General features: G+C 31.6%; 7 protein-coding genes and 2 non-coding genes across 11 annotated transcripts in view; 5 read left to right on the forward strand and 4 right to left on the reverse strand.

The window, feature by feature from the left end:
* Positions 1-512, reverse strand: part of LOC25500798 (uncharacterized) — an 8,549-nt gene extending 8,037 nt beyond the window's left edge. For both annotated transcript variants that reach the window (XM_039828550.1, XM_013589289.3), the window contains exon 1: positions 1-512. This exon is cut by the window's left edge and continues 319 nt beyond it. In XM_039828550.1, coding sequence (XP_039684484.1) covers positions 1-86 — 86 coding nt within the window. In that variant the 5' untranslated portion in view covers positions 87-512.
* Positions 513-11,753: 11,241 nt separating this feature from the next.
* Positions 11,754-11,825, forward strand: TRNAG-UCC (transfer RNA glycine (anticodon UCC)). The gene has a single exon. It is a non-coding gene; the product is annotated as a tRNA-Gly (tRNA).
* A 409-nt stretch (positions 11,826-12,234) lies between these two features.
* Positions 12,235-16,832, reverse strand: LOC25500800 (protein ABIL1). The gene is made up of 9 exons (XM_013589290.3): positions 16,532-16,832; positions 15,441-15,523; positions 15,020-15,170; positions 14,837-14,936; positions 14,633-14,725; positions 14,437-14,521; positions 14,278-14,330; positions 14,055-14,161; positions 12,235-12,664 (listed from the first exon to the last, which is right to left on the reverse strand). The coding sequence occupies exons 1-9, from the start codon at positions 16,631-16,633 to the stop codon at positions 12,506-12,508; spliced, it is 933 nt and encodes a 310-aa protein (XP_013444744.1). The 5' UTR covers positions 16,634-16,832; the 3' UTR covers positions 12,235-12,505.
* Positions 16,833-29,532: 12,700 nt separating this feature from the next.
* LOC25500802 (uncharacterized) lies at positions 29,533-32,673 on the forward strand. The gene is made up of 2 exons (XM_013589295.3): positions 29,533-30,112; positions 31,991-32,673. Exons 1-2 carry the CDS (start codon positions 29,751-29,753, stop codon positions 32,391-32,393), a joined length of 765 nt encoding a protein of 254 aa, XP_013444749.1. The 5' UTR covers positions 29,533-29,750; the 3' UTR covers positions 32,394-32,673.
* Positions 32,674-35,839: 3,166 nt separating this feature from the next.
* LOC25500803 (glycosyl hydrolase 5 family protein) lies at positions 35,840-38,757 on the forward strand. The gene is made up of 3 exons (XM_013589296.3): positions 35,840-36,589; positions 36,988-37,597; positions 38,132-38,757. Exons 1-3 carry the CDS (start codon positions 36,005-36,007, stop codon positions 38,551-38,553), a joined length of 1,617 nt encoding a protein of 538 aa, XP_013444750.1. The 5' UTR covers positions 35,840-36,004; the 3' UTR covers positions 38,554-38,757.
* Positions 38,758-39,098: 341 nt separating this feature from the next.
* Positions 39,099-42,076, forward strand: LOC25500804 (1-aminocyclopropane-1-carboxylate oxidase homolog 1). Its single transcript, XM_013589297.3, has 3 exons — positions 39,099-39,765; positions 40,407-40,728; positions 41,431-42,076. The coding sequence occupies exons 1-3, from the start codon at positions 39,245-39,247 to the stop codon at positions 41,680-41,682; spliced, it is 1,095 nt and encodes a 364-aa protein (XP_013444751.1). The 5' UTR covers positions 39,099-39,244; the 3' UTR covers positions 41,683-42,076.
* A 2,869-nt stretch (positions 42,077-44,945) lies between these two features.
* Positions 44,946-45,097, reverse strand: LOC112417631 (small nucleolar RNA snoR145). Its single transcript, XR_003008232.1, has one exon. It is a non-coding gene; the product is annotated as a small nucleolar RNA snoR145 (small nucleolar RNA).
* A 4,665-nt stretch (positions 45,098-49,762) lies between these two features.
* LOC25500806 (golgin candidate 3) lies at positions 49,763-58,191 on the forward strand. 2 transcript variants are annotated; one of them, XM_013589299.3, is made up of 14 exons: positions 49,763-50,132; positions 51,403-51,501; positions 51,983-52,111; positions 52,393-52,525; positions 52,615-52,679; positions 53,491-53,658; positions 53,829-53,942; positions 54,056-54,202; positions 55,250-55,546; positions 55,709-55,774; positions 56,008-56,210; positions 56,474-56,528; positions 56,923-57,108; positions 57,462-58,191. In XM_013589299.3, exons 1-14 carry the CDS (start codon positions 49,962-49,964, stop codon positions 57,813-57,815), a joined length of 2,187 nt encoding a protein of 728 aa, XP_013444753.1. In that variant the 5' UTR covers positions 49,763-49,961; the 3' UTR covers positions 57,816-58,191. The 2 variants fall into 2 exon arrangements, with proteins under 2 accessions (XP_013444753.1, XP_013444754.1); XM_013589300.3 differs by lacking the exon at positions 51,403-51,501 and having other exon boundaries at positions 49,764-50,132.
* A 2,250-nt stretch (positions 58,192-60,441) lies between these two features.
* On the reverse strand, positions 60,442-62,999 carry LOC25500807 (reticulon-like protein B4). The gene is made up of 5 exons (XM_013589301.3): positions 62,665-62,999; positions 61,679-61,859; positions 61,430-61,571; positions 60,969-61,038; positions 60,442-60,878 (listed from the first exon to the last, which is right to left on the reverse strand). Exons 1-5 carry the CDS (start codon positions 62,894-62,896, stop codon positions 60,700-60,702), a joined length of 804 nt encoding a protein of 267 aa, XP_013444755.1. The 5' UTR covers positions 62,897-62,999; the 3' UTR covers positions 60,442-60,699.
* Between the last annotated feature and the right edge of the window lie 8,526 nt (positions 63,000-71,525).

Genomic DNA, 71,525 nt, shown 5'->3' on the forward strand with positions numbered 1-71,525 from the left:
CTAAACCTCTGTGAAAATGGGTGCTTCTCTTTTTTACCAAATAAACTCCCTTTTTTCAATGGGATCGTTGATTCTAATGAACCCATTTACAGTCCCATCAAATTTAAACCATGAACTTCAAAAACAAAAAAAACAAAAAAAAGTTCAAACTTTACCAAAAAAAATGAAAAAATCACATGCAAATAAAGGGTACCCAGATGAAAAAACTTTAATGGGGTTTGAAAACAAAGCAAGTGGAAGTGAAAGAAGATGAAAAAGATTGAAACTTTGATGTGTGGAATGAAGAAAATGGAAGAAAAGATTGTGGGGTGTGAAGATAAAAATGGGGGTGTGATTTGAATTTGATGAGACAGAAACAGCTAAGAAGAGTGAAAAAGAAAGAAAATGGAAAGAAACGAAGATTTAGCGTTGAAAAATGGAAAGAAAGAAGCGTACGCTAAAGAAGACTGTATATGAGCTAAACACACGGAGATGGAGATGAATGAAGTGAATCTAATCTGAATGAATGTCATAACTCATTACCTTAATTTAGTAAAAATATAATATCATAATTTTTTTTTTCTTTTTTTGACCAAAAACATCATAATTTCTTTCTTATCAAAAAAAAATATTTTTTTCAAATAAACTTATCTTAAATGGAAAATCATTTGTCAATTTTTCTTATGCCAAAAATAGAATATTAATTTTATTGTTTTATTAAATCTTTGATTATTTATTAATCTTTTTTTCCAATTTTATATTTTATTGAAAAGTAAGAATTATTTTAATACAAGCATTTTTCAACTAAATGGTGTCAACGACATAGATCAAATTATGTCATAGTGTTTTATCATATATTATATTTTGGTCTAACTCATTAATTTTTAAATTTTTTTCATACTCTCTCCGTCCCGTTTTATCTGAGCCTTTTTTTTTTCTTTTCACACATAATTAAGAAAAAGTGTATAAGTGAAAGAGAGAAAAAAAAATAGTTTTGAGTGTCTTGTTAAGTATTTGTGCATTCTTTCTTATCATAAATGCAAAGTGGAATATATTGAATTGGGAGTGATTAAAGTAGTATTAATTAGAGTTACAATTGGAAAAATGTAATTATTGTTTAATTGAAAAGTGAAATGGGTCAATTTTTTGGGACAATATTTTTTGCAAATGACTCAGTTATTATGGGACGGAGGGAGTAGTTTTGTTGTGTTCATATGTCCTTAGTGATCTAATTATCCTTCTGATCTAATATTCTTACTACATAATCTATAAGTCTTTTCTCTACATAAATGTCCAAACCACTTAAATATGTTTTCTACCGTCTTTTCTATTATAGACCTTAACTCTATCTAATATGATCATTTCTAATCTTATCTCATCTAATTTTATCATGCATCCAAAATAACATTCTTATCTTTGCTGCCCTTAATTTATTGTCCAAACCACTTAAACATGTTTTCTACCGTCTTTTCTACTATAGACCTTAACTCTGTCTAATATGGTCATTTCTAATCTTATCTCATCTAATTTTATCATACATCCAACATAACACTCTTATCTTTGTAGCCCTTAATTTATTCTCATGTTGATTCTTTACTGCCCAACTGTAACATTGCCAACTGCTTTTAGGATTCTGATTGACCATACAAACCAACATGAATTTTTTCTGTGTTTTGTCTTCACTCGCACGCTTTTCATGAAACTTTCCATAAGGTCAGTCATCCCAAAATTGCTTCAAGCCAAGCACCCTTAATTGTGGAGTCCTTATGGAATAGGCTACCAAAAAGAAGATGCATCTTGTTTTCTGTTACCCATTCCATAAGAACTCCACAATTAAGCGTGATAGACTTGGAGTAGTCTTTTGATGGGTGACCTTATGGGAAATATCCTAGAAAGCGTGCGAGTGTGGACAAAGCACGCTGAAAAGACTCGTGTTATTTTGAAGAGTTAGTTGGCAATACTGAAAGTCGTCTAGGATGTTACAAGTAGAGCTGTAAAAAATGGGTTGGGCCCATGGACCAGCTCATTGGCCCATATTTTTGGATCGGACCGGGCCTAAAAAACTAGCCCAAAATTGCACCCAGGCTTTTTCAACGGGCTTTGGGCCGGCCCATATTTCATTTTATTTTTGTTAAAAAACAACATATTTTTAAAAAAAAATATCAACTGATTTATTAACAAAAAAAATATTTAAATAAATAAACTTAATAAATATGAATGAATTTAGCTTACAGTTTTAAAATTTTAAACTTTATAAATTTTTAATTTGATTTAATTGAAAGAATAATCTGGAGTTTAATTATTATTCAATGTTAATGTAAAAATTATTTATATTTTTATGTCCATCCAATCATATTTTAGCATAAAAAATAGTGGTGAGTAACTAATACAAAATACATAAAAAAGAGTGAATAAATTTTAAAAATAAAACATATACGGGCCAGGCCGGGCCGGGCTCTAGAATTCACAGCCCAATCATTAACAGGCTGGGTCAGGATGGCCCATTTCTATAGTCGGGCCTCTCGGACCCGGGCTGGGCCGGGCCGACCCATTTGACACCTCTAGTTACAAGTGGTATTAGAGCAGACCTCTTCAGTACGATGTGGTTCGAGGACGAACCAAGTGGAAATAAACAGATAAACCTTATCTATGAAGAGATTAAGAAAATTGGTTATGAAGCTCACATACTTGATACGACACGGATACATGTTTACTGTGAATCACATTCTTGAATTTTAAAAAATTTCCGTATCTACGTATCGGTGTCGTATCGTATCCGTGTCGTATCAAGCATGCGAGCTTCATAGATAAGAAAAATTGATTAATATATCGTATTCGTGTCGTATCATGTGTATTCTTATCTACGATACGACACCGATACGTAGATACGGGAAAAATTTAAAATTCAAGATGCGATACGGTCAAAATACTTTAATATAAAATTAAATTTAAACTAAATATTAAAATGTAGAATACAATTTGCTCAAAAAAAATGTAGAATACAAATTATACTCAAAAGCAAATAAACAGATAATATTTAGTTCAAAGAAAAAAATATTATTATTACATCTGTCAGTCGCATTTAACTGAGAAGCGTGTTGTCACGCGTGCAGTAGAAAAGTTGTGCGAAAAAATAAATATCATGTGATTAATGAATGCTAAAGTTTTTAATTATGGTTATTTAATTTTTTGGAGTTTGGCAGAGTTTGTCCAGATCTATGTTTACTGTGAATCACATAATAATGCATGGAAACTAGTCGGTGGCAACAAAAACTATTTAAAATAAATATCTTCTATTTTTTTTGTTTTTAAAAGAAACTTCAACTTCTTTTTACTGAAAAAACTTCAGCTTTTTTCTGCTAAAAAATATCAGCTTATAGGACCAGCTTAATGTAGGACTATATAGTAGTACTAGAAACAGTGTGTTTGAAAACTTTTTTAAAGGAAAAAAAATGTGTAAGAATTTAGTCCACTTGTTCAAATAAATTAGACTTTCCCAATTAGGAAATAGAGAAATCTAAATTTGAAAATGAAAACATCGAGTGGCCTTTTTTCATTTCAAGTCAAGAATGTTAAGTGACGACTTTTCTTAGGACTAGTATTATATTTATGATAAATGATATATGAACAATCATTTTTGACAACTTTTGTAACAACTTTCTCTTTTATACTCATATTATCTTTTTACTTTCTCTCTCTATTGCTTTGATTTTTGTGTCAATACTTCATTTCCTTTGTAAAATTTTGATTGTCACATATATCAATGTTCAAATAACACAACTCTATATTTATACAGTCGAAGGAGATGTCCAATAAAAAATTAACTTTTTTTTTTTAGGGAAATAAAAAATTAACTTAATTAGTATTGATTCATGAAACATATGTTGGCACCACATAAAATTAAAATAATACATCAACTATTGTGAGCAATACTATAATAGAATAGAAGTATTAAAATTAGAGTTTAATTTTATGTAAACATGTTTACATTGTTACAAATTATGATCATCTATATATATTTGTGACTTTAAAAGTCAAATGTGACTTTCGAGAAATTATATATGTACATGAGTTTTACAACAACTTTTGTGACAATGTATATTTTCTCTTTTTGTTTTCTTTCTCTCGTGTTTTTTCTATCACGAGCAATTTTTGTATAGTCACAACCACAAATATAATTGGTTTAGGCATACATACAAATGGGAATATGTAAAAAGAAAAAAAAAATCAACTTATTATTATTATTGAAAAATATTGATTAATGTGTATTGTTGTGTGTCTGCTTAAATGATCTGGATTTGTGTCTGTGACTATTTAAGAATTATCTATCCCTCTATCACACTCTCCACATGCTTCACACTCTCCACATGCTACGTTGTTTTATTCCACTTAAGTCTCTCTCTCTCTCAATTTTTGCCATGACCCTCTTCGTCGTTCTCCCATTGACATAGCATATTTGGTATCACGCACAAAATCGTCGTTCTCTATCTCACCTTGAATGTTTTGATGATGATACTTTTGTTGAGGATGACGGTGGTGGTAATTGTTGAAGGTGAGGAGATGACCAACAAAAGTGATGAATGGCGACGATGATGACATGTGACATTGTAGAGAGACAATATATATATATATATATATATAGAGAGAGAGAGAGAGAGAGAGAGAGAGAGAGAATGGTGAGTTTATATTACGAAAGAGAAAGTTGTCTCAAAAATATCCACCAATTAAAAGGTCATGACTCAAGATATATAAAACTAATTATCGTGTCTCACATTATAATAGATCGCGAGGTGTGTATTTGAAAACTTATAGTGATATTGCTTTTTTTTGGTGGTGCCAGGGGTTCGAACCTTGAACCTTGTATATATTATGCATTGTTCATACCAATTGAGTTAAGCTCACGAGGACAGTGGTATTGCATTTAAGTAAAGGATATTGCTCCTTATAACAAAAAAAGTATCACAAATAATTCACGATCCCATATTTAACTAAAAGTTTTTTCAAATTATACTGATGCAATCCCATGTTTTCCGGCCAGCAAGCAAGTTTATTGGGTAGATGCTATTTCGCGATCCGCTCGGGACACATTCTCCTGAGATATATAGCAATGCTCATAAGTAAATGTTACTCTGGAGAAGTTATAAAACATTCAATGTGGTCAATTTGATAGGCACACTGCAGTACTGTACTGTGGTATGGAGGATTTGGAATGATTTCGTATTCTCTTCAAAAGACCCCGAAAGTGCAAGAAAGTTAATCCAAAAAAGAGAACGAAGGTTGAAGAGGTTGTGGATTTAATTAAAGGAAAGTATTTCCTTTATTTTTAGGCAAATTAAAAATATTTCTTAGCAATGGTTTTTAGCAAATAAAAAAACCAATGAGAGTTTCCTTTTTGTTCTATGAGTAGTAGATAAATCTTTATATTATTCACGTGAGCTTAACTCAGTTGGTAAGAACAAATAATATATGTAATGTCTGGAGTTCGAACTTAGGACACAAAAAAAATAAAATAATAGAAATCTTTATAATTGTATTATTATACCACCTGTTTCTCTGTTTTGTTGGAAGAGGTTGTGGATTCAATTAAAAGTATTTTCTTTGTTGTCCATTTTTTGTTATATTGATGTTCAAAAATAAGATAAAATTAGACAATACTTGATTGGAATAACATGGTATTTGATGAAATTACAATGGTATTGTGATTTTGTTGAGGTTTAAAAATATAGTTTTTATCAAAACCACAATTATTCACTATAATTTTATCGAAGTCACCGTTAATCAAATATCCACTTTCTGAGACTATTAGAGATACATGGACGTGAGCCAACATCATAGATGTTTTCAAAGACCTAATGACATTTAGTTAATGATAAATAAATGAATGTAGACACTCATATCGCACACAAATTAAATAATCCGTTTGAGTTGATTTTTTTTTTTAAATATCTTCATATAAAATATTGAAAAATGCTAACGTGTGTTTTAAAAAATACATGTTAAGTGTTATGAATAAATGAAAATATGATGTGGATGTCCATTGTCCCTAGACCTTCTATATTCTTTAACTACTATGACTAAATGACTTTATTGATATTTAATCTCATGACTCTTCATGTAATTGTAAGTTACAACTTTGTATCCTATAAATAGGACCTACATTGTCATGTAAAGATATACTTGTGAAGAGAATAATACAAAGTGTTTTCATCTTCTTCATTCTCTTTTTGTTTGATCTTGTGCATTTACTTTATTTCTTAACACGTTATCAGCACGAAACGCTGACCAACTGAGATTCAAAATTTCAGAGCATACAAGATTGTGCAAAAGAGTAGCATAAAAAGAACATGAATTTTGGATTATGGGTTTATGAGGTTCAACACACATGCAACAATCAGTGTGTCAATTCTAAAGGCACACGTTTTTGAAGTTTTTAAAGATCAATGTGTGTTTCGATTTATTCTTTCGTAATAGATACCATGACTATCATTCTAATGCTTTTTAGTTTATAGGCTTGTGTGACTACGTTTATCCTTATTAACATTTACTGCTGATGCTTATATTTATATGCTGATTATTGTTTGGAGATAATTTGATGCCTAATCATACCACACATAATTGCCGTTCCAATCAACATTCCAGCCTTTGTTTCTTCTGTGACCGATTCCACCATTAAGGTTACACTATTAGTTCATTCATTCTTAAAGTTTTATAACGTAGTGGTAGATGTATGAGTCACATTCATTCTTCAATTTAGCTTTTCAATTGTTGGATTACATCTATGATTTAATGGCAGAACATGTAAAGTTTAAGAATGCATGAGATTAAAACTTCTTTAAGTTTATAAGGTATTCTCTTTACTTCCTTTTATGGTGCTTTGTTGAGGTTGCTCATCAAATGATATTTGATTTTAGTGGATGGTATTTTTCTTGATCCATATTAGTATAATGTAAGAAAATTTTCATTCTTCGTTCATACTATGTTCATGCTAATTAAGTTGCGAAATTATACCATATATATATATATATATATATATATATATATATATATATATATATGCTTCATCCAGATTATCTATTCCACCTTACTTTTTGGTTATATATTTGGGTGAAATTTATGCATGTTATGAATTTGTGCAAATGGTATATTGATATTTAATTTGTTTAACATTGTTGCATCACAATTTTTAGATTTTACTATGAATTTTATTTAACTTGTTTATAGGTTTCATACTATATTTATAAAGTATTTTTCTACTTGCGTCTTGTGACTAAAAATTAATAGATTTATTTTTCTGAAATTTCAAAAAGAATTCTTCAAAATGACATAGGTATGAAGAAAAGATTTATTTATTTTTATTCATTTTAAATTTCGGAAGAATTTAACGTTGAAACATCCCTGAAGGATTGTTCAAAGAATGAATATTATTTTTATTATTGTTTATGAAGATTTGAGATATGGTTCTAGAAGAACTGATAAGTTAACATCAAGCATTTGTGAAAGATTGCAAAATAAAAATATCGTGATTTTCCTTCGTCGTTGTCGATAGAGGTTTGTGGTTGAGTTCTTGAAGAACTAGATATTTGTTCATAAATTAAATTTGAGATCTATTTGATCCTAGTATAAGTTATACAAAAGAAATTAAAGAAAAATTATTTATGCCCCTTGAGATGTATATAGTTCTTGAAGAACTAAATATTTAAATATCAAGCATCCTCGAAGGATAGGAAATCTATTTTATCTTTGTATAATTTTTAAAATGAAAGTATTATGTTACATGTTGAAAATGTTATATATAGCTCTCGAAGAATTAATATAGTTCTTGCTCAAATAAAGAATTTTTTTGATTATTGTAATGAAGATTTAAAATATAGTTCCTGAAGAACTGAGATATAATATTAAATCATCTTTGAAGGATTGTAAAATTGTGATTTTACTTGCTTATTTTTCATAGATAGTTAAGATCTATTTGATCTTAGTATAAATTCTAAGAAAAGAAAAATTATTTATGCCTCTTGTTCCTGAAGTAGCAAAATCAAGAAAACAATATCAAGAAAATTTTGGCCGATAAATCACATTTGTGATCGAACGTAAGATTACAATCAATGATGAAATGATCAAGACATAGAAATTAAAGGTAATATCATATTTTTACATACTTGATATTTATAATTTGTGCTCCACGTATTATTATTATCTTTTTGGTAGAATGCTCTATATAATTGCTTTTCCAATGAAATTTTAATTATTGTGGTTGTGAATGTGATGTTATTATTTCTTTTGAAAATATTAAGTTTAAGAATAATATTATTTTGAATTGGAAACCTTGTTAGTTGACAGGAGAACTATATATGAATTTTGTAGTACTAATTCCTTCTAAAAAGTATATCTATGATATTTTGAGGTCTCAAGCAAGTATTGCTCCTAGAACTTGACCTCGCTAAGGATCACAATAATTTTATGTATATTTTGTTGGATTTTGTTTGTGAACGCAAGATGTATTTTGTGAAAGACTACAAATGATGCTATAATTACGGAAGGCTCCAGAAGAGCAAATATATTATCTTTTGTGAAATTAATTTTAGTATTATATTTGACACTATAAAAATTATAGAAGGCTCTAGAAGAGCAAATATATTGTTATATGGAATAATAGAATTACGTACTGAGATGCATTATATGATATCCATTAGAGCATTATATGAAACTAATTTCATAGAAATTTATTACGTTTCAAGGATATCATATTGAAGAAGAAGAAAAAGGTTAAATATATCTATATTACGAGATTACTTTGGAGAAAATAAGTGTAGTGAAAAGAAAAAAAAAATTGATTTATACTACATATATTAGTGCAATGGAAACACATATTTTTTTTTTTTTTGGGTCAAGTAGCCTAGTGGCTAGAGCTCACACAATTTAATTGTGGAGAAGTGGAGTGTCCGGGGTTCGAACCCCGGCTCCTGCATATAATATGCAATATCCCTACCAACTGAGCTAAGCTCACGGGGATTGGAAACACATATTATTGTAAACCAGAAGTTTACAAATTGTATTAAATTTATCGTTGGCAAGACCGGTTGGGTTATCCAGATCTATTATGATGCATAAATTAGTTGAAAATAAAATAAAATTAGATATATGTTGAAGAGCCAGAAGATTCTGCAATCCAGTAACTATGGTATTACTAGTTCCCATGGAAAGTTGACAATAAGAATGAGTCTCTCACTTATATAAGGTGATATTTAAATTAATATAATGATCATGTGAATCACTTGGATATTATAACTAAATTATCACATGTATATCCATAACCAGAAGTTTGTGAGATTATTATGTCAACAAATTTGACTAAGAGTTTATTTTAAGAACTTTTCAGAAAGTATTCGATAATCAGAAAGTATTCGATAAGTATCATTTGTCAATTGATATTGAATAACCGGGAGCATATGCTCATAAAAATGGACTTGAAGATCCATTCTTTAGACGTCTAAAGTTAATTGTATAATTGATACTTATTAGACCATGCCTTATAAACTCTATTTTGGTTATGGGACCATATCTTATAAACTAAATTTTGGTAATCAACAAGTTGTTGAGATATTGATTCGCATCAAGCCAACACAATACTATATATAAGTTCTCCCCTTAATTTATCATTGGTTTTTGGTTAAAAACCTAATATTTCTCATCTAAGTGGATGTTTGGATGTGTTGCGTATATCACAATTGCTCCAATATAATGCACTACGATAAATCTCAAAAGAATATTGGGAAAAAAATATTTGATATGAATCTCCATCTATCATTAACTGTATTGAGCCAACTTATTTACAACCTAGTAGGCTGATTATCAATTGATGGGTTAGTTTTCCCAATATTAGGGGAAGATAATAAGAAGCTGAACATGTGAACCTGAAGTTCCAAATAAATTATTTGAAAGGAAATATTATTGTCTCGTCTTGATCCTCAAGGTATAACTCAACAAAGGTAAATAAAGGTCAATGTCTACCATTTATTTTTAAGAGACATATATTCTTTAAAGACATATTCACTTAAAGTGAATTCGAGAACTTTTTTTGATTAAGTTCTGTAGCACATGAAAGGCTCAAATTATATGAAAGATGTGCTACAATATGACTCACTTGATAGTGATATATGAAACTCCCTGAAGGGTTTCATTTGCGTAATATATACTATTAAAATTATTGAAAAGATGACATCATTTGTCCATTTTAAGGATTTGAAATGAATTTATTATAATCGATTTTATGATAATAGTATAAAATATTAGAAATCCTGAAGATATTCTAAAATTTGTTATTATATAAATGTTGATATGGACAAATCTAATTGATTATATATTAGAATGATTGTCATGTCACTTGATGTGAGTAAAGATCATGTCCTCAAGAAAATTATGAACAACTTGAATTGGTCAAGTGAGGACACTAATGTATTTTGCTTATTATTTATATATGGTGGTATTTTAGTTTTGTCAATACAGATATTGCAGCAAAGTCAAGCATGCAATTTGTACCTTAGAGAAAGAACAATATCATTCAATCGTTCGAAAATGCTAACACCACATCAAGGAAGTGGAGAATGTTCTTTCTTAAAGATTATGATTTTATACATACAAGAAACTTGCGGTTTTCCAATTTTAAGAGGAGGTTCTTTCAACAACCCAATATGAAGATATCTCATGAGCCGCTAATTTGGAGAAGAGTATGAAAATAGATCATACCTTTCTACAGAGTCACCGCCAAGTAAAATTTTTGAGTAACCAGTATAAAAGATTATTGAAATTTCTTCGTTGTCTTCATGAGGGGAAGACAAAAATGTATTCTACACTCTTTTTTCCTTAACCATGGTTTTATCCCACTGGTTTTCCCGGTAAGATTTTTAATGAGGCAGATTAAAACACAAAAGGTTGTTGTACTCTTTTTCCTTCACTATATATTTTTTTTCCATTGGGTTTTTCTCTAATAAGGTTTTAATGAGGCACATCCTTCATGGACATTCAAGGGGGAGTGTTATGAATAAATGAAAATATTATGTGGATGTCCATTGTCCCTAGACCTTCTATATTCTTTAACTACTATGACTAAATGACTTTATTGATATTTAGTCTCATGACTCTTCATGTAAATGTAAGTTACAACTTTTGTATCCTACTATAAATAGGACCTACATTGCCATGTAAAGATATACTTGTGAAGAGAATAATACAAAGTGCTTTCATCTTCTCCATTCTCTTCTTCTTTGATCTTGTGCTTTTACTTTATTTCTTAACATTAAGGAACTATATATGATAATTTTCGTATCCAATTTTTTTTACGGATTGTATTCAAATTTTTAAAAGAGCAAGAATTGCTTTTTTCCAGTGCAAAAACTCTACTTTTAAATTTCTTAACACGTGTCATTAAAACAAAAGTTAATAAACCTTAAAATATTAAAAAATAATTTTGTGATGTCAACCTCAAGAGATTTAACACAATTGTGTTATTAAAGTTAGATTTAAACTCATGATCTCTAATTAAGTTGGAATTTGGAAGAGATATTTTTATTTAAGCGTTCTTGGTTATTTAGAAATGATCAATTAAAATGAATTGAAATAAAATAAAACACTTTCAGAATTACTTCTTGTTTTTTTTTAGTCAACACTTTCATAATTACTGATAACATAATTGAAAAACTGAGTATAAATTATCTATATTATTGGTTGTACGAATGTTTAAGTTCATATATAATTCTTGATGAACATGAACATCAAAAGCGTTTGTAGTCCAACGGTTAGGATAATTGCCTTCCAAGCAATAGACCCGGGTTCGACTCCCGGCAAACGCATTTTTTTCATTTTGTTATTTTTTTCTTTGATGAGACTTGATACCATACTCTGATTTCTGGTTCAACTGTAGACATCAAAGTGACCTAATTTTATGATGTGCCAAAAGGTTTTTGGTCTTTCAATGTCACACGGCATTCCTTTCCACCACATATTAGTTGTATGTATGATCTAAGAAAAATAAATGCTGTAATATCCTTGAGAAAACAACCTTTTACACGGCATTCCTTTCCACCACATATTAGGTTTAGTTATGCTAAAAAAGGGGATAGACATCAGAATGAGTTCATCTTGGAAATTTTCAGGAAACACCAAAACTTTAAGGACAAGAAAGTTACTAATAAACCTTTGTTTGCACACCATATCACAAATATGCATCATTAGATCATTGGAAATTTAGAGGGATATGGATCACAAAGTAAAAAAAGAAAAATAATAGGTATATATAGATCACAATTCACAGGGGTAACATTGATGAGTAGAAGGTCAAGATCCCAGCCATTATCATTGCCAATTACTATACAATATCATTATTCAAAGGCTTGAACCAGAAGCTAATTAATTCTGAGTGGAGGCATAGTTCAAGGAAAAAGAATTAAGCATCCAGGTAGAATAAAGGAATAACTCCAATCTTTTTATCTAAAAAACAGTACATCTACACATCCTTAGGTGGTATTATGAATCATGAGAAAGAACCAGTCTTCAGTTTTGGCGTTTTCTGCTTGACAAAGAAAGCTGATAGCACACTTCTGCTGCGAGTAGGGGTTTGGGAAGACTCGCGGCGATATGCGTTGTCAAATGACCTGAACCCTGCTATTGGTTTGGAACCATCCAATGCATCCTGCAGATAGAGAATTCTGAGTAACTTATTGACAAAAAAATTATTTCAGATTTTAGAAAAACAAAGGGAACATGAATAAATGTACTCTTCAACTATAGTGGTCAAACAAAAATTGCTAGCTGGAAATATTGAAGACTGTATCAGATATTTGGTTCACTAATTGGCAGACTATGCTAACATATATTGGTTCGGTGCAAGTCAAATAAAATGAAGAATATTTTTTCCAAGATAGAACCATTCAAAATTTAAGAGTATTAGATGATTTCCAGTCACTTGAAGGAGAGTGAATACAGACATAAGCCAACACACCCATAAAATATTCACCGCTGCATTGTTTTGTAAGAACATAATACTAAAAATATGAGCTGCTTCTACCCAAGGACTAGAGGAAAACACCTCTCAATCAATCATTTCTTGCGAAAAACTTATATTGGTGAAAGAGATAAAGAACAATGGCCTGGACTTAATATGAAGCAGTAATTCTAAAGCAACCTCCTATAATTATCAGTTGAGGCCCTCAAATTCTCCCAAAAAGTCTTAGACACCAATTATTAATACTTTATCCCATGCTAGAAAAGTAAAATGACTCTCATTGAACCAGATTTTATGACATTAATGAGGCATCTACACCTATATAGATTATAGACTACTACTGCTACTAAAATGCAGAATTTTATAAACTAGTGCAATGCTGAGCTTATTACCTACAAACAATGTTGTCAAAATCGAGATCTTAAATAAGATCGAAAAAGGGTAGCAAGATTGTAAAACATAAGATCGCAACCAAGATCAAAAGATCTTACCCAATGAATTTTGTAGAATCGAAAGGAGGTAAAGAGATTGTAAAACATAAAATCGCAACCAAGATCAAAGGATCCTACCAAAAAATATAATACTGGTACACACAAACACACAGTAGTACTAGAACAGGGGTATTTTTGGAGAAAAAGGGGGTGTTGTTAGAAAAATGTTAGTTTTTTTTCAAGAAAAATACATTTAAGTGTCATGTACACTAGTTTTGGGCCAAGCGCCCAAGCCCATTACACTTGATCGGGATTCTATGCACGATCTGGATCGGTGAGGCCTAGTGAAATGGTATACTCCAGGATTTTGGTATTTAAATCGGGATTTTGATAAATATGCCTATTAACTATTAATCAAGTCCAAGCCATTGAAATATTTCGCACAAGATATTATTTGGTAGATAATAATAGAAATTCAACACCTTTTTCCTTTTTAATCAAGTCTAGCTAAGCAATATCAGCAAAAGATTAACAAACAGGTTTTAGAACACTAGCAAACAAGCAGAGTATAGGTAAGTGATAATCACAAGTTGGCCATCAAACGTGGCACCGCCACTTTCAGTTCTTGATAAATAGTATGCAATTACCCTGCGTGTGCCGCCCAATGTTTGCACAGGTATAGTAGAAGTAGGAACTCCATTCGGCAAGTGAGTATGTGCTGGTGACGATTTCATCCAAGTGCTCTCTTCATTATCTGTAGGTCCATAACCAAGGACTATAAGGAGATATAATTTATGCATCAAGAAATAATCAACGCCTGGCTAATTTAACTGAATTATTATGTATACAAGATACAACTATATCCCAAACCTAAAAGATGGAAATATCCAGAGGCCTTGGCAGCAAACTTTGGGTTCTCGATGCTGCAAAAGAAGATGTCATATGATAATGCCATTCATGTTTAGAGCTGATAACAGAAAACACAGCAATATTGTACAGCCTCATTCTATAAAATTTTCCTGAACTTACTTTGGGGAAGCCTGCGGAGTCCCTTTCAATGTAGACTTAGTCTCTGATGCTAAATGCCATGAAAGAGTTTTTGCTGGAGGGGTACCTAGATATAAAAGTATATATTCTGATTAATAATACTGCACTATTCACTTATGAAAAAAGTACACCCCTGGCCAAAAACTCAAGGAGGGACAAAATTGACCCCATGATGCACCTGAAGATTGAAAACGAGTTCTGGTCTGAAATGAATTCTGTTTTGCATCGATCTGTATGTGTGGACTGAAATGCACCTTTTTATTGACAGAATCTAGCTTGCATTGTTAAACAAACATGCAGAGAATCATTAGTAAAAACTACAGGTAAAGATATGTAGTGCCAATAATCACATCCAGATGAACATAAAAGCAGTGAAGCCTACTTGGCAAAATATAGTGCTTATGATGTCTGGGAATGAAAGCCAGCAATTGCTGCTGCCGAAGACCTTCTTTATCCGTGTAAATTTGGCAAGTATGAAGTTTCTGCTATTAAGAAAATATGTTATTTCAACTCCAAAAGATAATTGTCTATCAAAACAAATTATCTAAAAAAATGCTGTAATTACCTGATTTATTGTAGAGACCTTCAAACCCATAGTTGAGACATCCAATGTGTGCTGCTCGAGAAGGTCAGTTAACTTGTATGCAACAGTTCCAAGATGATCAACAGCATTCACAAGGGCTCTTACAGCATAATCTTTCAGGTTGTCAAGTACCCTAATTAATACCATACAGCTTAAAAAATTCAATACAGCTCAAACACAAGAATACGTGAAAAGAAAATGTTATCGACAATGGCACCCGTTTATATCTACCTTAAGACTATGAATGATCCTATACTACTAATGGAACCCACCCCAACTAGTCACCAAAATTCCTAGGGACTCAAATTCCCATATCCTTTTAGGGATACTAGAAGAGGTTAAGGTTGTCTTCAAGAACGAGTTTAAGAGAAAAAAAAACATTTAACAAAAAGGAAATCCTTACATTTGTTTCTGTTCACTATGGAGATAAGATTTCTCACAGTATTCTGCAGCAGAATAAAGTTGAGGCCGCAGGTTCTTAAGTTCCTGAAATGACCAAAATATGAGGATCAAATGAATGTCCACACATGTTTCAAAATAGTATGCGCAACAATCAAAGAGGAAAAAAAGAAATCAAACAATAACATTAGAAATTATGCACCCGTACTAATCCTGTATACAGTGACAACTCTTATGCTACATTGAAAGGCAACTTGTTTATCTTTGGACATAATAGAACCTTTTGAATCTTGATTCCGCAAATAGCTACTTTTAACCAATGTTTTTAAAACCAGACCGGAGGTTGAATCGGTGAGGCTTTTCGGCTATGATTCAATGATTGTTAAACGGAATGACAAAGAGAATGTAAAAGATAAGAACCGGTTGAACCAACAGCAATTGAACCGATCTTATCCCAGTTCAACCAAACTAAGGGATAACTAGAATCAAACCGACCAGGAAACTGGCCAGTTTCTGATTGAATTGTCCGGTTCAGTTTTTAAAACCTTGGTTAAGTTAGACTACATCCCACCAACTTTAGTTGCAAATTTCCAATCATCTCATTATTCAGGAAATCATGCTAAACAGTCCCAATTACTGTTAAAATCCTAAATTACCCTTTAAAATATCCTCTAAATCTCTGAAAGATTATGTATGAATATTATACAGTCTGTTACAGCCCGATGCAGCCGTTGCATGCAGTACGCTACATTGTTGTGATCCAGATTTTACTGTGACTGCATAACGCAAGGCGGTCCAAAATTAAAAAATTGAATTCATAAACACTATCCGTGTAAATTTAGTTTACACTATCAATTTTAACCGTCACATCATTAAAAACGTTTGACTTTAATTATAACTGCTTCTAAAGTCACATGTGATTTGCAGACAGTTAAACTCAAAATTAAAAGCCTTATGAGAATAGTTTTCCCAACATTAACCAGATACAAACTCCACCTAACAAATGCAGATCTGAACTTAGCAAAAAAAATACTAAAATAAAAATAAATAAAACAGAGTGAAAAAAAAGTGAGAATTATGAGAGAAAGAAAGAACCTGCAAGGCGTTGACGAAGCTCTTACTACGTTCCATGGAGACTTCATCAAAAGTCATGGCGGAGGAGTTATGAAACGTCGTCGTTGGGCGCTCCAACTCCATTGTTAACTATAACGGAAACGTAACTAACTAACAGAATTAAGGAAATTAAGAAGTTGGATTAATCAAATCAAATTGCACAAGAAGAATGTAATTAGAAATGTAGCAGAACCGCCATTGATGAAGTTATGATTGATTAACAGAGAGAGAGAGAAATGAAAGGAAGTGTATTTAATGGAAATGCCACGTGGAAGGTGAGTTAGTTGAAACCAACTTCCACTTCACTCCATTTAGTACCCGACGGTGGGTTTGTGGAAAAAGACTGAATTAACCTTATGGGTTGACGGTTGACCTAACACCACTGGTATTTAGGAAAATAAATAAGTTTTTTTTTTTTTTTGAATAAAGGAAAATAAATAAGTTATTGTCTGCGTCATTTTGCAATCAATGTATTCATATGATAATGTATTTAATATTTATGTATGTATTCAGAAATCTGTAGCTGTTGTACATCATTCATCATTGTTGCAACTTGCATTCACCAAATATTAAAAGAAGGGTGTTATTTAGATGAATTTAAATACTAGTACGCAAATGTAACAAAAACAAAAAAAATAGTATGCAATGTTGTACCAAAAAAATAGTATGCATGATAAGCATACAATTATTTTAAAACATATCTTTTAATTCATGTGTAAAATAGTTTTCTACCGTGAATGTATAGTAATTAAACTCTATTTAATTTTTTTTTAAGAAAATGTTATTTGGATTCATAAGAGTCTGATTTTATATCTATAAAGCACAATTACGATATGTGTGGTGTTGGAATCAATGAGAGAGAAAAAAAATTAAAGTTAAAAATGAAAACTAATATGGATGGACTAGAATGAACGTTAGCAAGGTAAATGCTCGCACAACAAACAACAATGTGTGGCAAAGAGATACTTCCGATGAGGAGGAAGTTCTTCTTTGTTGTGGTGGTTGAGGGGGAATAAATCTGTAAAAGAGATTAGCACTTTGACGTTCAAGTCAATATAAGACTGAGGAGAGAAAAATATGTGAAAATATGGTAAAGTGTGATGGTATCTTGAATATGACGCGAGATCAGACTTACATAATTGATAACAACGTAACCGTCTCTTGGAAACGTGATGCAAGATGTGGAAGGCTATTAGAGATAAGTTCAACAATCGAGATTTGAATTGAAGCACTCTTGTGCGGGGAGGCACACATGACGTCCATTGTGCTGCTCTAAGCATCAAAGATTACAGGTCAATGGACATCTTGTTTCAATTTGATTCCGAGAAATATTTAACATGCAAAATTTAAAGTGAATTAATAAAGCACCTTATTTGAAAAAAATTGAAACAAATTGTCCATTGACAAACAATAATGCATATACACTACCAAAAAAAAACAATAATGCATATAGTAAGTAGCATGGCATCTTACCTTTTTGTAGACAAATATAACTCGTTCAGCTATGCTAATTAATTCATGAAAAATGATTCTTAAAGTTAAGGCACAATTTTATTTTATTTTCTATATATTCCTTTCAAAAAATAATCAAGTTTGATGTATTGAGTTTTGTTCGTTCCACTAGACTCAACGTCAGTTTGTAAGTTAATGACCAATGCAGCGAACACAAAATATTTTTTGTTGTTTTTAAGGTTTTTCTATTATGTGCAAAGAATGAAGACTTTTTTTTTGGTATTATGTGCCAAGAGTGAAGAATGATCTGTTGAGAAAAGTGATGTGAAGATCATGGAGGACAAGATGCTAAATGTGTTTGACAGCAAGAAGAAGTTGATCACGTACAGCAATGTTTGGTTGTTTTCTTCAAAAGAAAAAAAGTGTTTGGCTGTTGCTGTGAGCAGAGAAGAGACAAGGTATGGTTCTTAATTGGTCTCTACCTCAAATAACATAGAGGTTCCTTCGAGCAGCTGGTAGAAAGCAGATAAGAGAGTAAGTTAGAGATCATATGTACGTGGTCCTATGCAGACTGCATCACTTGGGGCCAACAAGTATTGTGTCTTTCCTAGATGATTTCACTAGAAAGACATTGATTTACTTGATCAAGAAGAAATGCGAAGTGATTGAAGTTTTCAAACTAAAAAGAACATACGGTGGAGGAGAATATGTCTCGGCTGAATCAAGGTGCTATGGGAAGAAGAAGGAATACTTCATTTAAGTCACACCACCTTACATTACACACCTAAACACAATGACACTAAAAAGAATGAATATATGTTGAAAGGAAATGATTGGCCTAAGAACCTATGAGGAGAAGTTTTATTCATTGCAGTTTACTTTTTCAATAGTTGATAAAGATAATTTGGTTAAATCATCGTTTTTTTACAATTAGGTTGACACCTTAAAACTACACAACATTTATCATAATTAAAATACTTTAATAGTTGATAAAGATAATTTGATAAAATCATCGTTCTTTCTCTTTCATTTACCATATTTTCTTAGTATGCATGAAATGTACAAATGTGACACTTATTTCGAGACTAAGGAAGTCATAAAACACAGTTTTTCTCTCATAGTTTATTTATTTATTTATTTTAGGATAAACTAAATAGTGCTAAAAATATGATAGTTTTGTACAATTAATCACACGGTAACCGTTTCTAACGGACAACTTAGGAGGCTAACACATTGCCTACTCCTAACTAACTATCACATTCGTTTTTTAGTACAAGATCATTATTTTTAGACTTTTTCTTGTTTTTCCCATAAACATATTAGATTGGTGTCGATTTCTGACGACTTGGCCGTGATAAGTGTACTCAAATGAATTTTAACCAATCAAAAAGTGTATATTAAAGAGTGTATGTTAGCACTCCTTAAAAAAACAATATACATATATGTAATTTGGTGAATTCATATACTAGTTTAATTTGTACCAATTGTGGTTGGATTTACCAGATATTGTTACTCCCCACAACCTTACATTACATGTTTGAATCTTGGTTGAACAATGTATTCACATGTAGCGTTCAATTGTACCACGAGAATAAGAATATATTTCTTGAGAGATATCTGGAAGAAAACGATTAGATTTATAAATTTCAAAACACATGAATCTTATTTATAAGTAGTAGTTCAACTGATAAATGCTAAAATTAATAGACCAAATATATATGATGTCCTAGATTCGAATCTAGAATCACTCATTTATGTGTGAGTTTATGATGTTATAGTGTATTTTGATATTAGACCTATCATTGCATCTAAACAATGTAATTCACACAATAATCATTTTACTAAAATTAAAAATAAAAAAAAATTAATAAAATAAGATGTTTAATTTTTTAAAAGAATTTGATATTAGATGACTTTTCTTTAATTTTTTTATAATAAGATGCTTAAAGTATTTCTGAGTTTTAGCTATATATGCTGCACATATGATATAATTGATAGAAATAAAAAAATTAAAAAAAAAACATTAAAGGTAGGCTATATACACACAAATAAAAAATACAACAACACCGCCTCAATTATAATAGTACAACCATTGCTAATAATATACAATAATATTGGGGATATTAGACACTGATTTGTTACCCACCAAGGTGTGAATCAATATTTAATTAGGTCATCTTTCATTTTCTTAGATGTGGATTTAGAGTGAAAGGTACATAACTGATGATTCTCATCAGACCATCCAATGAAATTAAAAAATCAATGCATATATCCAGTTAGAACATGTTTCAACACTAAAATCTTTGCATATAATCTCTAAAAAAAAAAGGATTTGCATATAAAAAAACAGTTGGTGCACTTCAATAAAATCATAAGTATTCTTTCTTTAATTAAAATCATTATTTCTTTTCTATGAAACAAAATCATAAAGATTAACTGTGTAAAATGAATTACTGCATTACATTGCATTGAATGGGAATACAGACAGTAGCACTATGTATATATAGAAGGGTCTAATTTTATCAAAATAAAAACTAGTCAGTTTCCAACATTTTTGCTACTAATTTTGTTTTGACTCCGATTCTAATTTAAAATAAAATCAACTAAAATACAATACCCAAAAAAATTAAAATAAAGCTGTACCCAAATCTAAGAATGAAATATATATTATTGAATGTCTTAGGTAGTGGGTTGAAGAGAACCTGAAATGGACTATATACTTTGCTGGAAAACGTGATATGGGTTAAGAAAGATGAAGTAACGTCTTCCGGTTGTTCATCGTTTGTTAATCATTCTTTTTTCTCGACTTAGTTAAGTCTTTTTTTTTTTGAGAGAGCATTGTGGGATTTATTTCTTCATTCATGGTTAATTGTCGTTTATGGGAGACTGAATTAGGTTTCGTTTGTAAATGTGTTTTAATTTTTTTAAGTTATTAAAATGTACTCATATGGGTGGTTATGCAAAAACTTTTTTTAAAGGGGTGTAAAAACTTATTTTACAAAGGTAATCTTAGAGATTGAAATAATTGTAATGAGTTACACAGCAAACTTATATGTGAGAGTTTGATTTGAGAGTAAGAACGTAGCCAAGGATAACATAGATTGACAAAATGGGAAATTCCATGATGGCTGAAGTAAGATTTTAGTTTGGAATATTCAGTACCTCCATTGGTATATGGACTTGACTTTGCGAGTGTAAAAGTTTTCAATTTTGGAGTGAAATTGAGGAAATATGACAGCTACATCTATTTTACATTTTAATGGATAAATCCTTAGCGTGTGAAATATGGCTGACAATGAACCGAACCAACTCCATTAAAGTTTGTAATTTGATTTGACAATTGCTTTTTCGAACTTGAGCTGAAAATTAAGTTCGTCAACTAATTGAGCTGAACTTGAGCTATATGTAGTTCGACTCGTTTGATTTAAATGCTTAATTTTTACATTTTTATTATTATTTTTATTTAAGTAATGTGCAAAACAATATTCAAATGCTTAATTTTTACATTGATTTAAATGTTATTCTTATTAAGATATATACGCATAAATATAATACTGCAATTGTTTGAAATGTACCGAAATAATGATTGAAACATTCAAAATCAATAAATATTATTAATGACAATTTATGGATTTTGTTAAAAAAAAAAAAAAAAAAAAAACAGGTTTCAGGTTTTCTCGGCAGTTAACTGCCGAAGTTTTCAGTAGTATTCCTCGGTAGTTTACTGCAGAAGTTTTCCTCGGCAGTTAACTGCCGCTGGTTTACTAAAACTTCGGCAGTTAACTGCCGAAGGGCATTTTCGTAAAGTTCTCGTGTGGCACAACCTTATGTAATGTGTAAACAGCAATTCTCTAACTGGGTTGAGGGACCAATTTAAGTGATTAACGTTTGCAAGGGTAATTTGACAGGATTAACGATTACATGGACCAATTTTTAAATGATCCCTAATTGCAAGGACGAAACACATATTAAAGCCTTTAGTTTTTAAGGATTTCAAAACTAAAATAGTCCCGCATAGGAACATGCATGAAAAATGGAGGATATGATCATCTATAATAAGAGAAACATATGACACAAGAAGACAAAACTTAATTTGGTGGTTGCATACCGGTGTTAATTACTATGCGTAATAATAGTCTCGTCCAATCCATTAAAAATTGGTATAAATTCCAATATATTTTATGGGTAACAAAAAAAATTTAAATTATTTGACTTTTGAGTTACGTGGTACAAGTGGCTTTACTTATTTCCATACCTAAAGTTATGTGCTTTGAACAAAGGAATTAAACCTAATAAGCCGAACCAAACTATTCGTGAACTTTAAAAGAGCCGTACTCGAGCTAAAAAAAAAGTTCGTGTCAAGCTCAAACCGAGGTTCAGACCTAGTCAATTCTTAACGAGTCAAATCGACTCAAACAGATTCGATTCGACTCGGCTCATTTCCAGCCCTAGTGTGAAATGATCCACAAATCTAATAAAGACAACATTTTTTTAGTGTAGCTTTTTTTTTCTTCCATATTTACCTCTTTGTAACCACTACTTTTTAAAAGAAAAAAAAGCTATCAGTTGCATATAAACAAAAGGAATGGATTTCCTCTCGTGTGTTTTTCTCCAGTTTTCTATGGTGTGGAATCTAAACCATTAAATGTATATATTATCTATCTTTATTTCAAGTTTTCAACATTTATATTTTTAATCATTAATTTTCTTTTTCAAAAACTGAGATTTAACCAGACCATGCCGTCACGGTAGATGATTCATTCCCATAAACAAAAGGAGAATGAACCTTGTTTTTCTCATACAAAATTGGAGAGTAAAATTCATCAAAAAACAAACTTTGAGAGTAAAATTCATCTAGAAAAAGGGAGAGACTCAAACATAGTTTTATTAAATTCCTTTGTATTGCTAACAATAGGATTGTTTGCTTTCACAAGGATATAGAGCATGTCATCATAGTTGTACTACATGAAGGAAACTGCAAATAGATATGGAATTATGTTCATTTTCTCTGTGATATTGTTATTCGAGTTCAACTCTTTTCTTCCTTAATGTTTTTTTTGTGTCTTTTTTTTTTTAATACCGTAATACTCTTACACCGACAAACATTGTCAATTATTAAAATAAAATTAACTCTTACCTTACACACTACTACTAATACAACTATTGTCACACACCACACAATATTTCAGAATAAACTACAAAGTATTATACAATTAAAAATTTGTTAACAGAGGAGAATATATGTTTGTATACAACAAGTGGAAAATCAATTCAACACATTTTTCCTACTACTGCAACATACAAGTTCCACTAAATTTTATTTAATTTTAATTACTTTGAATAAAATTGTACATTCAATCCACTTCCATGCAATCTTCTACAAATGCAACTATAAAGGTATTGATTCTAACAAAACCAACGCAATTTAAGAATATTGAAAAAACATAGTGAGTAGATACAACATTTGTGTAATCTTTTTCCAAATGTTAATAAGTTTTTTTTTTTTAAGTTTGAGATCATAAATTTGTACATCGATCTAAAAAAAAGTAGGTGTGACAGTAATGAAAGAAATTAGTTTATAACAATGGATAGCTTCTATCTTTCTTATAAACCAACACAATTTAAGAACATTAAAAAACATAGTGAGTGAGTATATACATCAACTATGTATTTTTTTTTAATAATATTAACACAAAAGTTGTTCGGAACTATATATGAAATTTGTTCATTTTAGTTCATTATCTCAAAAGTTGGATCATATGTTATTGCAAAAATATATGAATATTTTGTTTGAACATTAGCCATGATTTAAATTAGACTTTGTTGTTGTGCAACTATGAATTTCAACCAAAAAGATGTCCATTACTGTTTGTTAATAAAAACTCATTCCAACATTCTTGAAAACAGTTTTGGTGGAACGAAGAATTAGAATTTAAAAGCCACAAGTAAATGCATTAACATTTGACTTCTATATTCTAATACTTCATTGCACCAAAATTGTTTTCAAGAAGATTGTAATGAGTTTTTTATTTACAAACAACGTTAGACATCTTTTTTGTTGAAACTCATAGCTGCACAACAACAAATTCTAATTTGCATCATGATTAATGTTCAAACAAAATATTCATATATTTTTGCAATAACATATGATCCAACTTTTGAAATAATGAATTAAAATGAACAAAGTTCATATGAAGTTTCGGACAATGTTTGTGCTGATATTATTAAAAAAAACACAACTAATGTATATACTCACTCACTATTTTTTTTTAGCACAAACTTGGATGACTCGCCATTATTGAAGAATCCATAATAATGAATATTAGAGAAATAAGACGATGTGATCGATTAAAGCTTATTCGTTCTTTAAAAATGATTTTTTTAGGGAAAAAAATCATTTTTAAAGAACAATTAAGCTTTAATTTTAAAGAAGGTGATGATGTCCTCGTGAGCTTAGCTCAGTTGGTAAGGACAAAACATTGATATATTCAAGGTCTGGGGTTCAAACCCCGACCACCACAAAAAAAAAAAGAAGGTGATGAGACCAATAACATATTTAAACTTGTTAATGTTGAAAAAGATAAAAAAAAGTGTTTATTACAATTTAAAAGTGTCAAACATCTAATATAGAATATTTTTTTTATAAATGAGGATGCTTTGAAAATGTTTTAAAAAAATAGAAATGTTTTTTTTTCTATAATTGAGTGACCTTCAGAAAATGTTTTGAATTTTTGGTATAAATAGAAAAAGCATTCACGCGTATCTTACTCTTCACTCATTTTTAATCTTCATTCTTACCGAGTTACTTTTCACTCGCTTTCAATTTTCGTTCTCGCGCGCATTCTTAATTTCATCCATGACTTGCTTCTTGAAAACAGTTGCTATTGAAACTGAAAGAGTGATCGGCGAAGACATTTCTAAAAAAAGGAAAGTTTTGGATAATTCATTAAATTTTCGTGCATATTTTTTATTTTTCTATTTCATTTCAGATCTTGATGTTCGCACAATACTCAGGCAAGTTCAAGATTATCGCTATTTTTGGATCTCAAAAAATCATAATTATTGTTTTTGTTTTTTAGATCTTATTTGTTTCTGATGATAGTGCTTAATCAATTTTAAGTCATCGATATTTAATCAATTTTGTGATGTGATTTGTTGGTATTACTATTTAATCAATTTTATGACGTGATGTGTTGTTTTTTTAGATCTTTTTGTGTTTCGGATGATAGTACCTAATTATTGTTTTCCTTTACTTAAACCCTAAAAAATCTGATTAAAATATTTACATCAAATTATTTTGAATCAAAAACACCAACACCTGAAGAAGTTCACATGACATTGTAAGTTATTGTCACAATGTGTTGATTTTAATTTATTATGATTTTTTTTTACTATTATTTAATTATTAATACGTATGTTTAGGAATTCAAAAGAGGCTTGGAAACTAAGAGAGTTGTCACGGTTGCTGTTGATTCTACTGTTTGCTTGAACAAACTAAGACTTCTCTTAGGATTTGGAAATGGAGCAACAGTTATCTATGCATATGTTAGCATAATAAAATCAATTATATAATAACGGTTGGAAATTGCGTTATATTTTTCATATGCTATTTTTTTCAATAAAATCAATTATATAATAACTGTTGGAAATTCAAAGAAGCCACATTGAACTTTCCTTTTCAAAAATGAAATTCAAAGAGAAGGAAAACAAATTAAACACACCTATGAAATTGATGGAGACCAGACAACATTGCAAAACTGTTTATGTTAGACAAATTTACTTTAGGGACAACGAGGGAGAAAAAAACACATAAAATTTTCATTTTTCAAAATTAAATTTAGAGAGAAGGAAAAAAATAAAAGAAAACATCAACCTCAGGTAAATGACGACATTGAATACTAAATCAGCGATCCTGATAAACAATGATAAAATAATATTAAGCATGTTCTCATGCACAATAAAAGAATGGATAACAGATTACAACAAAAATGTCATATCTTTGTTCATGAAATTGTCATCATTATTTAAAAACTTATCGTTTGTCTCAAGAACATGGCCGACTTTTTGGCATCGAGGACAATGACGAACAAATTTCCAATCTCCCCTAACTTTACATTTTCTGCAAGAGTGGTTGATGACTTTACGTGAGGAATTCAGAGGCAAAAGGTGTAGGATAAACTACCTTCAAAGAAAATACATTGAAAATGCTTCAATAGGTTTCCTTTGATCGAGGATTATACAACAATCATTTTTTTATTAGGTGAAGTCAGTTGCATGAATCAGACCACAATGCAAAATTGAATTGTGAACCACATCCATGTTAGTTAATTGGTTAATTGTTCATTTGTTCTTAAACTAAGAAATATATCTAACAATAATTCCTCGAAAGTAGAAAATCAAAATATGATAAAAGAATTTTAAAAAAAGACACAACAATAACATTAAGCTAAGCAATGCATTAATGATTGACTCCTAAATTCTAATACTTCATTGCACCAAAATTGTTTTCAAGAAGGTTGTAATGAGTTTTATTAACAAACAGTACTGGGCTTTTGGTTGAAATTCATAGTTGCACAACAACAAATTCTAATTTGCATCATGATTAATGTTCAAACAAAATATTCATATATTTTTGCAATAACATATGATCCAACTTTTGAGATAATGAATTAAAATGAACAAAGTTCATATGAAGTTCCAAATAACGTTTGTGTTAATATTATTAAAAAAATACACAATTGATGTATATATTAATTACTATGTTTTTTAATGTTCTTAAACTGTGTTGGTTTATAAGAAAGATAGAAACTACTCATTGTTATAAATTAACTTCTTTCATTACTGTCACATCTACTTTTTGGAGATTGATATACAAATTTACGATCACTATCAAAAAAAAAACTTATTATTATCATTTAATATACAAATTTATTATCTCCTACCGTAAAAAAAAAAAACTTATTATCATTTGGAAAAAAATTATACAAATGTTGTATCTACTCACTATGTGCTTCAATATTCTTAAATTGTGTTGGTTTTGTTAGAAGCAATCCCTTTATAATTGCATTTGTAGAAGATTGCATGGAAGTGGATTGAATGTACAATTTTATTCAAAGTAATTAAAATTGAATAAAATTTAGTGGAACTTGTATGTTGTAGTAGTAGGAAAAATGTGTTGAATTGATTCTCCATTTGTTGTGTACAAACATATATTCTCCCCTGTCAACAAATTTGCATATGTATAATGCTCTGTAATTTATTCTAAAATATTGTGAAATGCTTTGTAGTGTATGACAGCTGTAATTTGCATATGTATAATGCTCTGTAATTTATTTTCAAAAACAAAAAATTTTGCAGGGATCTTTTTAAAAAACAAAATATTTTGCAGGGACCAAAAACTACAAAATCGGTTCAGTCATCATGTGCCACGTATGCAAATCATCACAAAAATGGAGTCGGGGACTATTTTAAAAAACAAAAATAAATTGCAAGGACCAAAAACAATTTTTTTAGAGGGATTAAAATCAAAACGAGGCATATTTGCAGGGACTAAAACCATATTTTAGCCCTTATATTTTGTTCATTTTGCACAATTTGGCTTTATCAGGTGTATGCGCAGGCAATTTCTGCAGTATGTCAAATTGATTATCCATGTGATCTTTTACTAATTCAAGTACTCGAGGGTTCTGAAGATGAGATCATAGAATGGTTAATTAAGGTCGAGGTCTCTAAGTGGAATCTAAAGGTAGTCAACATAATCTATCGGCATCGCTTGGCCAGGACCGGATATAAAGCTGAAAAACTGAATTGTGCAATGAGCTGTGACTATGTAAAAAACTATGTATTTTTTGCAATATTTGATACACACTTTGAGTTTATCATATAAGGTTTAAACCATAATTTGATCGCTTATTATAATTTCAAATATTGCGCTTACTTGGTTCTAAGGATGTTTGAGATCTTATAGTGTAATCGTTGTGTTGGGAAGTTTAAATTACCGTTGAAATGCAAAGATAATTTGCATTCTGAGTTAATATTTGTTACTTGCTTTTCTCAAATTATTGAAATGGTGTTTCTTGGATTGTATAATGATAATTCTCAAGTCAAGAACGTTTTTACTAAACCAGTGTCCTATTATCTTTGTAAATTACTTTCATCTATATCAAGTTGGTTTATCAACTTATGACAAATATATTTAGAAAAAATAATAATATTAGGCTTGCGTATAATGATAAATAGGCTTTTAAAAGGCATAAATTTCATTAAAATTATAAGAATACACACACCTATTTGGTTCTAAAAATAATCTGTTACGTACCTAATCTAAAATGTATGAACATTGAAAATGATAAAGATGTAAAAATAATGTCATCTTTGACAATTTTTTTTGTTGGTGTCTTATATATGATATTGAGTTTTTATTATTTCTTCAATGTTTTTATTAATTATACATGAAATTTATTATATGTTATATTCTGCTTTATTTTATGAGAAATGCTAAGGACAAACTCTCAAACACACTCTTTCAACACACTCCAATAATAGGAAGCCACCTCACCCCAATTTTTAATACATTTCAATTTCATATTAGGTTGTCAGTTAATTAAACAAAGGATGGGGATGATGTGTCAACATGTTATTGGAGTGTGTTGAAAGAGTGTGTTTGAGAGTTTGTCCTTAGCATTTCTCATATTTTATTACACACTATCGCACGGGTAGAAGAATCATACCTATTAAGAGGAGCACACTTGAAAGTCCCAAATTAACACTACTAGATCAATCAACGTGAGTTCACATATCCAATAATTTTATTTTCTTTTAATTTAATAAATTTAAGATAATGAGATAATACTTCAATATACAAGGGAAGATTTTTTTTACTTCAAAAGTGTTTATAAATTGATTTACATTTATATTTTTCAAAGCTCCATTAGCAAGACTCACTCAGAACATCTAAATCTAAATTTTTTCTTTTTATCATCATCATTAGAATAAACTCTTGATGTATTTCTTTTATAAAAGGCTAAATTGAAATTATATTACCACAAAACCCGAGTTCCCCAAACACAAGGCGTGTCGAGAGGAAGGTGCAAAATCAAGAGATTATAAAGTCAGTATCACAAACAAAACAAACAAAGAGTAGAGAAAGAAATGAGCTAGCTAAGTTATAGCACCCAAACACATAAGAGGATGAGTCCACCAAAAATGGTAATCAAAAGCAAAAATAACAGATTTCACTTTCAACTACCAATACGTTAATAACTTGATTTTATCGAGTAACTAAGTCATATTATGTTTCTTATGCTTAAAGATTCCTCCATTTCTTTTATTCATAACACCCAAACACAAATAAATCATAAAACACTCATTACAAATCGACGACATTTTGAATTAACTCTTAAAGTTCAATGTTTCCTAATTTTCCCATCACCAATTATTAAATCCTTTCATTATCACCCTAGATCTCTCTCCATTTTGTTTTTCTCTTCATCTATATCCATTTTATCCACACTTCCCCACAAAAATCTTGTACTACTTTTCTATTTTACAAAAAATCCAAAAAAAGTAGGGTCAAACAAGCCCCTAAAAATATCCTAATCCAAACCCATCACACATTTTCCCGCTTATTAACTCAATAAATCAAATTATCCACAACATAATCTCATTTTCCCTTCATAATTCAGTTTTCCCGGAAAATTTGTAATTTTCTTAATCGATTTTCCCTAACAAAAAAATTCAACCTTTCTCAATGACTCTTCTAATACACTCCCCGGAAATTCACGTTACCCCTCAATTCGCACAAAACCCTAACCCTAATTCGCGAAAACTCCACAATTTCAAACCATATGCAAAATTGAACGCAATTGGGTCAAAGAACAGGGTAAAAATTTCATGTGATGTGAAGGATTTTGCGGTTTTGGAATTGGGTTTGGATCGGAACGTGAAGCAGTATGGTCAATTTTCGGTTCCGGTGAAAAGTGGTTCGAAATCGAGCAAAGAGGAAGAAGAAGAAAAACAGAATTATTACTTGAATATGGGTTATGCTATACGAACTTTGAGGGAGGAGTTTCCTGATCTCTTTTATAAAGAACTTAGCTTTGATATCTATAGGTTTGTATTTTGATTCATTTATTTCATGATTTTGCTTATTCTTGTGTTGTGATGATTTTGCTTAATCTATTTTTAAAAGTATTTAAGTGTAAATACTAAGGGCATGTTTGAATTGACTTATTTGAACTTATCTGCTAACATAAGTTTTGTGAGACTGTTTGATAGAATTTATGAAAACAGCTTATGACAATTTTCAAAAGCTTTTTTCAGCTTGTTTTCATAAGTTGCTAATATAGCTTATAAAGACAACTTATAGCATATACAAAAACAATTTAACTTTATTTTATGATTTGCTATAGAAATAGTTTACGTGAGCTTATACATAATCACTTATCATGATAAGTGCTAGTGCTATAAGCCACACATACACTGTTCATCAAAACTGGCTCTAAATGGTCAAACTTGTTATGGAAGGTAGTTATGTAAGCTTATTAATGATAGAAATCAAGATTGGGTTTTCAAGGGAGTAATTTGACATATATAATATATGAGTAAATAGACAAATTGATTCTCAAAATTATAATCATCAATCAAAATAGTCTTTGAATTTTATGAATTGGCAAATGATTCTTGGGAATGTAATGTGTTAGTCAAAATGGTCCATCTTTAACTTTGGTTGTTAGAGGCTATATGATGTGACGCAATAAATGTTCATTTGGCCTTCCGCGTGGATACCGAGTTAATGCACCCTCTATTAACGTTGTCGTTGGAGACTATGACATGACACATTAAATGAACACAGAGCCTTCCGTGCGGGTGCCACATCAACGGTCCATCTAATCATTTGGGGAACTAATTGTGTTGGTCCATGTGTTAACTTATTAAGGAGCATGCCACATGGGGTATTGTAATATGCACAAAAATCATAAAGATTGTGCCAATGAATCTTGTTCTGTTATTTATAGTTGTGATCTTTTTGGTAATTACTATTTCCTTATCAATTAAAAGTGAAATGATTGATGCCCTTTACTCATAGCTTACTCGCCTTTTTTTTAATAACCTATATTGGCTATCATAATGGAAGTGTAGTACTGTCAAATTTTACTTGATGGCTAGTTGAGTATATTGAAGCTGTGATTAGTGTATTCTGCATCATGACTTATGTCACCTTATATTATGCCAAAAAATTGTTGTACTTGTTTAAGCAATTCTCAGTTTGAGCTCTAAGCATTGCATTACTGTATTGAGGAAGGTTATTATACTAGCCATAATAGTAACAAGACCTAATACTCTTTTAATTGGGTTAATAAGATTAGACAAAAATAATTCTCCTTTCTTTTTATATTTCAGAGGAGTTGCAAAATCATATACTATCCATTGGTTGATTTAGGCAACGGGTTGTTAGAATAAGGAGTAGGACTAATTGTTCCATAACTGGATGGATTTCCAAATGAGAAAATAATTGTTTGAGCTTATTGCAGCAGTAGGGTAGGGAGAGGTAGAAAGAGAGATGGGTTGGGGAATTATGGGGAAAATATCATACTGGGAGACTGTGAATACATGTACATCAGATGTTGACATCGAGATAGAGATTTCAATGCAAATGCGATCAGCGAAGTATTGCACGGTCTCCTTGTCATGCTATTTAGTGCGATTTAGAACCCGCATATTTGGAAGGGGCTAGTAGGGCCAAAATACATTCTTAGGGCCTTCATCGCTGGAAATGCTTGTTTTTCAGACATTCAGACCTAAGCCTCTTTCCACCCTATCCAATAAATGAAATCAAATACATTTTCCCACTACTTTATTTGAATATCATAGGTTGGTTACTTGGTTATGTTATGTGCTTGTGTTAAAATAATGAGCACCATATTAATGTTTTCTCTACTCAGATCGGCTAAATTTGCTGTCTATAACATCTCTTTTGTATTTTTTCAGGGATGATATTGTATTGAAGGATCCTCTGAATACGTTTATGGGTATTGAGAATTACAAATCGATCTTTTGGAACCTTCGATTCCATGGCAAGATATTTTTCAAAGCTTTGTGGATAGACATAAACAGTGTGTGGCAGCCTGTTGAGAATGTCATTATGGTTCGCTGGACGGTTCACGGGATCCCACGAGTTCCATGGGAAAGCCGCGGTAGGTTTGATGGAACTTCTGAGTATAAACTTGACAAACAAGGCAAGATTTATGAGCATCGGGTTGACAACATTGCTTTTAACAAACCTCCTAGGTTTAAAGTGATGGCAGTGGAAGAATTGATTCAATCTCTTGGCTGTCCGCAGACCCCAGGACCAACTTACTTTGAAATATCTTCATCTACTAAGAGAAAGTAAAATCTACTCATGCTCTTCAAAAAGTTTTGGACCAAATTGTGCATATTATGTATACTTTGAGCTAGATATCTAGCATCTTGTTGTAACATATAACCTTTGAGAAAATGTCTTTTTTCTGTAACATATAACCTTCGACAAAATGTCTTTTTCTGTAGCTTAATGGTTTATCTGTATCTGATGGGTTCCTGATCTGCTGCTGTAACTAGTTGAATTTGAAAAGCCGTGTATATATTTATATTTTAATTGTGTAATTGTTCAGTCTTTATCTTCATAAAAGAAATTCATGTACCAATCTTGCAAGAATAAGGGCCTGTTTGATTAACTTCTGCTTTTTAGTTTTCTAAAACTATTTTATAAATCGATTTTCAAAAACAGGTTTTTAGAAGTAAATAAAAAAAAACTTGTTTGGTAGTTCTATATTTAAAAACTGTTCTACAGAAGAGAAAATAAAAAAAATTGTTTGATGAGTTTGTTTTTGCAAATCCCCATTTTTGGAGTTAAATTTTTGAAATAAGACTCTAATTTGCAATAAATGTGATATATGATAGACCAAAAAAAGGTTGATCGTAAAAAAAGGGGTTAATAGTGTTTTTCACTCCTGTAATATATGTCATTTCTGGTTTTCGCCCCTATAAAATTTTCGGTTTGATTTGCACCCTCGTAATTTATTTTTTTCCGGAAAACACCCTTAATAGGCCATTCAAAAACCAAAATTTCTTGAAAAAAAATTCTGAAAATGGCCTATTAGGGGTGTTTTCCGGAAAATAAAATTTTTACAAGGGTGCAAATCAAACCGAAAATTTTATAGGGGCGAAAATCGAAAATGACATATATTACAGGGGTGAAAAACACTATTAACCCTAAAAAAACTATTTTTATGTATATGATAAATTAAAGAACCAAAAATATAATTAAGTTTTATAATTAAACAAAAATTATGTTCACAAATTCTACCTTAACTGACAAAAATGTCAAAATTGTTAGATCGGATATTGTGCTCGACTCCTTTACTTATATGTGTGAGTTCTAAATTTTACGTGATTGATGTCATTTCATCTATCTAAATAAATTAGGGTTAATATTGTTTCACCCCTTGTAATATAGGTCATTTTCGGTTTTACCCTTGTAAAATATATTTTTTGGATTTCGTCATTGTAAGTTGAAGATTTTTTGTTTTGGACCTTTATGAATTTTGACTTTACAAAATCGAAAATATAGCATGGGTTAAACCGAAATTCACTCAAATTAACAGGGGGTAAACCGAAATTTGCTCAAATTACAACGGAATAAACCGAAATTTGGTCAAATTACAGGGAGTGAAATTTTCATGAAGGTCCAAAATCAAAAAATCTTCAAATTACAAGGATGAAATTAAAAAAAAAATATATTTTACAGGGGAAAACGGAAACGACCTATATTACAGGGGTAAAACACTATTAACCCAAAAAATTATTAACTAAAAGAACAGTCGAAAAAATTACAATATTATAAGGATATTGCATATTATATTTAGAGGCCGGAGTTCGAACCCTAGACACCTCACTTCTCCACAATTAAATTGTGTGAGCTCTAGCCACTAGGCTACTTGATAAAAAAAAAAAAAAACATAAAAAAAAAAAAAATATTAAGCTGGTACATTACAATTTACAAATCCATATCACACTGTTCAACTTTTTTACTTTAGCAAAGCAATTTTTTCAATTATATTGTATTCTATCATGCATTATCAAAATTACAATACTGCCATTAATGAAAATTGTTACTTTTCTCCGTGTTTTCCCTTTTCTCCAGAGAATACAAAATTGAAAACAGAAATCGGAAACATCTTTTAGCAGTTTTGCTTTTTCAGTTTTAAAAACCATTAAAATGAAAATAGTTTTCTAAAACAGTTTTTAGAAACATGTCAATCAAACAAGTTTTTTTTATTCTAAGTTTTTAAAAACAAAAAAACTGTTTTTGAAAACTGAATCAAACAGGCTATAATTCTTTTTTTTTCTTTCTAAAAACTCATCTATCAAGTCTCCTGTGTTTGATTGTAAAAATGTCTTGTGTTTATGTTATGTTTTTTTATTGAAGAACACTTACAATACTATAGGTATGTTCCCTACATACCCGTGTTACCAATATTTGGTTTTTAGACACTGGTTAACCCGTTTTTGCGCCGCTATTGCTCCGGATTTCAAGGTTGCCGGAGAGTGTGGTAGCTGGTTTTTTTTTTTTTTTTTCTTGAAAGAAAGCGGTGTTTGCTAATGTGAGCTAGGTTTGCAGGTTGTTATTATTTTGAAAATGAAGGCTGGTTGGTGTAATGCGAAACACATGTGGACAGTGATGGGAACAGCGATGCATCTATGGAGCTTAAAGCAGATTTAGCTATATGATGAGCAGAAACCTAGGATGAAGAATCCTTGAATTTTGCTGGAGGAGGACGTAGCTTTCAAATATTTAAGATCTAGAAACACATTTAAAATGATGCTAAACTACATATTTATCTGTCAAGGAGGGTTGGCTTAATTGGTAAGAAGTTGACTCACATGTAAGGTTGTAAGTGCAACCCATGAAGCCACGTGAGGACTTCTTTGATGGATGATATATACCTTTGTTAGCGCTCTTCGACACTTTAACCATAAAAAAAAAACTACATATTTACTTTATATTCACTATTATGATTTTTTTGGTCAACTATTATGAAATTGTTATATATATATATATATATATATATATATATATATATATATATATATATATGTGTGTGTGTGTGTGTGTATTATTAATAATAAATTTTTTATGAATAAACGGGGCAAAACGCCCAAACTGAAAAAGCTAACTATAGGAAAGCAGATCATCGTAGCGTCAACCAACAGAGGATACATCCTTAAACAAAAACCAAATGGGATATAAATAAAAGGCAAGTAGAGATTAAAATCATGTTTAGCCAAAGCATCCATCATTTGGTTTGCTTAAGATTCCAACGAACTTCACAATCACCTTGCGATAAGGTTTAAATACGATAGATAAGAGGATAAGAAGGGTGACAAACAACGACCAACCCCGACTTAAAAGTTGGTCAATAAAGTTAAAATACAAGAGATAAGGGTGACAACAACAAACCCTAACTTAAAAGTTGGATAGAAGTAAGAGAATCACTCTCAATAATGTGATCAAATGCTCCGTGATTAAATAAATAAATGTATTATCAAATAAATCCCTTAAAACAAAAGATTGAATAAACTTTGTCAAAAAAAAAAAGATTGAATATACCAATAAATGGATAATTACAAATTTTGGATTTTTGTTTTTTTTGTGTTTTTGGAAAAGGATAAACAATCTATTGTCTCGGAGGTTTTATCTGAGTAAATTGTTGAAACATGACTTATTAAACTGATGGACTCAAATAACTAAATGCAATTTATCAGAGGATCACATGCATATCACATCTAAACAAAGAAAACGTTAATATAGGAATAGATAACAATCACCTAAGTGTTGGTCTAATTAAAGAAAAAGATTTGGATATACATGTGCACATGACAAAATATTCTCTCTATATATATAAACACTCTCCAAACTTCCTTAAACAAAATTAATAATTCTCTTCCACTCAAAATCCAAAAATGTCCTTTGAATCCTTATTTCTTCTTCTCCTTGTTTTCATCTCTTCATTACAATTATCATCACACCATGCAAATGCATATCCTTTATCAACACATTCAAGATGGATCATAGATGATACAACAGGTGAACGTGTGAAACTTGTTTGTGGAAATTGGGCTGGTCACCTTCAACCAATGATCCCTGAAGGTCTTGATAGAAGACCTTTAAAGGAACTTGTTGGTGAGCTTGTGAAAAACAATTTCAATTGTGTTAGATTAACATATGCTATTTATATGTGGACAAGATATCAAAATGGCATTGTGAATGATACTTTTAATGATTTGGATGTGCCTGAGATTGTTGAAGGTATTGCTAACAATAATCCTTCTGTTTTGAAAATGACTCATATTGAGGCTTTTGATGCTGTTGTTAAAGAACTTGGTGATCAGAATGTTAGGGTTTTGCTTGATAATCATGTTAGTGAGCCTAAGTGGTGTTGTCATGATGATGATGAGAATGGTTTCTTTCATGATAGACATTTTGATCCTCAGGAATGGATTCATGGACTTACTTTGGCAGCTAAACACTTTGAAGGACATCATCCTGTATGTATTACTAACTACTTAATCCTTTTTTATTTGTATCTTATTTTCACTTGATTAATTATTTAGGGTTTAGGCTTTGGAGATTATATTATTAGCCCTTTTTTTATTATATCTATATATATGCCCTTTTTTGTCGAAAAATAGTTGTTAATTGATAACTAATATTTTTAGAAGGGGTAAAAAGCCATTTTGATCTTTAGATATGTGAAGCTTGTCACAATAATCATAAAATGTTTCAAAATTACAAAGTATACCTAAACGTGTCTTTTGCTAGTCGTTTTTGTCCTCGAATGTTTCTTTGGTTAGTTTGTTTAGTCTGTAAATGTTTTTCGTTAGTCAATTCGGTCTGTAAATTTACTAACAGAACATAACTTTGATTGGTTTTTATTCACTAACAGGTTGTGGCAATGAGTTTGAGGAATGAATTACACGGTCCACGCCAAAATCTAAAAGATTGGTACAAGTACATGAGCCAAGGAGCATTTGCAATCCATAAATCAAATCCAAATGTGCTTGTTCTTATCTCAGGTTTAAACTATGACACTGAGTTGCAGTTTTTAAGGAACAAACCAATGGACATAGACTTGGGGAAAAAAATGGTGTTTGAGACACATTTGTATTCATGGTCTGGAATTGGAACACTCAAATTGAAAGAGATTTGGTCAAAGCAACCGTTGAACAGAATTTGTGCCGAGAGCATCATCGGTTTAGACCAAAGAGCTGGATTTCTTACCATGGGTCAGAAGGCAGTTCCTTTGATCTTTACTGAGTTTGGATTTGATCAAACTGGTTCCACAGTTGAAGATAATAGGTTCTTGACATGTCTTCAAACATATCTTGTTGGAAGAGACTTGGATTGGGGTTTGTGGGCTTTTCATGGTGGTTATTATGTTAGAGAAGATAAAGTTCAACTTGATGAGACATTTGGTGTTGTAGATGCTACTTGGCATAAGCTTAGATACCCTAATTTTACTGACAAGTTTCAACTTTTGCAAAGAAAGAATCAAGGTGAGCATTCATACTATTCATAATACATGATTAATTTATCCACACTTTCTATGCGGCAGCGGCTCTATCTATCTTTTATATAGGAAAATAAATCCTTCATACTCACCGGCTTCCACCCACCTCTGCTGAGCATAGGTCCCATCCAGGGTTTTAAATAGAGTCTGCGATAAGGGTTGCAATTACGTCACCATCTTTGATATTGCGAAGAATCGCAGTCAAATGTGGCCGATGATTCCTTAATCGCAGTTGTGCTGCAGTTTAAGAAATATCGAAAACCATTTTATTGCATTTGTGACTTAGATCACAGCCGCAGACCTTTATTTGAAACCCTGGTCCCATCTGCTAGGTTGAATTATTATAGAAGCAATTTTGCAGTGTTGTCAATCGCGGAATACAATAAATAGCGATTTGTTCAAATTCCGTTATGCTAAAGTGTTATAGCTGCTGTATAACAACATCTTGTACCAAAAATAGCATACTGCGGAACAATACTGATATTCATTTTAATTGAATTTTCTGTGTTTCTTAATGCAGATCCTACTTCCAAACGCTCCAAAGCATACATCATGTACCACCCTCTTACTGGTAAATGCGTACAAGTGAATGAAAACAATAAGCTTGAAATTGGTAGCTGTGAGAATCAAAAGAGGTGGACTTATAAGGGTTCTCAAATCTTTTTGAAAGAGAGTCAAAAGTGCTTAACTGCTTCCGGTGAAGGGCTTCCAGTTTCCGTTTCTGATGATTGCGAAAGCAAGAATAGTTCATGGAAAACTGCATCACCTTCTAAACTTCATTTGGCTACTGTTAATCAAGATGGCAAACAACAACTTTGCTTGCAAAAGGATACTAATTCATCTGCTGTTGTGACTTCAAAATGTATCTGCATACATGATGATTCTCTTTGTCTTGATGATCCTCAGAGCCAATGGTTTCAACTTGTTGCCACCAATGTTTAGTTTGAGTTATTATGTTTAGGGCTTTGATCTATTAATTACTTTAGGTTTCTAAGTTAACTAGGTAGGTAATAAATGAATGTTATTCCGAATTAGTTTATCTTAGGTTCTTTTTTTATTGAATTGCTCTATCATTATAGAGCTCTTAATGTTATGTTTAGGTTTTAAGAAATGCAATCAAATAAAAATATCAAGACATTTCTGTCATTCTCCCTATCCATGGAAATCAAATGAAAATTCAAAAATCAACAGCTTGACTATGGGGGTGGCTGTCTGTCCTAATCAGAAAATATCACTTTTGACTAATCACTTTACTTTTGTCATTTTTAAGGAATTGTTCTAGCTAAGTTTCACCAATGTCTAATGGGGTTGGTTAACTAATCAATATTCTATATGAAAATTATTTCAGTCAATAATCAAAATAACACCGACATCTCATATATTGGTGTCTGACATGTGTCAGTGTCTGACACTATCACGACCATCTCTAAAAGGATCGACGTGTCATTCTCAATATTGTATCCGGTGTATGTATCCGTGTTTTATAGCTCTCAATCATTTTAACTTAAACAAGTCCATATATTTATTTATTTATGTACGTAACTCTTTAGTGTCACAATAGAATTTTGCTTCTTCTACTCACTCTTCTGGTTACCTCTTCTAGCTCCAGAAACCACTACAAACAGAAAGAAAAATGGGAACCACTGATACAACCAAGCCTAACCTTGATTCTTTATTGAATGAACGCAAAGCATTTGATGAAACAAAAGCTGGTGTAAAAGGACTTGTTGATGGAGGACTTAACAAGATCCCTACCTTATTCCATCATCAACCTGATAAATATGAGTTAGCCTACAACACAAGCCATGTTATTCCTATCATAGATCTTGCAGATATTGATAACAAAGATCCAAGTATTCACCAAAAAATTGTTGACAAAGTGAAGGAAGCATGTGAAACATGGGGGTTTTTTCAAGTTGTTAATCATGGAATCCCTTTGAGTGTTCTTGAGGAGTTGAAAGATGGTGTTAAGAGGTTTTATGAGCAGGATACAGAAGTCAAAAAAGATTTGTATACAAGAGATAGACATAAATCCTTTATTTACAATAGTAACTTTGATATTTATAGCTCACCAGCACTTAATTGGAGGGATACTTTTACATGTTACTTGGCTCCTGATACTCCCAAACCAGAAGATATTCCTGTAGTATGCAGGTATATGTATGCATCTGTAAAAAAATTATGTGCTCTATCAATTTTTGTTATTATTGTTAGTTTCACCAACACTTTAAATTGTAGCATGTACAATGTCTAGCATGTGTCATATCGGACACCAACACGACACCATGGTTTCCTTCAATTATACCATATTTTTAATTTACCAACCGTGTCCACGTGTCAATACTAGTGTCGTCTCTGGTGTCTTTGTATGAGTTGGTGCTTCACAAGGTTTAAGTTAGTACTCAGATTTGGTTTTTTATTTTAACAAATTGAAGAAACAACGGCTTAATTTCAGTAGATCGTGGCAGCCCGGTGGCAAGGTCACTCTGTCACTTACAATATGTGTCGCGTATTGAAGTTGTTCTCAAACTTAGTCTTTTGCTTGTTAAATTCTCTCTCTCTTATCTCGTCTTATATATAAAAGAAATTGCTGTCTTTATCGGTGAAATTACTTTCATATCCTTATTTTTAGATGTATTAATTGATGAAGTGGCTTTGATTTCCTTTTCATGTTTACTAGAAATTTATCTTTCAACATGAGAGTTCTATTTAATCTAACTGATAGAAATTCTAAAAGGTCTAAAATTGAATTTGATCCTCAAATTTTATTTTCTAACTGGCTACATATTTTGCAGAGATATATTGCTAGAATATGGAAAACACATGAGAAACCTAGGGACTTTATTGTTTGAACTATGCTCAGAAGCTTTAGGTCTGAATCCAAACCATCTAAAAGATATTGATTGTGCTGAAGGATTACTTGCTCTCGGTCATTATTATCCTCCTTGTCCTGAACCAGAATTGACTGTGGGAACAACCAAGCATTCTGATAATGATTTCCTCACTGTGCTTCTCCAAGACCATATTGGTGGCCTCCAAGTTCTTTATCAGGATAAATGGATTGATATTACACCTGTTCCTGGGGCTCTCATAGTTAATGTTGGAGATCTTTTGCAGGCAAGTTTTCTGCATTCTTATGTGCATATTTCCATAAACTCTTAGTAATGTACTTGAACTATTTAAACTTAGTATTATTCTGTTAGTCATTGATGCAAAATTATGGCATATTTATATACGATGATATGAAGAGATAGAATGAAAATTGTGTCCCTGAGATTTTGAAGAATTGATTAAATGAGAGCAAACTACTCTTTTTTGGCATTTAGGTTTTCAATCATAGTTAACTGTCTAATGGACAATGATTAAATAACCAAACTGCTGAGGTAGGGAGCTCTCATCGAGCATAACAGAATGACTCAGTTTATCGTGGCTCGTTCAAAATTACTAAAATAGGACACACCGTGCAAACCTAAATGTCTAATCAAATTCATCATTGTGCTGTTTCGGTTCTTCTAATTGATCAGTTATTTGCATTTTCGACTTGACTTCAAGCATCTAGCATGCCCTATCTTTCATCTTATTTAAGGTGTTATGTTATATATTTTGTGCCCTCTAATGTTGCTTACATCGCAAGTAATTTGACTTTCAACATAAACTTGATCCTTCAAACAGATAGGACTAATGCCTTTTTTTTTTTCTCTTGTTAGAATGATATAATTCACCTAATGCGATAATCGTTTATTTTTATTTGTTGTTGTGTGAAGAACCAATGATAGATAAAAACATATAGCTGATTTTGTTTGCTTGTTTGAAGTGTAGCTTATAACAAATGACAAATTCAAGAGTGTGGAGCACAGAGTTCTTGCAAATAATGTTGGTCCAAGAATATCTGTTGCATGTTTTTTCTGCACCGGTCATAGGTCATCCTCAAAGCTCTATGGACCTATAAAGGAACTATTATCAGAAGACAATCCTCCCATATACAGAGAAACCTCAGTTGCTGACTATGTAGCCTATTTTGAAGCAAAAGGACTAGATGGTACTTCTGCTCTTACACATTACAAGATTTGAACTAAGCAATGTGGAAGAAAAAATATTAGCTCATACAAATAACTGAATGGGGTGATGCTTGTGTAGTTATATGAACCTTAAATATGATGGTTATGCTGTGGATAATTACAAAGTATATGTGTTTACCTAGTGAAAACAAATGTCATTTTTTTTTTGTCTTAATCCTCCGATTTAAAGAGACGGGGCCTTGATAAAACAGATATCGACCAGGAAATTATTAGTCTTTGCCGGAACGACAAAGGCCATTTGCTTATGTTGCATCATTGTTTTCTTGGTAAACTTGCTTAATGTAAGACTTGCTCGCCACCACGTAGGGCAGTAGGAAAAAGGCATACCTTGTTAATTCAACAACTTTCTACTATGAAATCTAATTACTAGTATATAATTTACCATATACTGAAAAGGGATTATTCTGAAATGTAGTACGAAATTTAAGAAGTGCAATGTTAATCTTTGTTATGGTAGAAGATTATTATTGCATATACAGCTTGTGATTTAATCGTAGAAGATTATATTTGATTGTTCAGTTACTATATTTCATTACTGCAAAATCTGGATCAACCATTAAAATTGCTTAGGTAGCTTGTGATCCAATCGTAGAAGATTATTTTTTTCTTCCTACGTGTGTTTCCTAAGGTGATGATGAAAAAAATATGTTGGCCTAGACTATTGCATTATAGATTTGGCTAATACACAATTTTTTTTAATGAATCATCAATTTCGTCCTTGAATTTGTAAAGACCCATCAAACCGTCCTTTAATTTATCGAAATATTTAATTAGTTCTTAAATTTGTCAAAAGTCAATCAATTTAGTCTCTGCGTCAAGTTGAGGTGTTATCAGTGCTGACATGGGCTGTTAACTTCTCACATGGCTTGCCGTGTCATATACCACACAAGTAGAGACTAATTTGGCTGAAAGTGACAATTTTCAAGGACGAAATTGATTGAATTGCAGAAAATCCTTGGTATGTTCATGGCCATTATACAACGGCTCTTTCTTCCCCAAATCTATAAAATTGGAGCCCTAATTTTACAATCTGTAATCCGCACTCCAAAATCCCCAAAATTTCTTTAATTAATTAATGACAACGTTTTTCCTCAATTCTAAAAACTTCAAACCCTATTTTTTTTTATTAAATCCAAAATCCTAAAAATTTCTTCAAGCAAAATTGTTCAGAACGAATCTGAAGAATTATGATACTTTCAAAACAATGGAATTGGTAATGGTAATGGAAGAAATGCAAGATTGATGGAGAAGGTTCAGTCCATGGTTAAGGTTAAGGAAAGTGGCAATGAAGAGGTTTGGAAGGCAAGGTTGATGGACAAAGTTGACTGTGAACTTAGGTTGATTAAGTATTTGATAGTCATAATTTGCTTGTTTGAGCTTTTTAACATACTATTGTATTGTATTAGAAGTGTGTAATGTGCTAATGAAAAGAGGTTGAAGATGAATGAATGTAACATTTCTGTCGTAATATTACCATCAAATTAGTCGTTGAATTATTTGACTAATTATTAAATCAATCCCTACATTATATGAAAATATCATCAAATAAGTCCTTGAATTATATAAACAAATGTCAATTTGATCCTTGATATGAATATATATTCAGAACAAAGTAAAAAGTGAGACGTAATTTGATCCTTGAAAATATCATCAAATAAGTCATAATTCAGTCATTGCATTACAAGTGCACAAATATTACATAGACAAAAAGCAACCTAACTAAGAGCCATTAACAAGTCATAAGTCGAAGGAGGTTCTTAAATATTAAATAGTCAAAAAGAAACCCAACTAGGGGCATAATTTAAACAAGTTTAATATTACATTTTCAAAAGCATAATTTAAACTAATATGTTGAGATAAACTCCATGAATTGAGTTGCTGCATTTTTCTAAGTTTGTTGGGTTGTTGAAGTTTTATTTGCTTAAGTAGCTGGTTCTGGTTCGTAAGGTTGTGTTTCTTGAGTCACATTTTCTTCTTCGGTAGCAACAACATTATCTTCTTCATTTCCTTGAGTAGCACCAACATTTTCCTCATCAGTTCCTTGAGTAACACCAACATTGTCCTCTTGAGAATTAATCTGATAATATTGCTATAACATATATGATAAGAATATGTTAATTATAAGAAATCAATTAACATAGGCCGTGACTCTCCAACTCCTCGTCAATAGTGGAGTTGATGAGGTTCCCGTCAGTAGTGGACAGTCATTTTTCCAATGCAAGTCCAGCACGACGACAAAAGGAGTCCGATGGAGTTGTGCAGATAAAAAACAATATAAACTCAAATGGGTTGAGTTATGGTGATCATAGTTTCATATGCTCATGTGCGTTAAGCTTAGGATAAGTGTTTATTGAGATTGCTTACGGTCTAGGATAGGTTCCCAATCTCGTTTATTTTTATTTCATATGCGACAAAATGGTCATGTGGGAGAACCAAATAACTAGTGTACATCACAGCCCAATATTCAATTACAACGACAAAATGGAGGACGAAATTGGTCCTTGCAAATTCAAGAAGTAATTTGATGATTCACTCTTAGTTTTTTTTCTTCATAAATATGACGGTTTGCAAATCAAATAACTTCACTTCTCCACAATGAAAGAAAATTCTAAGAGACTAAAACAAAAATTTGATACATTTATAATAAGCAAAAACATATATAACCTTAAAATTATATGACTAATTATCAATTTTATTACTCCAAGCTCATATCAATCCGTTATTGTTGGTAGAATCTTGTATCAATCCCTTGTTGTCTTGCGCAAAGCTCCGTCAAAAAAGAAACAACACAAAGTATTCTTATTCAACCAACCATGTGCTACAATTCAACTTACATCTATGTAGGCAAGTTAAGTGAAATTTTCCAATTAAGTATTTGGACATTACTTTACTCTCGAATCTTAACAAGTTGTGACATTACAATATGCACTTGAATTGATCGAGACATCTTTTAGATACTTACATTCAAGTTAACAAAAAAATGTGTCAACCAATTCAAGACAAATTGGATACCACAACTTCACTACCAATTGCTTACAAATTTCTCAATTACTTGTGAATCCATCCATGTCTAGAAATCGCTAAAGCCAATCGCATAGGAATTTCAATAACGTGATTGCCAAACCTGCATTTGGCAGGGTAGCTCTCACACAATATACGGTATACTCTCACATTTTAGCATTTAAAAATAATCTATACTGTATACGACAATCATATTGACAAAAACAGGCAATACTAGATATTAAGAGAATTATGTGGGATATAGCCGAGGGTTCAAGATGCACCAAAACAAAACAAATTTGGACATCCTACGATTCGGCAATTAAATATGCGAAGGATTATTAAATTAATGGTTAGAGTGGCCTCAATAATAAGAGTAATTTGCCTCCCTGCTGGGATCTTCGCATTTACAATAACAACAAAATCTTCACTTTCTAATAATAATATGCGAAATCGAAATCAAAAATTGAACCAAGAAAAATGAAAAACTTGGTCAGTAATAAGATCTAGATCTCAATTCAATATCCGAAGGCAAACTTGAATAAACAACGCATTGATTTATGGCGTCTCCTCCATAGGAACCTTCGATTCATATTTCAAAAAGTACTATGAAATTATTAATAAAAATAAAATAAAAAATTGTGTGAATAGGATGATGCTCAGGGAATACGAACCAAAACAAAGGGATCATGTTGCAGAATAATCAACAATCACTAAATTTCCTTTTGTTTGTTTCTCTTCATCGCATGAATGTTATAATACTACTGCGCAGAGATATCACAGAAATTAAATCCTTTTAATTAAATTAATTTCTTTGATAGCTCACGGCATCAGTAAGTGTAACATAAGAAAATCAACAGCATACTCTTTTGAATTGAATAAACGAAAGAAAAACAACGAATTGAAAAATGAAATCTGTGTGTGCTGTGAACGAAGATTGTGTACGTCTGTAACCCTAGTAGCAATAGAGCCTGCAACATTGCTGCGGCTGCAAGCTAGTTTATATAGTGCATTTTGGGTCTCGGACTCTAATGCTAAACCTAAGGGCCTGATGTTTGTTTGTGGATGGGTCTAACAACCCACCTAAAGGCCCAATTGTTTGCTTGATGATTTCTCTTATTTAATGACCATACTTTACTTACCAACCATATTGTCGAACTCTGGATTATTAAGACCCCTTTTTCATAATAACCACAGAGTTAATACAAAAAAAATAAAAATAAATTATTTTCCTATATCTCAGCAAACTCAAATGTTAATTTGTAAAAACACATTTTACTTCTAGATTACACATGATGCAATGTCTTTTTTATCATGTGAGAGAATGTTCTCTTAAAAAATAACAAGTGTAATTCCGATTTTATAAGCACGCTAAAACGTTAAATCTTCCTAAAATGCTAAAAAAAATAACAAGTGTAATCCCGATTTTATCTCCATGGGCCAATACCCCTCATGGAAGCCCTCAAAAGCTCTAGAAAACTTCCTACATGCCCTCGTAGAAAAATCTTTTCTTCTAGTGGTATATACTGGATAATGCCTTTTAAATCTTCCCAAAAATTTACTTTGAGGTGTTCTTCTAACCCTATTTGAGGTGCGTAAACACCAATAACATTAAATGTGTCTTGTTCCACTACCAATTTTAAGGTTATTATTCGATCTCCTATCCTTTTTACATCAACGATATTTTTCTTTTACTCCTTGCCAACAATAATATCTACCATATTTCTCAATCAAACTTTGATGGTTTACCAAAGCTTAAATTATGAACTATCTGATTCTTTTGCCTTTTCACTCTTTCACTTATTTTCTTGTAGGCAGATAAAATTAATCTTACTCCTAGTCATAATATAAATTGTTTTCATAGACTTTCCTGTAAGAGTGTTGATATTTCATCTTCCAAATTGAATCCTACTCTCATTGAATGAGACGATTCACTGGTCAATGAAAATTTGACAAAATCAATTAACTCTTATTTTTACCCGTTTTTAACAGCTTCATTTATTCATTTCTCAAAAACTACAAAAGTGATATCACTATATTTTTTTCAAAACATGAAATTTTTACACTTTCTTCTCCCATCTCCTCCGTCTCTTCGAAAACTCTTAAATATTGTTTGAGATTTAAGATTTAATTAAGAGTTATTTAGATTTGATGAATCTTTGTATTTTATGTGATTTTCTCATGGTTTCAATTTTGGTAATATTGGTTAACTAAAGTAAAATTATTGAGGTCTTTTCACCTCAATTGGGAGTTAAAGTTTCTTGCATTCAAATGGTTCATTTTGGAATTGACATATTGTCAATGATCAAAAGAAGGTCAAAGATGGGTGACTCATAAAACTAAAGGAGGATCAAAGGCTTAAGGATTAATTGACTGGTATCATTGCTTAGACAAGTGTAATTAAGATGAAAATCTGAAGGATAATTCTCCAAAGTCAAGAATTATGGTCAATCATCCAAATATTGAAGTTTTAGGGTGAATCTTTAAGTCCCAAGTAAAAATATATGTGGTCAACATCATATCAAATACTTGTGATTCACTGTGGAAGAAAACTCCATTGACTTTGTCATTGAGAGTGGACTAAGCCACTAACAAGGACAATGTGAGTGAACCATCGTAAATCTCAATGTTCTTTCTCTATATCCCTTAACTTTTTAATTTCCATACTTCATTGATTCGATTTAGACTATGAAAACTGTTTTTTTCTTCCAAAAACATAATTTGTTATAGAATTGTTATAACTCAATTGAATGTCGAATCTTAGTGAAGAGTCAATTTTTATCAAAAGGGCTTCTAAGATTCAATTTCACAATTGAACGTCGAAACACTCTAGGAACTCATACCCATATATAAAGAGGATAAATAATTTTTTGGTGAGTTTTTCACTTCTAATTTTATCACTCATTAAACCTATTATATTTACAATTTTACTTCTTTTACATTTTTTTTTTAAAGTTTGATATCCGACTCAATGATAGACTAATCCGACTAGTTTATTATTAAATTATCAATCAAGAAAAATGTTAAGCCCTATTATAATGGGAACAACACGACCACACTAGAAACTTAAATATTAATTAACTAAAATAATTAAATCTCATTAAAATAGGAGCAACTTCACCACATTAAGATCAATATTTGACAATATTAAAATAACTTATTATAATTTTATTTGTCCAAAAAATATTTAATTACAATAGATGCCAAAAGTGATATATATATATATATATATATATATATATATATATATATATATATATATATATATATATATATAAAAGACACCTTTTATGAAAGTGCCTTTTAGCAAGTTATCCTATTGACATTTTTTAAAAGACACTAATTAATAAAGGTATAATTAAAAAGTGGAAATCACATCTTGATGGTGTATTTTTAACACTTTTATTAATTTCTTATACAAATCGAAACCTGCAAAAAAAAATAATGAAAATACAATATACAAAATCCAACCCCCAATTCATGAAATTGGATTGTCTAAAATATGGTTTTAGTCCCTGCAAATATGTCTCGTTTTGGTTTTAATCCTTGTAATTTTTTTTTTTGTTTTTGGTCCCTGCAAAATTTTTTGTTTTTGAAAATATTCCCTTTCAAAAACAAAAAATTTTGCAGGGACCTTTTTTAAAAACAAAATATTTTACAGGGACCAAAAACTACAAAATTGGTTCAGTCATAATGTGCCACGTATGAAAATCATCACAAAAGTGGGGTCAAGGACTATTTTCAAAAACAAAAAATTTTGCAGGGACAAAAAACAATTTTTTTTTTTTACAGGAACTAAAACCAAAACGAGGCATATTTGCAGGGACTAAAACCATATTTTAGCCAATTGGATTTAATTCAACGGAGGACAAAACAAAACATGGAGGATTCATGGAGAGAGAAAGAAGAATTGGGGAATATAATAAAGATGATTCATGAAGGGAGAAAGAAGAAGAAATATTAATGGAGGAATCATGCTCAAGTAAGAAAGATGAACATAATTACGATCAATTATCCACGTAGTAGAAAGATGGTCTGGGTTTAGAGGGATGCGATTTTCATCAAAGAAGATCAAAAGATAAAAATGGGTTTATTAGAAATAATGTAGTAGGAGAGGAGAGATACATGTGTTTTTTAAATGGATTTTTTTTTATTCATTTATTTTAGATCTAATGGTTAAGAATTATTCTCACCATTCTCGTATAAAGAAGACATATATGTTATATATATATATATATATATATATATATATATATATATATATATGAGGTTTGCTAGGATACACCCACTAATTTTTATTAAGGTGTGTATTAACAAATATATAACTAAAAAGTTGTTAAATACACCTTAAAGTGAATGTTGCTAAAACACACATTCTAAAAAAATAAGTGGGTGTATGTTAGCAACTCCTATAAGCATTTGCTAAGATACATCCACTTATTTTTTAGGTGTGTTTTAGCAAGTTATAACTAAAAAGTAGTTAAATACACCTTAAAGTGTAGTTTGCTAAAATACTTCCACATAAAAACTAAAGAGTGTGTTATAGCAAATCTTATATATATATATATATATATATATATATATAATTATATAATTAAATGCATAGAATGAGGAGCTCTTTGCTAAAAAAAAAATGCAATAGAAAAGTTGATAGACAGATACATTGGTATCTAGGAATTTTTTTTCTTTTCGTTAGTTTAGATAAAATAAATTTAAATTATAGATCACATGTTCACACAACATTGTTTAAGAATAACTTATTTAATTTAGTTTTTATTTACATTCTTACGATTTTAATATTATCAATTGAACTGGATCTAGGAATGAATAAATTATTTTTATAAATAAATAAATAAGTTGATAATTAGCAATAAAATTAAATTTACTAACTCAAAAATATTCAAATTAGATGGTAAAAAATATCTTTCACCTTAACCAAAGTCTTAAATTTAAATCTAACTTTTTGTAAGAAGGAAATACAACAAAGTTAAAATGTAGTTCTATTGGTTTTGAGATACTAGTCTTTATTAAGCAACAACAATTTATTGATAATAAAGCATTAACCAACAACAATTTATTATTGATAATACACCTGAGATCTATCAAGAACTGCATTTCAGTATCCCCATCTTCACATATTCACTCACTCCTAATTTCCCCGCGAAAATAAAAAGATAATCGGGGAAGTTAAATTAAATCATATATAAAGGCTTAATCTCCACGCACAAACATCTTCATCTCTTGCTGCAAATTTTACGAGGGATTTGAATCATGTGGAGCACCATTGCTAATTTGAAAGAGAATTTGAACAAGATCGCACTCGATGTTCACGACAAAGACGAAGAAGAAGATGAAGTGAGCAAGGAATCTTCTGTCTCCGATAGCTGGAATTCTAACGGATTTGTCCGTTCTAATGGTGTTGATCGTGTTTTGCTTTCTGAGGTTAATTTCACTCTCTCGATGCTTATATCTTGAAATTGTTTGTGTTTAACTAACTATACAGCTATATATAGCTAGTCTTAGAATAGCAAATCCTACACTTACGAAAACATACGCTCTGGTCTGGTCACTCACTGTTATAAGCAAAAAAAAATAAAAATTCGTTGGTTGGATAAATAATGTATATGGTCTATATTATAGGCTGGAGGGTGTATTTATAAAAGGTATATCTCGGAGTTCGGCCAATTGTACCTATGTTTACTTTCTATGGTCCAGATTATAAGTTTATCCATGAACCACTTCGGCTATGGTTGCTTGAGCTGGGAATGTTGATGGCTGTTGATTAGCTTAGATTTTGTTTGGGAGTTTGGAGGGAGGAGAGGGGAGGGAAAGATAAAGAAATCTATAACCTTATTTGAGAGTATTTTTGTAGAGATTGAAAGAGAATGTTTATGATTAATATAATTTTTCTTAAGTTTCAAGAGTATTATAGAAAGATTGAGAGGATTTGAAGAATTTTCTTGTACACTTCAAAATTCTCCTCCAATACATTTTTTGAATGGACAAAACGTATGTGCATTTCCTTACACGCTTTTCGTATGGTTCTTAACTAAAAATACATTTTTTGTGGCTATAACAAACTTTGAGAAGATTGTGAATTTGAGGAAATCATTTTTCGAAGAAGCCAAACTAGCCCGCCGAAATTGGCACCGAAGAGAAATCGAACTTGAGACCTTGAGACTGGAACACACTCCAAGTCTCAAGTCAACACCACCGGGCCAACCCAAGTGGTTTATGAAGACATATGTTCACTCATTTTATGATAATTCTTATTTTCTAAAATAAATAAAATAGCTTTCCAGCTTTCTAACTTTATGGATGCAGTAGTATAAATAAAATCTCTCATTTCCAATTCTACAGCCTTCCATTGAAAATTTAGCAGAACGTTCGTTGAAGAAAATTTGTTATCAAATGCCCTGTTATCTGCTTACAATAGTAAGAGGAGTGGTATCAAGTAGCAACACATTCTCTATTACAAACTTAGCAACACTCTCTTTTACTAGTTGAAATTCAAATTGGTCCCTCTAAATTGAGATACACATAAATTTAGCGAAACTCATGAATTTCAAGTTATAGGAGGGAGTACATTGAAAATGTGTGTTAGACAATTTGTTGCTAGCATTTCTGTGGTAATAATATGGTTAAATAAAATGCAACTTTGTTACAATAAAGAAAAATCATTTCATTTCAACCTTTCGTGTGCTTCTCATAGATAGAACAGTACAAAGCGGAAATCGAGAGACTTCAAGCCTCTGAGGCAGAAATTAAAGCACTGTCAATAAATTATGCAGCTCTATTAAAAGAAAAAGAGGTGCGACTATTACATTCCAACATTTATGTATTGTAATATTAATCTGTACTTTTTTGTTTTCTCTTGTTTTTCATATGCTGGAACTATCTTTTAGAACATGGTAGGATGAGTCCCGTGCAAAGTCAACATTGAAGTCCAAAGTGCTCTTGTTTGAGGGGGTGTGTTTTCTAAAGTAAAGTTCTAATCATTTCCCCCTCTCCTTCAAAACCAGAGGACTTTTAATTTACTTGAATACATAGTATAGTTATATCTTCATTATGTGCTCTTAATGCTTGGTCAGCTGTAAGCCACACACCATGACAATAATGAATACATAGTAAAAAAAATGCCTGAGTACATAGTCTTTGGTTGAAAGTTTTGCATACACTGGATCTTGGATAATAGAAAGCGAAATTTTGATGATACAACAATTTATCCTTAATTACATATTTTTCATTGATGACCTATGTTAAAATTAACCATCCGGTCATTTCCTTTGCAGGATCTGATTGTTAGATTAAATAAAGAAAATGGTTCAATAAAGCAGAATTTGGAGGCTACAAATGCTGCTCTGAGTGCCTCCAGAATTGAAGGTTCTAGAGCATCTACAAGTGGCACTTCTTCAATCAAGGTAGTCCTGTATTCTAATTTTTGGGTCTCTGTCCTATGTCGGATTGATTTTCATGGCGTTCTCATCTTGAAGTGCACCTTTTGTTCCTTTTTTTTTTTTTTTTTTTTTTTTGTAATGGACATGGCCTAGAATTTGATTTTTCTGTTTTCATAATGCAAATATTTCTTTCATTTGTATGTAATTTTGATTTGATTTATAACATTTTGATGAGTCTCTTTATATTTTATATATTTAATTTAATGATGAGTGAACTTGACAACAGATGTATGAATGCCTTCTAGGAGCTTGCAGATTCAGTTGATGGAAAAAATAGGTCCTCAAAAGCTGTGCAATATTCCCCAGAGATAAGAAAGTTGAAGTTAGAACTAAAGCAAGAACGTGATCAATTGACAAATGTTCAACTAAAATTTCGCGGTATTTTAATTTTACATTTAGAATGTGTAAATTTTAATATCATGTAAATAGAAGCTGTGTATAACTCTTGACTTTTTCTTCACTGTCAGAGGAACAGGAATTGAACAAATCTTTTCGGGTGGAGCTTAAAAAGTTAAAATCGGAAAGAGAAAACGTGAGTTTATATTTTGGTAAATATATAAATTTAAGTGATTATAGCTGCAACACTACATAATTCAAACTTAAAAAAGCAAATTGAGATAAAGGAATAGATGCACATATGACATGACTGTTACAACCTGTTGATTCTGCGATGTCTTCTGCACTTGATAATTTTACCATTCTTAGTACTATTTTTAGTGACATGACATGTTGCATTGTAAGAAAACAATTGATCTGGAGCACCTTAGTAAATTGTTCTGGCCTTCAGAAATACCCTTTGAATTATAGTTTTTATTCATTTTACTGTTAAAAGACTCATTAGACACTTTGTCAATACTAGACCATACTTTCTCACAAGAATGCTCTCATATATAAAAATAGCTTTTGATAGACACAACACAATGAGATTTGGTATCAAATTACCAATAGATGGATCAAAGGCATGCATATATCCGCCCTTTCCTTTCTATAAAAAAATTAAAAAAAACCTTGCTGTTATGAATTCAGAAATCTATCCAAATTGAAATTTTTCCATTTTGTCTTTATCAAATGAAGTGATTGGTTTGTTATGGACAGAAACTAAAAGAGAATATAGGTAGCCTTTCCCAGTGCTTGAAATCGCCATATATTTTTTCCTTAAGATGATATTTTTCTGATATTGAGAAGGAATAACTTGACCTTTTTCTGGTTACATTCTGAACTCTTTTATTGCATCATTGAGCAATCGGAATCTTTGCAAGAAATTGTACACTTTTGCAATGTCAACATCTGGATTGCATAGTTGTTGGTTATCTAACCATATTTAATATTTTTTTTCTTGAAAGACATCAAAGGAGACGAGCAAAATACAAAATGAATTGAATGAGAAAGCATCAGAAATAAAGCATCTACAATTTGAGCTGACTAGACGGCAAAACGAAGAATCAGTGGAGGCTTTTGATAGCTTGAAAAGACTAATCAAAACCTTAGAGAATGAAAATACCAATCTTAAGGTTGTTAGATATATGCTTTATTTATTTTAATTTTTTTGGTGGATTAATGCTTTATTTATTTTATTGCAACTTAAAAAGTTTCTATTATCTTATCGCTCAAAAAATGATAATGTTGCTTTTCTAATATTTTGCTTGAGAAGCACTCTGATAAGATCTTTTCTTATTATTAGATGGAGAAGAGTGAAATTGAGGCCGCTCTTGAAAAAAGCAGGAAGTCTTTCACTGAAAAAATGTTGTCGGATGCTTTTCATATTCAGAAAAAGGATTTAAGCAGCATCAGTGATGTGAGCCAAAACTCTTTAAAAATATGTACTTTACAGATTATGCATTTAAAATCATGTTAATGTTTATTTTCTACTTTCCTTTTTGGGGCCGGACCATTGGCTTTTGGTAACAGATGCCAGATCATTCTGACAATTTTCCTGGAAAGGAAGAAATGGAAAGATCCTTACAAAAGCTAAGTAACGATTTAAAGGAAACGCGGCGGGACAGGGACAAAGCATTAAAAGAATTGAGCCGCCTTAAGCAGCATTTGCTGGAAAAGGTTTGATTCTTTTGCTTTATGTCTGTTTTCTACAACAGAATCAATGATGAGTAGGCATGACATTCAAGAGGATTGATGGTCCGATTACCTTAATTTTATATTTGTATAAAATATGTTTTTGTGATGCATTTTTTGTGTGAAATAATTAAATTTCACAGGCTTGTACTCCTGTTGGCTGACAAAACATAGTTGACTATATTTTAGTATACAATTAGACTGAGACACATCAAATGTATCCACATTGATTGTTGGATTCTTGCTAATTAGTAATGCCGAATTTCCATTACAATGTTTTCTTTATAGCAATCATATGAATTTTGAATAGTATATTACGTGGTCATGATAACATCAAATAGCTCGTTTGGTTACAAGCCAATGCTTATTGAGGCGGAAATTTTTTAGTTGATCATTACAATCCAAACAATAAATTTTCTGGAAAATATTTTGGTAAGTTTTTTGCTTTCCGAAATTCATTTTGCAGTGAATAGAAATAATTTTGAGAGAATTAAAATTTATGTTGAATAAAATTGATTCTAGATGCGAGACATACAAAATATAACCACATTTTCCCTTTAAAAGTGATATTACTTTATCATCCAAACAAGATCATATCTTTCAAACTCACAAACAAAATTTTCTAACCTTAGTTCTTCAGAATTAGTTCTTTCAGAATCAAATCTTTCAAAGTCAATTCTACCACTAAAACAAATGGAACCTAACTGGGGCACACAAATGCATTGTAATGATAAATATACTACCTTTTTATTTTCCTAATAGTGAGATGTGGTTATGATTTAGTTTCTCCTGTTCTGTAATTTGGACGGATTTGTTGACCTATTAATTGTGTTATTGTGTGATAATTTTGGCTGACATTTAGCATTTTCATTTATTTGATAAGACTCTACTGGGTAGTATAATTTTTTCTACATTATTATTTATTAACGGAGTCTAGAAGAGTTCCAGTTGCACTGTACTGGATAGATGTAGTGTATGAATATCAACTTGTCTGCAGCACCAACAATAATTTACTCGTTGCTTTTCATCTAGGCATCTGAGGAAGCAGAAAAAATGGATGAGGATAGTATAATCATTGAAGAGCTTCGTGATAGCAATAACTATTTAAGGGCTCAGATATCACATCTCGAGAGAACTCTGACGCAAACAATTGCAAGTCAGGAGGAACTGAAGATGGCAAACAATATGGAAACTCTAAAGTCCAGGGAAATCATTGATGACCTGAATAAAAAGCTTACGAATTGTTTGAGCACAATAGATTCTAAAAATATTGAACTTTCAAATTTACAGACAGCTCTTGGACAGTACTATGCTGAAATTGAAGCCAAGGTATACAAACATGCTGCCTTTCCATTTTTATTCATAAATTAACAGAGAATTGTTGGGATGTTAATTTTCCCTCTTACAGTTTTATGTCAATGCTTTTGTAAGTCCATGTACTTGTGTCAATAACTTTGAGTAATTTACATGTGCTATTTTGTTATTCCTTAGGAACATTTAGAAGAGGAGTTAGCCTGGGCAAGAAAAGAAACAACTAAGCTTTCTCAACTGTTGAAAGTATGGCTCTCTCATTCTCTAAATACAATATATGGACCATATGGACACGCTTTTATTACATTATATGCCATTCATATTTGTTGATTTTGTGCATCCTGTGTTATTTGCATTGTTCCCCAAAGTTTTGCTAGAGTATTTTGATCTAGTTCTTTTTCTTAACTCAAGGAGAAAAAGTTACCTTGCATTTTTTTTATTCGGTATCATGTAGATTAAATGGTTATTCCTATTACCAGGATGCATATCAGAGAGCAGATATATCAAAGGCCGAAAATGAAGAAACTTTGGCCAAGCTTTCCCAATCTGAGAAGGCACAAACTGAATGGAAAGGTAGAGTAAGCAGGCTTGAGGAAGACAATGCCAGATTGAGGCGTGCTGTTGAGCAGAGTATGACACGGTTAAATAGAATGTCAGTGGATTCAGATCATCTCGTTGACAGGTTAACCTGCTTGTGCTCTTAGTATATTTTTCTTGCGAATTCTGCTTGACCATGCGATTTCTGATAAACTTATGAAATCCTAGACGTGCAACTATGTTTATTACTTTTCCCTTTTTTTAAAAGGATAATCATTGCAATCTTGTAAATATGAATTTGTGCTGAATTTAGACTTGTGATAATTTGATGATTTCTATCATTCTGTTGCTTTTGTTTGATACAGTAACAGTAGACTGTTATTCTAATATAAATTGTATTGGTTGCAGGCGTATTGTTATCAAATTACTTGTGACGTATTTCCAGAGAAATCACAGCAGGGAGGTATGAAAATCTTTTATTTTGATTTGTTTCAGTTGCATTGTGACGGACTGGAATGGAAGCCCCATATTCTTCATTATGCATGAAATTGTCATAAATTGTGTTTGCATGTGGTTGGTTGTACATAAATGAGGAGGTGTGTGACTTAAATGGATAAGATTGCCAGGGTAGGCTTTGAAGAATTGATAATTTAATGCGATATTGGTTGATATTTTAACACATTAATGGGAATGTTCACAAAATTATATCCTTTATTTGCATTTGTTTCTTCTTGCATTTTGCTATGGTTGCATTTCTTATTTTGTTTTATTGGCGGTGTGGCTGTGTTCTTTTATCTGGTTTGTGCGTTGCCTTTGTTTGTTAATCCTCCGCTTAATGTTTATGATGACGGGGACAGGTTTTGGATCTAATGGTTCGCATGCTAGGATTCTCTGATGAAGATAAGCAAAGGATAGGCATTGCTCAGCAAGGTGCAAGCAACAGTGTTATTCGAGGAGTTTTCCGGCTGCCTGGCCGCCTGGTGGGAGGCATTTTGGGAGGAAGTTCGACTGAAGCAGCGGCAAATGCAGGATCTCATAACCAGGTAACTTTTCATCTTATTTTTTTCTCCGTTGGGGGCTATTTACATGAATCTATGAATTACTATCTAGTCGTGTGTACTTTATAATGTCAAATTGTTGATTACTTTCCTACGAATATGCTGTCCACCTTGGAACTTTTGAAACTTGTGTTGATTTTATTAGTCCCAATGGACAATAGTAGTGTCTTGGCATAGAACATCTTCCACATTTATGCCAGAGAATGCTATACAAGTTCTACTTAGAACTTATCAACCAAAACATTATTCTCTAAATACAATATACCAAATTTTTGAACTTTGATATGAAGCTCTCTTACCCTGAATTTAGATTTAATCGAGTACTTTTTCCATTGCAGTCTTTTGCAGATCTGTGGGTTGATTTTCTTCTAAAGGAAACTGAAGAAAGAGAAAAGAGAGAATCAGCAGGAAATCCAGGTACATCCACTGAAAATTTACATGATAAAAGTCCAGATACTATTTCCACTACTCCCCCACTTCCCAATCAGAGGTTTGGATCTGTTCCACTTCCACCACTTCCCAATCAGAGGTCTGCATCTGCTTTTCCAATAAATTCAACAAATCAAAACCTCAGTCTTCTTCCTCCTAGCTACCTTCAGCGTCCTGAAAATTTTGGTTCTGACTTCTCAACAGTTCCTCTTACACCATCGGATGCCAAAACTTCTGGTTCGAACCTGATTCCGAGATACTGAATAGACATTTGATCTTGCACTTAATCTGAGGTATATATAATTGTTTTTTAAATTGTATGCATGCGATCTTGTTCAATTATTTCTTTCTCATTCAAGATGAGAGTTCTTTTCGCAAAGAGGGAGAAGGGTGAGGGGGTACTTTCAAATGTCTAAAGTATTTTTGTTTCCAATGCCTTCATTATCTCGTCATTTTTGTGTGTATTCACGCATATAGTTTTGAAAAAAAAATCCTGTTGTATATGTATAATAATATAATTCTATCTCTTCAATGTATATTATACACTTAAAATCCTGTTGCACCTATAATATATTAGTATTATCTATTTTGTAATGCATAAACAAAATGTTTCATGTGCGTATACCTAATTTAATCTAATCTTATGGTATTGAAATTCAACAATTGTTATCATAATCGTCGTCCATACATTCATAGAAATATACTTTCATGTGTGTTATATATATGTGGGGAAATAGTCGGCCAAAAAGTTCAGATTCGTGTTTTATATAGTCACTGAAGAAAGTGATCATCATTAAATTTAGTATCAATTAGGAATGGATATAAAGATCCAAGAAAATTGCATGGTATCCGATTGAGGTGGGTCAAATATAGAGGTGGCTAGAATGATCATAGTGAACTCGGTTGGCTCACTTGTAAAAGGGAGTTGAGTTTAGTTGCCTCACATTTTTTGAGTGAAAGTTAGCTTACTTTTTGGTGAGTTAGAAAAAAGGACAATACTTAACCTACATTGATAGATTTTGACCGTTCAACCTGTTTCTCTCACGAAAAACGATTTCTTTTATGAATTGTTGGGTAACTCATCTGATTTAAGTGAAGGGTTAAGTATGTTAATAAGTTAAAAGATCATGGTTCAAGTTTTTCAGCCAAGAAAAATGAGTATTTTCTACGTGGAACAGTAAAAATTGCCTCTAAGGAACACGAGGTAAGGGTGTCCTAACTTTGACCTTGTGGGTTGGATGAATCAACTATAACCTATTTGTTTTTTTCAAAGTCAGTACAAATGCGTAAATATATTCATAAAAAAACAAAAGTAATAAAAATTTGAATACCTGTATCGGGACGTATTGGGGCGTCTCGGTATCGGATACGTGTCGGATACGATACTTCACCATTTTTGGAGTATCGGGGCTTGAGAGAATACGAGCTTCTCTTCTTTCCTTTCCTAATTTCTCTAAAAAAATGTTGGCTGATAAAAGATTAGTATATAGTACGGGCATACAAAAAATAACAAATAAGAAAAGATAATTATTAAAATTTTCCTTCAACTTTTAGTCCCTATAAAATTTTCAATCACTACTTTTGGTCCCTATTTAAAGTCAATTTTAGTATTTTTGAATGAAATTGTGCAGAAATGTGTAGAATATTGTAAAAATATTTTTCAAAAAAAATTAGAATTTTTTAACTAAACATAAATTTAATATGAATTTTTAACCATCAAAAATATAAAAATTCATATTAAATTCACGTTCTTTTAAAAAATTTTAAATTTTTTTGGGAGAGATTCTTATAATATTATGAATTTTTCTGCAAAATTTTATTTAAAAATACGAATTCAACATATGATTTTATTTTAAAGGAGGGACCAAAAGTGAAGATTGAAAATTTTTAAGGGATTAAAAGTTGAAGGAAAATTTTAGATAGACTAAAACGAAAAGTTGGTATATTTATAGGGACCAAAATCATATTTAACCCTATTTTTAATGTGTAAATGTCCGATCAAGATCACCATTTTAAAATAAAAAAAATTACATTTATGTCATTGATTTGCTTCATCGAGATTTATGAAAGGTGTAAACTGTAGATTCCAACTCAACGTGAGTTGAGTCCATCATCCCCCGCACAACGTCAAAACAAGCACACTAACAGAGGCACCGTGAGTGTTGAAACCAGAAAAAAGCATTGAATTTTGGTATGAATTGCGTCTAAGTTCATCCAATGATATGGAAAGAATAGTTTCTATTTATGTGTTTATTGTTCCCAATCCAAGTCATTCCAATTATACTCCTAATCTAGATTCATCAGATCCTAAAATAGAGGAGAAAAGGTTGATCTCTTTGCCAGATGACCTTTGAAGCACATACCGAACAGGACAGACACCAACCATGCCTACTATTATACCATTAAAAAAAGGAGTCCATCTTTAAATAATTGGCATATGTACTGCCAAATCGTCTACCTTATTAGATAAAGGACGGTTGTTCCACGGAATATTGATGTTATAGACTCCAATTTGTCATAAAGTTAGAAATTCCTATGTATGAAATATTACTATGAATAAATAATTCCCACATTTTTTTTTGGTAGTGTAATTCCCACATATTTTCTATCAAAGAATATTGCCTTAGTTTTTTCTTGGAAAAGTTGTAAATTTATGACACAAACACTTCAAAATAAAAGAAATTAATGTCTTGATTTTCAAAAATATCTCGACAGAAATTCATTTAAACCGAGAATGCTAATAAGTACCCTTAAAATAATAAAGGAACAACATATTAACTCAGTCAAGTTTAGCATAAATGAATAAAAACAATACCTTTACCAAGATATTTTTAAAATAACACGAATCATCAGGGTGCATTTCCAAACATTTTTCGCAGCACAAAAAAATGAAAACCCAAATATTTTAATCAAAAAAAACTTTTAACATGAATATTAACTTTCAGCAAAATCCCAGCGAAGCTAATCAATCAAGGACTACAAGATGTCCAAACAGAGTAGCCAATAAAATCCATTTTCAAAATTGTAAACTACATCTTCCCAAGTATCAATACTGCCTAGAAACAATCCAAAAAAGGCTAGGTATATAAAAACATTCAAGAGTGAAGCCTCTTTTTTCTTCTAGCTGGAGCACACATTCTAAAAACTCTAAGCTAATTTTCCCTTCAACACACCTTTTGGGATCTTACTCAAGACCTTGCTCAAGACCTTTTCGTCAAACACAGCATACTGTTTTTTAATCTCGATGAATGCCTTTTCTGCCAGGGGGTCTATCTTGTCCTCGTACTTGTCATACACAAAAGGCACCGTGAACAACAAAACAAAAGCTGCAAATGAAGAATGTGCAAATCAGTGAAAATTTAGCTCATAACAGAGAAAAAACGTATAAAATCAAGTTTGATAGGAATTATTCTTACTTATGTAGAACAGGGTCAAGAAATTGCTCCAGCTACCAACAATCGATAGAATCCACAAGCCAAAAATTACCTAACACAACATCAACAACAAAATCCTTAGCAGAAGTCAATAACATCACAACAGTTTAGTTCTTTACTAAATTATACTAACAGTAGATCATGAACAAAAATGCAAGCAAACATCTTAGAAATTATTTAAGTAATTATAGTTGGCATGCATTTAGCCCCCATCATTCATTCCCTTATGAAGATTACTTATGAAAATTATACTAACAGTAGATCATGAACAAAAAATGCAAGCAAACATCTAAGAGATTATTTAAGTAATTATAGTTGGCATGCATTTAGCCCCCATCATTCATTCACTTATGAAGATTACTTATGAAAATTATACTAACAGTAGATCATAAACAAAAAATGCAAGCATATATTATTGACTAGCAAGTTCACAGGTTACGTACAATGAGGAATTTCTTCACATCTTTTCCAGTACCAATATCACGCAAGGCAGAGAATCCTCGGTTGATTTCAATTCTCAATGCAGAAGCAATCTGCAGAAATGGTTCCTCAGGAAGATGAACAATTGGGATGTGAGGTGGAGTCCTACAAAACATTATTTGATATTCATCACATGCAGCAAATGGTTAGATAGGAGTTTATGCACAATTGTGCTTTGATTCAATAGATCAACAAGCTTTGAAGAGTCTTACTTGTGAACAAAGGTATGAGCATTGGACCACAAAAACAATAGTGCAAGAACCAGAATCGAAATGTGACAAATGAGAGTGAGAAAATGGTATTCAAGCAGCTCAAAAAACACCCAAATAGCAGTTGCTGTCGCGAGTGTACCAGCAGATAACTTCTTGTTCTTCCACAAGAACACATCAGCAGCTGCAATTCACAATTTCCCGTCAAATAAATACGCAATAATACAACAAAAACTAAAATTTCATCTCTTCTTTTAGAGGCATACATCATGATTAATGAACCAATAAAAACAGAGAACCAACTCAGCAAAACCATAACACTAAAAAGTAAAAATCATATAATTACACAAATTTCCAAATTTTGACATCTTACATCTAACATAAATCACAATTCATAGATATGATTCAATTGACTAGCTAACAAATTTACAAAAACAAATTTCATAGATACAATTCAATTCACTAGCTAACAAAGTTGCAAAAACAAAACAAGAAAAATTATTGACTAGCTAAAAATAATAATTGGCCATAATTCATAGATATTTTTCTTGGTGTTAATCCTTCGAATCCGATTCCTATGAAAAGAGGCCCTGCTAATCCAAAATTTGGTCGAAGGTAAAGTCTAAACAGGAATTATTTCCACACAAATCGCAGCCAGTATTCCCAAAGGATTCGTAGCTAAATCACTTATTCCATGATTCATAGGTACAGTTCAATAAACAATCTAACAAAATAACACAAAAAATTGATCACAATTAAATACTCTTTTCAGATTCAACACTAGTCAACAATAGTAAACAATCTAACAGATCTTCAATTCAATTCAAATTCAAATCAATGTCATTCATAAATCACTCAAAAATCATAACAAACACAATTTTCAATCACATGCAATACACCAAATCAAAATGTAGCATTCAAAAAAACACTTTCTTTCACAGATCTCAACAAAAACAACTAAAACAGTAAAGATAGATAAAGATTCTTACGCTTTCCGCCGCCGAGGACGGAATGAACAGGCTTCTCCCTTCCAAAGAGGCGAAAAACCTTCTCCTTCACCGATTCAATAACCGGTTTCTTATCCAACTCAGAATGAGAATGAGAATCAGAATCGGAGGAAGAATCATCCTCAAAGTGAAGCTTCTCGGTGATCTTCTCAAGCAAAGAATCGCCGCCGTCACGATCCACCGTCACGGTGCTTTTCTCCGATTCGTCAGCCATTTTTCAACGAAACCCTAAATCTCAGGAAAAAGGTTGGAAAATTGAAGGAAAAAAAATTCTCTTTCGGTTTTGGAGAGAGTGTAGTGTGGTTAGAGGCGAGAATCTCAGTGTGGGTTTTTATAGTGTTGTGTTTAACGAGGTTTGGTTCCGAACCTCAGGTTCGGGTGATTTTGAATCGAGTAAGAAAAGGAAAACGTGATCACGGCGTTTGTGGTTTGGTTTGGAAGATTTTTTAACGCCGTTGAGATTTTGACGGTATGCATGTGTTTACTTAACTCCTAATTCTGCTGCTTGTGTTAAGTAAATTTTTGTAAAGGGTGATCAGTAAAAGTTGTTACTGGATTTAGTAAAAACAATTTTTGGTTAAAAATTTACTGTGCGATATTTTCCATATAATAAATAAAAATAAAATTATATTATGCTATGAAATTGAATTGACATCTATAAAAAAAAAAAGTAATTTAATGTTTACCAAAAAAATAATAAGGAAATTACGTAAATTTCTTTATTAAAAAAAGAAAAGAATGAAAAAGGAATTTGAATAAATGTTAATTAAGATTAGTTCAGATAACGGAAAATTTTTATTATCTTTTCTTGTTTTAAAAAATATTTCACTAAATATCAAATATAGGCCAAAAAACTCTCATTTTTTAATTGTCACGAATATAACCAAAAAGTTTTACTTTCATACTTTATTATCCGTCTTATTTTAATTGTCATTTTTTGAGTTGTGCATAATTTTTAAAGAAATGATTAGGTGAGTTAATTTTAGTGGTATTATTAGTAGTATTAATAATTTGTCACCGTGAGCTTAGCTCAGCTGGTAAGGACAATACATAAATATGTAAGGTTCGGGGTTCGACTAGTATTAACAATCTTATCAATTATCGTCGGTGATATTCTTAATTGAGTGAAATTCAATAGATATTAACGATTTAACAATTTTGTGGAATTATGTGATTCTGGTTTTTTAGTGGTATTGTATTAACGACTTAACAATTTTTTTTTTTGTATTAACCTTTCGATCCTTAACGTAAAAAGACTTAGTAATCCAAAGTTCGACTGATAGATAATTTTTTTTTTAATCAAGACTATTTTAACCATGAATGAAACTCAAGTTCTCCTAAATAATACATTTTATAAGTAATTATAATGGATTGATATTATAAAACTATTTACATCGAAAATATGAATAAGAATTCATAAACAAAAACTTTACTTTGATAATGTTATTCTTGAAAATAATAAAATAACATATTTTTGTCCTTTGTAATTTGAGCGAATTTTGGTCTAACATCTGTTATATTATTTATTTTGTACGGTCAAAAATTACAAATGTTTAAAATTAAAGAATCTTTAAATTATAAAGTTGGAATCTAAATTTTTTTTACGCATGAGTAAACTAAAACTCGCATAAATGATAGAGATAAACACAATTTACCCCGTAAAAAAATAATATTGTTTCTAAAATACATTTTAACATAGAATTTATTATGAATTAACTCTTACTTTCTTCGAATAAATTTCTATAAATGCTCGTTTTAATTCAAAATAAAAAATAAACTATACTTAGTTGTATAGTCTTTTTTATGAATAATTGTGTATTTTTTTTCTTCCATATATTATCTTTTGTTCTATAGTAGACCAGAGTAGAGATCTGCTAACGAAAATGCTTGTGCTAAAAAGAGACAGAGGAAAGCTTCTAATGCGAAGGAGATTGTTCTGTGTCAAGGAGAAAGAGAACTTCAAAATAGATTAACACTCCAACGCTCAAGTCAATGAGAAAAATGAGAAGAAAGTGTGCGAAAAGCGGTGAAGTTATGATCATACATTGAGTGTGACACTGAGTCATACTTTTATAGTTGGAGACATTGAAATCATCTTTTAGAAACCCGATGCAAAGTGTGGGAAGCCGTTAGAGATCGATCTAACAACCATGATGTGACGAGGAGCGCTTATGAGCTGCGATGCGTACATGAGGTATGTTGTTGAGTCATGCTTTGTGATGATTCTTGGTTAATAGGTCATTTAGTATTAGGCCAGCGATGTGGGCTTCTACTTGGGTAAACATATCCGACTCCGACAACCCAAAAACACATCTTAAATGAGATGATAAAAAATATCTTTTAATTTAATCAAATTTTCTGTAGTTGCTCAGAGGATATAATGTTTATACAAAAAAAATAAAAATTCTTCCCCAACATTATATATAAACATATCTTTGAATTGAAATTTGAATATTGATTATTTACATTGTGAAAGAATAACTTCCTCTACCGGACCAATTTGTTGGTTACTCAACTTAATTTGTTTGATTTAAATAATTATACATTTTCTTCAGAGATAAATAATTTTATTTATAATCTAAGTTAATTTATTTTTTACGTCATAATCTAGCTATTTGTTTTTTAAGTAGTCTAGTGACTATACTCGTATATTATAAATGTGGAGAGTTTGTGATCTAAACTTGAACCCAAGCATCTCAATGTCCACGAAGCTATATCAACCGAGTTGTAATTAAATGACTATATATGTTATAATCTAGTTATATAATTTTTTTTTAGAGGAATTCCGTTTTTATTTTTACAAAAATAAACGATATTTATTCAAATTAACAAAGTACGTCGATACAATACAAATTCATAGTCGTTAATAGCATAAAATGATATTGTATATATGTCTAAAAAAATATGACTACATTCAAGTATTCAAAATATTCATTTATCTGGATCTGCAAACATCATACTTAGACAGAAAATAAAAAGTATACTACACAAAAACGAAAAATCAAAATAAACAATGTCGTGATAAGACGACGAAGTCACAAAATTGATTATAAATCATCCTTTTTCTTCAAAGGGTAAAAAAATAAGTGATAATAACCGAAGTTTAAAAAAGAGAAAAGAGAGTGAAAGCTAAAGAATGAAATCTAGTTAATTAATTATTGTGAGTGGCCTGCTTTATCGAAATAAAAAATATAAAATAAATAGTGGCGTGCATTATGCGTGGGTGTAGAGTCACCGGCGGTCACCACTTCCGGAGCCATGAGACGTGGTTACTTGCCATTGAAATTAAACAACGAATAACTTTGAGCTTATGAGTGCGTGTGTGTGTATATATACACACCATGAAGATCAAGATAATATATAGATGGAGAGATTTAAGATAAAAGATTATAAAGTGAACATATTCATTAATTAAGATAAAAGTATTTTGACTTATGAGTATAAATATATGAGGTGCGGCTCATGATAAATTCTTTCGTGAAAATGATGAAACCGTACATGAAACACAACATATTAAGACATTCATTCTCAACAATTGAGTAAATATAGAGCATGAATAGGGATTGAACTATGAAGCTCATTATTGACATATATTATATTCATACACATTTCTACAAACTTACACCACAATAGAAAGGAATTTTTTTTAAAGGTTTTATATGTGTTTCGACCCTATAAATAGGGATCATTTAAAAAATGATCATTATATTCCTTAATTATGACATTTTATCCTGCCAAAGTTTAATCACTTAAAAATAAGTTCCTCTCCCTACTAAATCACTGTCACGTCATAACCAAGTAAGATTCTGCCAATAATGAGCATAGCAAGGTTCTGAGCTGCAGCATTGAATGCAACTCCAGCAATGAAACATGGTGAGTCTTCCCCCCAACGTACGAGTGGTATAGGATGCAAAGAAAGTGGAAGTTAATGCAGCTAGTTACAAGGATGATGTAAATAACTGCAATCCTTGATAAGCAAACCCATAGCAACATAGTACTAAAATGCAAACATACACAAAATTATAGGTATAGATAATAGATATTTTGCACTTTCATATAATAACAAATTATACTTATCTTTTTCAATGATACCAACAAATGAAATATCTTTTAAAAAATATATAACAAATATAACATAAATTCTTATCTTTTTGAATAACACTAACAAAATAGCATTCTTAAGGTCAAATTTGTTTAAGAATATATAATTGGAAGGAGAAAAAGTCACTCAAAGATAGTCTATTTTCTTTGTATATAGTATAGATGATTTCTTAACTACATAAAAGTTTAACTCACGACCCCTTATCATTTTTGGTTACTTTTTATAAATTTTGAAATTTTTGGACCAATTTGGAAGCTTTCAGATGACAATTTGTAATTTTGAAAATTTACAGGTTGATTTAAAAATTTTTAAAAATATGGTGACATCTTGTAAAATTAGAAAGAAAAAAAAATATAAGATGAAAGAAATTTGAAATTCTCTAAATTTAACTTGTACAAAATACTTTATAAATTTCTTGAACATATATGATATGGATATATAAGAGGTGAGGCTCGTAAATTGTGATCTCCTCTCTCTTGAACATGATGAAACCGTAAATGAATAGTATATTTATGAGCAGGTGGCACATGATATGGATTTCTTGGGAGTCCCAACTGAGTTGGGAGGTCTAATTTCCGCGAGTTCTTGTGATAGTTATTTCTTGTATAAAAGTCTAGGTTTGGTTTGATATTGTTATTGGTTATGTGGATTATATTGTATATTAATAATTGATTCGTTTAGTGTAAATTTCTCGCTTAAAGCTGAATTGTCAATTTATCATTCCTAATCTTGTTATCACGTGAGCTTATACTTGTATTGGATTGAGATTTTAAAAGACTGTTTTGATAGAAAAAATCTTGAAGATTTTAAAAGACTTTGTTGGATTGTATTGATTTTGTGGGATTTTAAAAGACTTTTTTTGAAAGACTTTTTACAATCAAGATTCTTTGCAAGATTTTAATGGATTCATGATATAGATTTTAAAGGATTTTAATGGATTTTTAAGATTTTAAAAGGGTCAATAAATTTAAAGATACAGTACAGACCAACAAATCACAAAAACAAAAGTACAGTTATAAATCAACCGAAAAAAAACATTGAATCCATGAGTGTAATATTTCTTCAAAAAAAAGACTATTAGATAATATACTACTAGCAGGTTGATTGATCTTAAAAATTCTGGACATATGATATCAAAATAAATAGACCTAAAAGTAAGTTACGTTAATTTATTGATTATAATAATTTGATTGAAAAATGCATGTCACAGGTAGAAAAATGCAAGTAGAAAAATTATTATAATACCAATGAACGTAAAGTTGTGATTTTTATAATAATTTGATATATAGGTAGATGATAAATTAACCACAAGATTATACAGTACGTTCTTTTTTTTAATGAAAGTAAAAGTTATGTTAAGAAAAGTGCAAGTTAGAGGCATGATAATTTCGACAATAAGTTTGCCAAACAAAATATATAACCTGCCATTGTTACAGTAGAACAGAAAAGAAAGAATTTATAAAGCGATGAGCGAGAGCGTGAGAGAGCGAGGACGAGCACAACCTGGTTGGGGTTTCCGGTGATCATCACGCCGGTTTCTCTCACCGGTGCGGCGCTCTGGGGGGGAAGGGCCATATGCCGGGGAGGTAGAAACGGGGAGGGAACAAGGGGATTGGTTCTGGGTGAGAAACAGAAGAAGGAAAGCGATGGGACCGGTTCAGGACAGACGGAATGGACAGCGGCAAGGCAATGGACAAGGAGGGATGGTTTCTTCATCGGAATGCAGAGGTTATCAGGATTATAGGGTTGGTTATCGCAGCAGGTCAGCTAGAAGAGAAGGGTCACAGTTCACTCCTTCTAGGGTTAGGGTTTTGCATGGGACTGTACGCGGCAGGTCGAGGTCCTTAGATGTTGTGCCTCGACAGCTGAATTTTGTTCATGGAGACAACCATATGGTTTGGAAAGGGAATATCAGAGGCGTTGATTCGCGGTTCACAGTGCACAACAGTGGTAACAATGGTACAACGTCTCCTATAACGGCGGTGTTCTATATTACAAATTTCCCGATTCGCCTATTGTTTGTTGATTTGAAGAAAGGTTTGGAGGTATGTGGTATTTTATCGGATGTGTATCTTTCTCGTTTCTGTAATTTTCATGGTCAGCGTTTTGGTTTTGCAAAATTTTTGAAGGTTCGTGATGTTTTTAAATTGAAAAAGGCCCTTAACAATGTTTTCTTCGGGGACCTTAGATTCTTTGCAAATGTGGCAAAATATGATAGATTTGTTGATGCTTGTGAGGGTAGTGTTGGAGGAGAGGAGAGGGATGGTGTTAAGAGGGTTGAGGGTGAAAAAATGAAGGAGGCCGAGGGAGAAAAAATTAAAGGAGTTATGGTGGGAAAAAAACCGAGGGAGTGGGAGGGTGGTAAGGATGAGTTAAGGGTTAGTTGGAAGTTGGTTTTAGAGAAGGTTAAAGTGGCAGCCATTCGCTGTGTGCTAGAGAGGGAGAAGGAGAGGGTGTTTAAGGCGGGGGAGGTTGATTGTGGGGGGAAGTTGGCGGTTTTGGGGCAGGAGGAAGGTGCGAAGTTGGATTCTCCTCCGACGAAGGAGGTTGCTAAACCGATATCTTGTGAGGTGGAGGGGAAGGCATCCGTTAGTGGTAATATTGGTTCCGAGGTGATTAGAGCTTATTTACCGTATCATGATGATGTTATGTGGGCTAACAGATGTATTTTGGCCAAGATTAAGGATGGTACGTCATTCACTGTAATTCAACAATCCTTTTTAGATGCTGGTTTCTCTGATTTCAAGTTAATCTCTTTGGGTGGTGATAATGTTTTGTTGCATCCGTGTGTCGACGGTGATTGTATGAGTTTATTTAAATCCGCGTCGGAACTGATTGGGAATTTCTTATGTGATTGTCGTCCTTGGTCGAAAGATGCAAGTGTAACTTATGAGCGCGGTGCCTGGGTGCGGTGTTATGGTGTTCCTTTACATGCTTGGAATGATAATTTCTTTTTAGAGTTAGCCTCATCTCGAGGAAGGTTACTTAAAATTGATGATGCTATTGTGAATAAAGATCGTATGGATTTTGCACGTTTCTTGATAGCAACTACTGATTTGAATGAGTTAAATTTTGTTGTTAATTTTTTGATTGATGGGCGGGAGTATCCAATTCGGCTTATTGAGGATTTGGAGTTTGGGTTTGCTGTTGATGCTTGTTTAGCTGATTTTGAAGATGATAACAAGTCTCAATGTTCAGGTCCGGTTTATTTGCAAGAAGAGGAGCCTCTAGTCGATGCTTTAGTTCAACAAATGCACGATGACTGGTTACGCAAGTCTAATGAGGTTAAGGCAGGAAATAGTGACTTGGATATTTCTAATTCTGTTAATGTGAAGGATGAATGCTTCAATGCTAAGAAGATTTTGTGTTCTCCTCATACCTCTTTGGTTAATGTCGAGAAAGCTCATGTGAAGGTTGTTGATTGTATTCGTAAGCCGAGTAAGAAGGGTAGGGTAACAAAAAGGCACAAATTGGTACCATCATTGATTGGGTTGAAAAAGGTTGCTCGTCTAGCAGAGACCGATAGGTGTGCCTTGATTAGATCGCTGAAAAAATATAAAGGTTCGAAAAGAAAATTGAGGAAGAGTACTTCTTCTAAAACTTCTTCCAGTACATCGTCTTGTAACAAAAACGGTGTATCTTTGACAGCGGGTTCAGGTTCTTCAGGTGACTCCAAAGATTGGAAAAATTGGGTAGTCCTTCATGGGGAAGCAAAGGGGTTGGAGGATGACGTGGTAGAAGTGGGTAAGTCTATCGGTGTACGGTGTAAAAATAGTTTTCAGGCACTATCTAGAGGAAGTGTGCGTGGAGGTTTCGTAGATGGTGGGGAGGCGAGGAGGTTAGAGGTGAGGAAGGTGACGGAGGTTTAGGGTGTGTGGGGCTGGTGTGGGGTGTTTTGGTGTGGGAGGAAGTTATGAAGATTATTTCTTTAAATATTAGGGGTTTAGGGGCGGTTGAGAAGAGGAGGGAGATTCGGAGGTTGGTGTCAGAGAGAAAACCGGCGGTGTTATGTATTCAAGAGTCGAAGTTGGAGGTGGTGGATGAGTTTTTGTGTCGTTCCTTATGGGGGGCTGATTTGATGGCTTATTCCTTTAAAGCTTCAGTCGGTGCTTCTGGAGGTATTATCACGGTGTGGGATCCTTCTGTGTTGGATGTCTGGTTGTCAGTAAATATTGATAATTGTTTGATTGTTAAAGGCTCCTTTGTAGCAAATAATGAGGTGTTCAGTTTGGCGAATATTTATGCTCCTTGTGATAGTAGGGGGCGACAAGTGTTGTGGGATTCTTTGTCTAATTTGTTTCCTTTACATGGGGAAGCGGCTTGGTGTGTTCTTGGTGACTTTAATGATGTTCGTTCTAGTGCTGAAAGAAGAGGTCGTGTGGAGAATTATACTTATGTCAATTACACTCCTTTTAATCAGTTTATTGATGGTAATTGTCTTATTGATTTACCGTTGGTTGGTCGTAATTTTACTTGGTACCGAGGAGATGGTGTGGCTATGAGTCGTCTTGACCGTTTTCTTTTATCAGAAGCTTGGATTTCTTTGTTTCCTAATTGTATCCAAGTTGCTCTTCCTATAAGTTTATCAGATCATTGTCCTATTATTCTAACCATGGATGAGGAAAATTGGGGGCCTAAACCCCTTCGCATGTTAAAGTGTTGGGCGGATGTTCCAGGCTATGTTGACTTTGTTAAAGAAAAATGGCAGTCTTATCAAGTGCAAGGGTGGAGTGGCTTCATT

This window comes from Medicago truncatula, chromosome 8, assembly GCF_003473485.1.
Source record: "Medicago truncatula cultivar Jemalong A17 chromosome 8, MtrunA17r5.0-ANR, whole genome shotgun sequence".
NCBI classification, from domain to species: Eukaryota; Viridiplantae; Streptophyta; class Magnoliopsida; order Fabales; family Fabaceae; genus Medicago; species Medicago truncatula.

What these genes read in the sequence shown, in the direction of transcription:
- LOC25500800 (XM_013589290.3), bottom strand. Translation starts at nt 16,633, where the DNA reads ATGGAGTTGGAGCGCCCAACGACGACGTTTCATAACTCCTCCGCCATG. An exon ending in TGGATATTTCCATCTTTTAG is followed by an intron (nt 14,162 to 14,277) that starts GTTTGGGATATA and finishes ATGGACCTACAG; the next exon opens with ATAATGAAGAGAGCACTTGG. An exon ending in CATTGGGCGGCACACGCAGG is followed by an intron (nt 12,665 to 14,054) that starts GTAATTGCATAC and finishes CTCTATCTGCAG; the next exon opens with GATGCATTGGATGGTTCCAA.
- LOC25500802 (XM_013589295.3), top strand. Translation starts at nt 29,751, where the DNA reads ATGACTCTTCTAATACACTCCCCGGAAATTCACGTTACCCCTCAATTC. An exon ending in CTTAGCTTTGATATCTATAG is followed by an intron (nt 30,113 to 31,990) that starts GTTTGTATTTTG and finishes GTATTTTTTCAG; the next exon opens with GGATGATATTGTATTGAAGG.
- LOC25500803 (XM_013589296.3), top strand. Translation starts at nt 36,005, where the DNA reads ATGTCCTTTGAATCCTTATTTCTTCTTCTCCTTGTTTTCATCTCTTCA. An exon ending in ACTTTGAAGGACATCATCCT is followed by an intron (nt 36,590 to 36,987) that starts GTATGTATTACT and finishes ATTCACTAACAG; the next exon opens with GTTGTGGCAATGAGTTTGAG. An exon ending in TTTGCAAAGAAAGAATCAAG is followed by an intron (nt 37,598 to 38,131) that starts GTGAGCATTCAT and finishes TTCTTAATGCAG; the next exon opens with ATCCTACTTCCAAACGCTCC.
- LOC25500804 (XM_013589297.3), top strand. Translation starts at nt 39,245, where the DNA reads ATGGGAACCACTGATACAACCAAGCCTAACCTTGATTCTTTATTGAAT. An exon ending in GATATTCCTGTAGTATGCAG is followed by an intron (nt 39,766 to 40,406) that starts GTATATGTATGC and finishes CATATTTTGCAG; the next exon opens with AGATATATTGCTAGAATATG. An exon ending in ATGTTGGAGATCTTTTGCAG is followed by an intron (nt 40,729 to 41,430) that starts GCAAGTTTTCTG and finishes TTTGAAGTGTAG; the next exon opens with CTTATAACAAATGACAAATT.
- LOC25500806 (XM_013589299.3), top strand. Translation starts at nt 49,962, where the DNA reads ATGTGGAGCACCATTGCTAATTTGAAAGAGAATTTGAACAAGATCGCA. An exon ending in ATCGTGTTTTGCTTTCTGAG is followed by an intron (nt 50,133 to 51,402) that starts GTTAATTTCACT and finishes TGCTTCTCATAG; the next exon opens with ATAGAACAGTACAAAGCGGA. An exon ending in CTCTATTAAAAGAAAAAGAG is followed by an intron (nt 51,502 to 51,982) that starts GTGCGACTATTA and finishes TTTCCTTTGCAG; the next exon opens with GATCTGATTGTTAGATTAAA.
- LOC25500807 (XM_013589301.3), bottom strand. Translation starts at nt 62,896, where the DNA reads ATGGCTGACGAATCGGAGAAAAGCACCGTGACGGTGGATCGTGACGGC. An exon ending in GCTCATACCTTTGTTCACAA is followed by an intron (nt 61,572 to 61,678) that starts GTAAGACTCTTC and finishes AATGTTTTGTAG; the next exon opens with GACTCCACCTCACATCCCAA. An exon ending in ATGTGAAGAAATTCCTCATT is followed by an intron (nt 61,039 to 61,429) that starts GTACGTAACCTG and finishes ATGTTGTGTTAG; the next exon opens with GTAATTTTTGGCTTGTGGAT.